This window comes from Lutra lutra, chromosome 1 (assembly GCF_902655055.1).
Source record: "Lutra lutra chromosome 1, mLutLut1.2, whole genome shotgun sequence".
NCBI classification, from domain to species: domain Eukaryota; kingdom Metazoa; phylum Chordata; class Mammalia; order Carnivora; family Mustelidae; genus Lutra; species Lutra lutra.
The window spans coordinates 83,330,561-83,401,871 of record NC_062278.1 but is presented as its reverse complement, the minus strand read 5'-3'; the positions used below and the strand labels follow the sequence as shown (position 1 = coordinate 83,401,871).

At 45.8% G+C, this 71,311-nt stretch overlaps 1 protein-coding gene and 2 long non-coding RNA genes across 10 annotated transcripts in view; 2 read left to right on the top strand and 1 right to left on the bottom strand.

Moving 5' to 3' along the window:
* Positions 1-17,884, top strand: part of CCNL1 (cyclin L1) — a 26,898-nt gene extending 9,014 nt beyond the window's left edge. Inside the window, exons 6-14 of one of the 7 annotated variants that reach the window (XR_007127095.1) lie at positions 1,107-1,206; positions 1,311-1,415; positions 1,514-1,655; positions 2,106-2,217; positions 2,321-2,419; positions 5,823-5,991; positions 9,833-9,895; positions 16,297-16,381; positions 17,281-17,884. Coding sequence is in view for 2 of the 7 variants with exons in the window: in XM_047728786.1 (XP_047584742.1) it covers positions 1,107-1,206; positions 1,311-1,415; positions 1,514-1,655; positions 2,106-2,217; positions 2,321-2,419; positions 3,143-3,491 (907 nt within the window). In the remaining 5 variants the exon portion in view is untranslated. The other 6 variants (XR_007127096.1, XR_007127097.1, XM_047728786.1 and 3 more) reach the window with 6 other exon arrangements.
* Positions 17,885-43,917: 26,033 nt separating this feature from the next.
* LOC125099338 (uncharacterized) lies at positions 43,918-59,077 on the bottom strand. Its single transcript, XR_007127120.1, has 4 exons — positions 58,831-59,077; positions 57,974-58,130; positions 49,894-50,040; positions 43,918-44,085 (listed from the first exon to the last, which is right to left on the bottom strand). It is a non-coding gene; the product is annotated as an uncharacterized LOC125099338 (long non-coding RNA).
* LOC125099328 (uncharacterized) lies at positions 53,517-67,139 on the top strand. Of its 2 annotated transcripts, XR_007127107.1 has the most exons (6): positions 53,517-53,787; positions 54,598-54,802; positions 55,415-55,531; positions 62,590-62,673; positions 64,216-65,327; positions 65,886-67,139. It is a non-coding gene; the product is annotated as an uncharacterized LOC125099328 (long non-coding RNA). The 2 variants fall into 2 exon arrangements; XR_007127110.1 differs by lacking the exon at positions 54,598-54,802.
* Positions 67,140-71,311: the final 4,172 nt, after the last annotated feature.

Below are 71,311 nucleotides of genomic sequence, written 5' to 3'. Positions count from 1 at the left end.
CCAAAGGAAACTACAACTTGCAGCTTAAAATGGGCACCATTCCCATACTGGATGAAGTACAGCTGCTGGACTGTTGAGGCAATAATAGAAGTACAGTCTTTAAAAGAAATGTTAATATTAACATAAGCACTTTAGAACTTTTAACTTTTGACATGAAGATGTTTGATTTGGAGGGCTGGCTTATTTTAAGGTAAAATAAGGAATTTGGTCCAGCTACAACTACTTTTTTCAAGACTGTTAATGATGTGCAGGACTTAAGTTAATTTTTATGTTCTGGACTTAATGACTGCCATGCTTCTTTAGGATTCAGTAAATATTAGTAATATTAGAAAAGTCTAATTGAGTTTATAAAATGCATGACATTTTTAATATATGCTCTATAAAACATTTAAGCAGTTATTTCATGGGTAAGGATTTTTAAAAAATAGTCTTTTAGTTTAACCTTTTAATCAATTTGTGAAATTTCTTTAATACTTCAGGGATATTGTCCAGCAATTTATTAACTGAAGTAGTTTATTGCTTTTGTTCATACTTAGTCACAAAAAAAGGTATGTAAACAAGGCTGTTTTATGTATTTACTGCTCTTCCCTACCTAAGTTTTCTGCAGTAGCTGAGATTTCTTAATATAACTTGGTGAGTGCTTACTGAAAATGCCTTTTTACCCCTGTCACAGTATTTTGAGTTTTTAAAAGAACTTGGTTGACACTGCTTTTCATTGTGGATAAAAGGAGAGATGGTCAATAATTAATGGCTTGAAGTATTGTTGGAGTGGTTTATCATTTCTGAAACAAGTTATGTCAAAATTGATTTTGAAAGCGTTTTCTATGGAAATACATGAAAATTTATTTAAAGTTCTATTTGGAATAATAATGTGGAATTATTTTAAAGAACTTTGGTCATAAATAGGAAAAGTGAAGAATGGTTCTAGTGTTAAATTCTTATCTCTTACTGATTTTTGAGTTAAGAATTGTTACATGCTAGAATACGAGGATATGAATATAAACATGAGAAGAAAAAAGAATAAAGTAGATTGAGTCTCCAATTTTTATGTAAGCTTCAGAAGGACTGTGTTTATGTACAAAGCTTATGGTTGAAATATCTTTCAGGAATTATATGAATGACAGTCTTCGAACGAATGTATTTGTTCGATTTCAACCAGAGACAATAGCATGTGCTTGTATCTACCTTGCAGCTAGAGCCCTTCAGGTAGGTATATATAGCCTGTTTTGTTCTATAGGATAAATCTCAAGAATTCGCATTCTCGATATAAACTGAAATTTGATCTAAACCATTCTGTTTTTATGGTTTAGATTCCATTACCAACTCGTCCCCATTGGTTTCTTCTTTTTGGTACTACAGAAGAAGAGATCCAAGAAATCTGCATAGAAACACTTAGGCTTTATACCAGAAAAAAGGTAGTAGTTTACTCATGTTTGTGTTAATACTTTTTAAGTACTTAAAAGAGTTCCAACTAATATAAGGTAAAAATACTAACTTCATTTTTTTCCATCAGCCAAACTATGAATTGCTAGAAAAAGAAGTAGAGAAAAGAAAAGTAGCCTTACAGGAAGCCAAATTAAAAGCAAAGGGATTGAATCCCGATGGAACTCCAGCCCTTTCAACCCTTGGTGGATTTTCTCCAGCCTCCAAACCATGTAAGATATATTCAGAATTAAAATGATTTGAGCATTGCAGGTGTGTGGTTATTAGAAAGCTTTAGCGCTCAGGAGCTCCTCGGTGGCTCAGTCAGTTGAGCATCTGACTACTGATTTCGGCTTAGGTCATGATCTCAGGGTCATGAGATCCAGCCCTGTGTCAAGGCTCCGTACTCAGTGCAGAGTCTACTTGAGATTTTTCTCTCCCTCTGCCCACCCCCATAGGTAAATGAATAAAACCTCTTTTAAAAAAAAAATAGCATTACTTAATAGTGGCATAGAAACAGTGATACGAGAAGCTGTTACTGGTTTCTTTCATGATAGCTCAAGACTACTACTTGAAAGCATGGTACTTTGAGGAGTTACATTTAGAAACAACTTTTTGGCCCTCTGTTAAATCCCAACAGGTAACATGTCTTTTTGTTTTTTGTTGGTGTTTTGTTTTTAAAGCATCACCAAGAGAAGTGAAGGCTGAAGAGAAGTCACCAATATCCGTTAATGTGAAGACTGTCAAGAAAGAACCTGAGGACAGACAACAGGCTTCCAAAAGCCCTTACAATGGGTGAGTATACTTGACTTAGAAAACCGGTCTAAAGAATCTTCTTTGTATTTAATTTCTAACATACTAAACATGTATCTAAAATAATGATTTTTTTTTTTTTAAGTGTAAGAAAAGACAGCAAGAGAAGTAGAAATAGCAGGAGTGCTAGTCGATCAAGGTCAAGAACACGATCACGTTCTAGATCACATACTCCAAGAAGACAGTAAGTAAATACTCTTGAAGAGAAAGCAGTCATATTTGGAGTAAAAGTTCTTGCTTTTTAAAAAAATTGAACCTAGATATTTTCTCAGTTGGGCTAGATTTAGTTTTTTAACATGAGATATATTATGAGAAAAGGAGTTTGGAAATATGTCCTGCCTATATGTGGCTTTTTGTTTTGGGGTGGTATAGCTTACCAAGTATTCTATTCTGTCTTTGCCCATTTTTTTTTGAAGTGTAGGGGCTGGCCACAAAGTGCTGTGGAAAGCTATGATAATCCTGTTTATAATGTGTGAAAATGGTTGTTTTGTTCAATTTCAGTTAGAAAATACTAATATTTTATTAACTGTTTAATAACAACCAAAACTCAAGTTGATCATAGCCAGAGTCTTTCCTGGTTAGCTTTGTAATTAGATTGATAGCTGCTTGTGTCTGTTTAGTGGCTCTTTGAACATGTGTGAGATACTCAATAAAAAGCATAGCTATCCAGGATGCTTTGTAAAAATTTTGGCATATAGATACAATACAGTACATTTAAGATTTCTCTAATATAGGCTGCATGGGAGTTAGTGGGGAGTAGGGAGATTAATGGAAGTTTTCCATCTGACATGTACTGCTACATGCTACAGGTCAGTAGTTTTGTTTTGAACCTGTTATAATAAGCACCACCAAAATAATCTGCTCTCAGCAGAAGCTGAATCTAAACCTCAAATTTTTATTATCTAAGTTATAATAATAGGCGGAGCCGATCTGGAACATACAGCTCAAGATCAAGAAGCAGGTCCCGCAGTCACAGTGAAAGCCCAAGAAGACATCATAATCATGGTTCTCCTCACCTTAAGGCCAAGCATACCAGAGATGATTTAAAAAGTTCAAATAGACATGGTCATAAAAGGAAAAAATCTCGTTCTCGATCTCAGAGCAAGTCTCGGGATCATTCAGATGCTGCCAAGAAACACAGGCATGAAAGGGGACATCATAGGGACAGGCGTGAAAGGTCTCGCTCCTTTGAGAGGTCCCATAAAGGCAAGCACCATGGTGGCAGTCGCTCAGGACATGGCAGGCACAGGCGCTGACTTCTTCCTTTGAGCCTGCATCAGTTCCTGGTTTTGCCTATCTACAGTGTGATGTATGGACTCATAATCAAAAATATTAAAAGCGAACTGATTAGGATTTGATTTTATAAAACCCTCTAGGTTTCTAGAAACACTGAGGACATTTCTTTCGGAAAGAACTATTGTTTTTTCTGTTTTTATTTTATTTTCCTTTTGGTTTTTGTTTTTGGGGTTTTTTTTTGTTTTGTTTTTCTTTTTTTTTTTTTTTGCACATTAAAATGCCCTAGCAGTATCTAATTGAAAACCATGGTCAGGTTCAAATGTACTTATTATAGTTGTGTATTGTTTATTGCTATAAGAACTGGAGCGTGAATTCTGTAAAAATGTATCTTATTTTTATACAGATAAAATTGCAGACACTGTTCTATTTAAGTGGTTATTTGTTTAAATGATGGTGAATACTTTCTTAACACTGGTTTGTCTGCATGTGTAAAGATTTTTACAAGGAAATAAAATACAAATCTTGTTTTTCTAAACTGCTTCAAATATCTTATTTAAATAAATTATTAAAAAGTGAAATTTTAATAGTAAAGTGCTTGTACTGATTTTATGACTTATTCTTCTGTTAGTTATGGATTAAGATTATTAAATGCAGTTATTACCTGCATTGGGAGCTGTTGCAAAAGTCTTTGCCTTACACATGGACAAAACAAATGGGAGCTGTGCAACAATGTAATATTAAATGTTACATTGTAGCACTAAGCCAGTCTCCAAATTGAAATCTGTTTGCACATAAATAGTACTTAAAATTAAGAAATGGTACCATATTATTTTAAGTGAGCTGCCCTCTTGAACAAATCAAAACTTTTAAAATGACACTAAATCAGACCTATTGACCTTTAAAGTTCTTTTTAAAATTATATTAGATATTTAGTGATAGTTTTTATTTAGGCTAGGAAGATTCAGTAGTAAAATGAGGCTCCACCGGACTTGGCTGGGGCTGATAAAAAGTGTGATCACAAAATGAAATTTGTTGACAGAGCCACAAGTCCTTATATTCAAATGAATACTTAAGTTATTCACACTGAGAGTTATTTTCCCAATAATTTGCAAGTGAATTTAGAAGTCTTTTTAAAGATTTTATTTTAGAGAGCATAAGCAGGGAGGGACAAAGAGGAAGAGAGAAACTCAAGCAGATTTCACATGGGACCAGATGTGGGGCAGTCCCACAACCCTGCATGACCTGAGCCGAAACCAAGAGTCAGATGCTCAACTGACTGAGCCACCCAGATGCCCCTGAATCTAGAAATCATAGAAGGCCATACATGATCTCATTATTTTATAGTTAAAACAGGTTTTTCCATTAATTTTTTAACACACCTCATAGCTTGATAATTAGTCCACTAGACTTGGCTCCAAATGATTTTTTGGTGTATCAAAAAATGAAATAGATCCACAAAGAGATTTGTTGTCACTAAGGATGCTTAAAAGGAAAAAAAAAAAAAGCTGCTGAAGAGGATTCCAAAGACTTTTAAAACAGGTTCACCAGTGGTGGGCAGTGGGGCTGGAAAAAGAAAAGGCAGCTACATTTGAAGGAGACAAGACTCATTTTGATTTTTAAAATGTTGGTTGTGCTACTTAAATAAGTTCTATATCTAACTAGAAACTAACATGACCTAGTATAAAAGTAACTTCTGAAAGGAGGTGAATAGTATTAAGAACATTCTTTCTAGGGGTGCCTGGATGGCTCAGTGGGTTAAGCATCTGCCTTCGGCTCAGATCATGATCTCGGGGCCTTGGGATCCTGCCACGCATCGGGCTCTCTGCTCAGTGGGGAGCCTGCTTCCCCTTCTCCCTGCCTGCCTCTCTGCCTACTTGTAATCTGTCAAATAAAATCTTTAAAAGAAAAACGTCCTTTCTATATATGATTTTGTAATACTGCTGAACTATAGCTGTTTAAGAGCCTAAACTATATCTAAACAGGAACTATTTCCTTTACAAGATAGACATTGAAGAAAGGCAAAGGCAAAAGTCAGCAAAGGCCCTGTTTGTTAATAGTCTTGAACTCTTGATAGTTTTTAAATTTTTACCTACTTACCTTGTTTGGAAAGAGCACTATGGGTGAGGTTTGTGAAGATGGAAGAGGCAGGGAACACATCTGCATGTGGGGTGAGATTTGTATTGGCAGAGATGGCTTTTTCCAGGTATCCTAATTTTTGCCTTGTGCAACAGGCAAAAAAAAAAAAAAAAAACGAAAAACATTTTCTAGGTTTTGTCAAGAAGTTGACATCCTGCTACTGCTCTACCTGAATTTATAAACTGAAGTATATCAATTTTTGAACTTCTATTAAGGAAATTTTCCAGTAGAAGTAGTACAATACTCGTATCTCAGCTCCAAAAGTGATCAGTTCGTGGTCAGCCTACCTTGTTCATACCTACCAATTCACCATTCTACTTTGCACGCTTATTTGGAAGAAAATCCCAGACAACTGATAACCATCCCCAACTATTTGTCTAAAAGGTAAGGATTTAAACATAACCACAGTACTTTTATTATACTTAAATTAACAGTAATGCCTAACTACCCAGTCAATATCCATATTATCCTTACTATCTCTTAATTTATTTTATATTAGGATGTTCAAGCAAAGCCCATATATGTTACATTGGTTTTAATCACAGATTCTCCCACCCTTTTACCCTTAAATTGTTCTGAGATCATTTTCATATTCTGGGTTTGCTCACTGTAACCCTGTGGAATCCCTGGACATACATTTCTCTCTCCTGTATTACAAACTTCATAGATCTCAAGACTTGGTCAGATTCAGATTTGGTAACTTGTCTTTTTTTTCTTATTTTTTTTTACTACTCTGAAATTTTGGAAGTCTGGCAACCCAGGATATGTGTTACTCTACAAGTGTTACTGGACGGCTGCCTCATTGACTAGCTGTTTCACTGAGTTCCTGATTCTTTTTTTTTTTTTTTAAGATTTTATTTCTTTATTTGACAGACAAAGATCACAAGTAGGCAGAGAGAGAGAGGAGGAAGCAAGCTCCCGGCGGAGCAGAGAGCCTGATGCAGAGAGCCTGATGCGGGGCTCGATCCCAGGACTCTTGAGATCATGACCTGAGGCGAAGGCAGAGGCTTTAACCCACTGAGCCACCCAGGTGCCCCTGAGTTCCTGATTCTTAATTAGTGCCTGCACCTTGATAGCTTTGCGTGCCTATTTCCCCAACTCTGTATATGTTCTCTCCTTATCTTGTGTTTCCCCTGTATAGCCCTAAGTTGTAATGCAGATGAGTTGTTTAGTATTTGTTCTACTGATCTAATTCTAAATACTTAAGTCCTTTCATGGTATAGAATGTTACATTTGTCCTTAATGATTGGTATCTTAACCTTAAAGGAAGACTAGTAAATAGCATCAAAATGACTACCTTTTTACTGAGGTCTAAGTTTTGAGATTTTTTTTGATTTTTTATTTTTTTATTAACATATAATGTATTATCAACCCCAGGGATACAGGTCTGTGAATCGCCAGGTTTACACTTCACAGCACTCACCATAGCACATAACTTCCCCAATGTCCATAACCCAACCACCCTCTCCTTACCCCTCTCCTCCCGGCAACCCTCAGTCTGTTTTGTGAGATTAAGAGTCTCTTATGGTTTGTCTCCCTCCCGATTCCATCTTGTTTCATTTATTCCTTTCCTACCCCCCAAACTTCCCACGTTGCCTCTCAACTTCCTCATATCAGAGAGATCATATAATTGTCTTTCTCTGATTGACTTATTTCACTAAGCATAATACCATCTAGTTCCAACCACATCCTGGCAAATGGCAAGATTACATTTCTTTGGATGGCTGCATAGTATTCCATTATATATATATGTACACATCTTTATCCATTCATCTGTTGATGGCTATCTTTCCATAGTTTGGCTATTGTGGACATTGCTGCTATAAACATTTGGGTGCATATGCCCCTTCGGATCACTAATTTGTATCTTTAGGGTAGTGCAATTGTTGGGGCATAAGGTAGTTCTATTCTCAACTTTTTGAGGAACCTCCATGCTGTTTTCCAGAGTGGTTGCACCAGCTTGCATTCCCACCAACAGTGTAGGAGGGTTCCCCTTTCTCTGCATCCTTGCCAGCATCTGTCATTCCCTGACTTGTTAATTTTAGCCATTCTGACTGGTGTGAGGTGATATCTCATTGTGGTTTTGATTTTTATTTCCCTGATGCCGAGTGATGTGGAGCACTTTTTCATGTGTCTGTTGGCCATCTGGATGTCGTCTTTGCAGAAATGTCTGTTCATGTCCTCTGCCCATTTCTTGATTGGATTATTTGTTCTTTGGGTGTTGAGTTTGCTAAGTTCTTTATAGATTTTGGAAACTAGCCCTTTATCTGATAGTTGTTTGCAAATATCTTCTCCCGTTCTGTCAGTTGTCTTTGGTTTTGTTAACTCTTTCCTTTGCTGTGCAAAAGCTTTTTTTTTTTTTAATTTTTTTTTTTTAAGATTTTATTTATTTGACAGAGATCACAAGTAGGCAGAGAGAGGGGGAAGCACGCTCCCTACAGAGCAGAGAGCCCGAGGTGGGGCTCGATCCCAGGACCCTGAGATCATTACCCAAACCAAAGGCAGAGGCTGAACCCACTGAGCCACCCAAGCATCCCTGTGCAAAAGCTTTTGATCTTGATGAAGTCCTAATAGTTCATTTTTGCCCTTGCTTCCGTTGCCTTTGGAGATGTTCCTAGGAAGAAGTTGCTGTAGCTGAGGTCAAAGAGGCTGCTGCCTGTGTTCTCCTCAAGGAGAAAGCTGTTTTATAAAGCTTTAAATATTTGTTACCATCAGTTACTAACCACATTATTACACCCACAGCCTGCATCAAAAGCCATTCTTTAAAAATTTAAAGGTAGCTCTCATGAGTTTCCAAAAACAAGGGAATTTCATAATAATATTCATTGTCCTAAGGGCCATTTCTTAGGGCTGTAATAGATAATGGTGACGTTTTGGGGATTTTTTTTTCCTTAAAGACCAGGTTTTTCCAGAATTCATGATAAAATCATAGGCGTTTTGGGAGCTTAGTTTAGCTGGAGAGAAGATGTACATGGGGTTTGATAAGGAAAACCATCACTTCCCCACTGGGGAAATTGGGATGGGGGACAGTATTCATTGGTTGGGCTTTGATCCCTGCATGTCCCCTAGAGTAGCTATGTGTGTGGCTGGAAGTCACAGCTTGACTTTGTAGCCGCTTGAATTTTGTTCATTGAAATTTTGTTAATGAAAGGAAGATGGACTTCATACCCCTCCACTAAGGGGACTTGGCAAGTTACTTAACCTCATCAGCCCTTGGCCTTACCTCAGAGCATTTTGTTTGACTATATATTGGGCAAATATAAAGTTTAATTTTAGCTTAAAATTCAAACAGTTTCTTATATGAAAGCACCCCAACTACTTAGAGTTTGAATTCTACATTTCCTATGAACACAGTTCAAAATAGAGTAATTTCAGAATGTTACTTCACCAAAGTTAGATCTGATTCTGGACAAGATTTTCATGAGAACACTGGTCCAGGTGTTCTCTCAACCCTTCTGTTTTTGCCACTGATGGTTAGTTTATATCTAACCCAGTACCACATAGAGGAAATTGCTACTCTGCCTGCTTTTATATGTCACCCCATTCTTTCATCAGCTATCACCTCACACTATGGTAGCAGCATTTCTGTCTCTGCCTTTGCCACAGTCTTTCAAATAGCAGCTAATCTAGTTAAAACGTTAATCGTGTTCCTCTAATACATAATGCTTCCAATGATTTCCCCTTCCCTTGGAATAAAATACAAACCCCTGACTCTGGCTGTACATAATCCAATGTTTGTCAGCCTCTTCATCAACCAACCCGTTTCTCCTTCTCATATATGCACATCTATTCCTGAGCCTTTGCATTTGTCTTTCCTACTTGGGATGCTCTCCCAAATCTTATGCCCTGGCTCCATCATCCATGTGCCCTTCCACAGGGGGCTTCTCTCACACTGTATCCAAAATAAGCATCTCTTGACACCACTCTCATCATGTTCTGTTCCTTAGCACTAATTTTTTCCTAAAACCACTATCTGAAACTACCTTAGTTTTATCATTGACTCTTACAAGAACATAAGCTTCAAGAGAGCAGTAAAAAGTGGTTCATTAGCGTATGCCCCTCACCTAATCCTACAACTGTGCCTGACCCCATAATAGGGTGTGTAGTAAATACTGAGGAATGAATGAATTTCACTTACTGCTAATATGGACGTTTTTAAGCCCTCAACTTTCAATGTGTTCTTTATCCAAATGCCCCTCTATGAATGTATGTATTCCTTTCACAGGGTTCTAGGTTCCTGGAGCTCAAAATGGGGACCAGAGACCTGTAAACAACAGCCAGCAAACTGGTAGGCCATGGCCAAATCCTAGCTTGCGCATGTACTTGGTTTGTGCAATGTTAGTTTTAAATGAACTAGCTGCTACATATTTTTATTGGAAATAGTCACATAAAAACCTAAACTTCCAGCTTCTTTTTAAAAAATATATGAGCTCCACAATCCCTGGCATCAACTGACTAGCCCCAAGTAGCTCTCTGGTTGGGGTGCACACATACCAATGCATCATAGCTCCTTCTCTTCCCTCTTAATCACAGCACTGACGCCGCTGAAGCCAGCTGTCAGTTTGCATCTGTCAGTGTGCTAACAGTGGTATTTTTCTTGAATCCTGCTCTTTTTGCTCGTTGGTGTTACCTGCCTGGTCTTTTTGCAGTAGACCCCTGACATCACAGAGGATAATCCAAGACCTCCACAAATCTCCACGTCTGTGAAAGTGGCCGTTTGCATACTGTGCCCAACCTCTCTCTACTGGCTGACCAGTATTCTATGGCTAACATTTTCAAACTGGAATTTCTCCTTTGACAAGCTTTTGCATTGCTGGAGTGCTTGTGGAAAAACTCCGCAAGTGGATTCTTCCTGTTTTTATACAGAGCATTTTGACACATCAGATCTTTGTCCACAGCACAAAGACAAGGCACATCATAAATCTAAGCCACCATGAGGTTCAGTATTTTCCACCCTAAATTACAAAACTAACTTCCTGCTCAAAATGTTTTATTTCCTTGGATCTTCTCAAGCAAACCAAGTCTTATTCATTTAATAATTACTGCAACATGGATTAACAATGTACAATGACGTCATGTTGAAACTGGTTAGTCCTGGCAGACGATATTTTCCACACAAGTGAAATGAAGAGCAAATTAATTTTCGACTTACTTGAAAATAGTCAAATTACAAATGTCAGGAGTCGCCATAATTACACTGAACCTGATGAGGGCTACCATGATAGGTTTCTACCTAGAGAAATAAAGGCAGAGAAAGTCTCGATGGCTAGATATGTGGCAAATATCTACATATAATACTTGCTTGCAGGGTACTTGCTTTCCAGTTGGAGGCCATTATTTTAAAAGCCAAATAACATCCAAAGTAATCCAAATAATATCCAAAATAATCTTCAGTATAGTTTAGGGCCAGGCAAGCAGTATAATGAGTGCTGAGTTTAAAGAAGGAAGAGGGACCCCTGTGGCCTAAAAGACCCTGGAAAGTTTTCACAGGGAACAGGAAACATGCGGGGTGCCTGGGATGGGAAAGAGTTTGAAAGGCCAAGAAGGAAAGGCAATGTAATACTGAGGTAGCGTGTAAGGGGGACTGTGGAGTGCGTGCTGGGGGGAACACCAGCCCTGTGTGGCCAGAGAAGGCAGGCAATAGTGGACTTAAGGAGTCGGACTGCTGGCAGTCACTGTTTTTATCTAATTTTGTACACACTACTTAATGTCTCCAAACTTCCATTTCCCATCTGAAGAGTGAGTCATTGAGTCTGCTGTATTCAGATGGTACGAGGGTTAAAAGACGTGATGTATGTATGTGGTGCACTTAGCACAGTGTCAGACCTGTAGTGAATGGTCAGTCAGTGGTATCACCATTTTAGCATTGTCAGAGGCCTATGGATGCCAGACTGTGGTGACTTGTAGACCAGAGAGCCACTGTGTTAAGCAGGTGGGTGACTATTAACTTCCTAGGGTCACTGTAACAAATTACCACATACTTGCTGGCTTAAAAGAAATGGATTCTCGGGGTGCCTGGGTGGCTCAGTGGGTTAAAGCCTCTGCTTTCAGCTCAGGTCATGATCCCAGGGTCCTGGGATCGAGCCCCGCATCGGGATCTCTGCTCAGCGGGGAGCCTGCTACCTCCTCTCTCTCTCTCTCTTCTCTGCCTACTTGTGATCTCTGTCTGTCAAATAAATAAAAATAAAATCTTTAAAAAAAAAAAAAAGAAATGGATTCTCTCACAGTTTTGGAGGCTACAAGTCTGAAATCAAGGTGTTGGCAGGGCTGTGCTCCCTTTGAAGGTTCTAGGGAAGAATCCTTCCTTGACTCTTTCTAGCCACCGGTGGCTCCCAGCTGTCCCTGGCATTCCATGGCTCGTAGCCATGTCATTGCATTTTCTGCCTCCCTCTTCATGTGGCCTTTTCTCTCGGTGTATGTCTTCTCCCCTCTTTATAAGGACACCAGTCACTGGATTTGGGCCCCACCCTAATCCAGTATGACCTCATCTAATTACAGCCACAAAGACACTATTTCCGAATAAGGTCACATTTTAAGGTTCTAGATGAAATGAATTTGGGGGAGGTGGGAGACACTTTTCAACCCACTGCAGTGACATAAGAAAACCAAGTTGAAAAAAAACTGAAATGAACACTTTTTTAACTTTCATTTTGAAATAATTTCAGGCTTACAAAATACAAGTTGCAAAAATGGTACAAAGAATTCCTGTGTAGCCTTCACCCAGATTTCCCAACTTGCTTCATCGCTCTCTCTCCCTCTGCATGTGTGTATGTACTGGATGTTCCGATACATTTGAGAGTAAGTTGCAGTCATGATGTCCCCTTACCTGTATTTCAGTGTATACTCCCTAAAAATAAGGATCTTTTTTTTTTTCTAAAGATTTTATTTATTTGTCAGAGAGAGAGGAGAGCGAGCGAGCACAGGCAGACAGAATGGCAGGCAGAGGCAGAGGGAGAAGCAGGCTCCCCGCCAAGCAAGGAGCCCGATGCGGGACTCGATCCCAGGACGCTGGGATCATGACCTGAGCCGAAGGCAGCTGCTTAACCAACTGAGCCACCCAGGCGTCCCATAAGGATCTTTATCTTACATATCCATAGTAGGATTATCGAAGTCAGGAAATTTAAAAAAAATTATATTGACCTAATCAAATATTACCAGTTTTCCTACCAATGCCCTTTTCTGGTCCAGGATCCAATCTAGAATCACATATTGCCTTTAATTTACTTTCTTCTGAAATAGTTCCTCAGTTTGTCTTTCATGACCTCAACCTTTTTTGTTTTGAAGAGCTTTATTTTTTCCAACATTATAACTTGATACATTTCAAACCTATAAGGAAAATTAAGAGTAGTAACAACCAGTACCTTTATATTCACCCAAGGTTCATTAGTAATTATATTTTGCTACACACGCATGATTTCTCTGGGTATATATATGTAGCCACATATTTTTGTTTTCTGAACCATTTAAGTCACTTCACCCTTAAATACTCTAACACATATCACCAAAGATCGAGGACATTTGCCCCCATAGCCACAACTCAACTGTCATCACAGGAAATTGAACATTGATACAGATATGTAATATACAGTTACCTTAGAATCTCCCAGATTGTTGTAATTGTGGTTGTTTATAACTGGGGGTTGGTTGTTTGATGCAGGATCCAAAGTTTATATATTGTATTTAGTTTACTATCTCCTAAGCTGCATTAATCTAGAAAATTCCCCATGATTAGATCCATGTTTAAACATTTTTGGTAGGCACACTACATAGATGATACTGTGTTCTCAGTGTATCACTTAGCAGGCACATGTCAATTTGTCCCATTATCATTAAGTTTGGTCATTTGACTAAAGTGGTGTCTACCATAGTCCTCCATTATAAAGGTACTTTTAATCTGTACTCTGTGGGGTTATACATGAAGACTGAGTGAATTCCCTGTTCCTTGATAGTTTTCACCCATGGCTTTAGCATCCATTAATGGTCTTACCTGAATCAAGTTTTTGTTTTGTTTTATTTTTTACTATAGCAGTTGGAAAATGGTGGTTTTTCTATTTCTAGCTGTTTAAACATTTGTTGGTTGGCATTCTTCTATGAAGAGAGCTTTCCCTTCATCTCTTACTATTTCAAGTATCTATAGACTCTTAAGATCTTAAAAAAAAAAAAAATAAATTCCTCTCATTGTGATGCTGACATCATCCCAAATTAGGCCAGTGGAGACTCCTGTAGGCTAGCTCCTTCGACCTTTCGATATGTCCCCATTAGTTTTGGGCATTATGTTACTTTCTTGTACAAGATAGTCCAGGTTTGCCTTGTACTTTCTCTGCTTCAACCCCGGAACAAGCCATTCCTCTAAGAAATACAAGTTCCTGTTAGTGAGGGACCAAATTCTAGCAGAAGGTAGACTCATTGCTACTTGTTGTCATCGTTTCTACGTCTTTTCATATGAAACCTCCAATTCTACTCCATCACTATAGAGTTCTTTTGCTCCTTCCTCCCAGGGTAAAACAGGAGCTTTGTAGAACGCTCTTTAATTGAGGTCTGCCTGGTGTTTCATGATTAGACTCAGATTTTGTGTTTTTGGTAGGAGTACAACAGAAGTGAGGTTGTATCTTCCTCAGTGCATCAGATTAGGAGGCCCATGTTGATTGGTTCCATGACTGATGGTTTTAACTTTGGTCATCAATGAAGGTGGTGTCTACCAGTGTTCTCTACTTAAATGTTACTAGTTCCCCCTTTATAAGTAATAGTACCTTACGGAAGAGGTGTTTTGAGATCACATAAATGCTGTTTTTATCATCATTCTGCCTACTAATTTTAGCATCTACTGATGTTAGCCTGAAACATTTATTGAAAAAGATTTTCTAATTCCAGCATTCCTTCCATATTTATTAGTTGGAATCCTACTGTAAGGAAGAGCTTTCCCTTCTTCATTTACTCATTTGTTTATGTATATCAGTGTGTACCCATCTTGTGGGTCATAATCCATTACCATCGTTTATTTTGCTATAATTATCTAAGATGTGGCCAATAAGAATTGCTTTTAAGCTAGTTCCTTTGTCCTTTGAGATGAATATTTTTTTAAAAGATTTATTTTAGAGAGAGATAGAGTACACTCAAGGGAGCACAAGTAGGGGAGAGACAGAGAGAGAGGGAGAGACAATCTCAAGCAGACTCCATACTGAGAGTGGAGCCCAAAGCAGGGCTCAGTCTAAAGACTCTGAGACCATGACCTGAGCGAAAATCAAGAGTCGGCCACTTAACCAACTGATGAATATTTTTAAGACTATTCTTCACATATCTGACTTTCTAAAATATTCACATTTGTACATTCTCTAGGAGTGTGTTATGAGAATCCCTTGGGCTTTCTCATCAGCACTGGCTGTAAAGGAGATAGAGTGACTTTTAAAGGTCATGGTCACCACAATGCCAACGTATAGGGCTTCTCACGACAGTTTCCTTTTGGCCTATGACAACCTTCCTCACCCATGATCAGCTCCCATACTCCCAATGGTCTGTCTTTCCCTTACAAGAACATTTTAGTTTGCAGTAAGAGTTAGCAATAAGTACTTCTGCCCATTAGAGATCACTTTTGGCTAGATGTGAAAGATTTCTCTCCAAAGAGAAATCTCTTACCAGCTGACTGGCAAGTTGTACTCTGAGCACAATAAGGATTTGTCTATTTCCAAAGGAACACTAATGTCTTTAGACGTGTCCAGTTAAGCCTCATTTAAATCCTTAATCCAGACTTGAATCCTGGATGACAACCCGAAGGGTACATAACTTTGCTAAGTTCTGCTGAGAGAAAAATAAAGACAGAGACACCTGTTTACATAAGCACTGTTTCACATATGTTAACTCATTTCACATCTTTCAAAAACCCTATGGGGTGTGTTGGGGGGAACTCATGAAAGGTGATTTCACATAGCCAGTAAGTGGCTTAGCCATGATTCAAACCCAAATACTTTGTTCCAGAGTCCACATCCTTAACCAGTCTACTGTACATCAACCTGTATGGCTTTTCTAGAGTCCCACTGTAATTAAATCTTTCTATATTCAAGCCTGGAAACTTTGGCTTCTTTATAAGGCATCAGAGGTCTTTTGGAGATTAGCGGTGGATGCTTCTTATCAGCTGTGTGCCACTGGGAACTAGTCCAGGGGAGGCATGCCTGTGCCCACACCTGAGCCCAATGTGACCTCTGTGGCTGCAGGCTGGCCAGGTCCTGGGATCAACCCCAGGAACCCAGCAGCTCCACCACCACCCCATTCAGTGTTGCACTCAGGCCACCAGCTTGGCCTTTGCCTCCTAGGAGCTGCAGCATCTGGCTTTGGAAGAAGCTTCAAATAATTCTCCAAGGTACTTGATAAGGTTCCTTACCTCTCCTCCTTGGCAGAGAGGGTGGTGAAAGGGGGCATGGGTTCTGGTGTTCGATCGGACTGCATCAGAAGCCTGGTGCTCCTGCTCAGTGCTGTGTGGCCTTGGGCAGAACTGCTTAGCTCCATGAGCCTGAGTTCCTTCATCCCCTGGTAGACGATGGAGACACTTCCCAGCATGCATGTTGTGAGAATTAAGGATGTACGTAAAGGACGCTGGCGCAGGGTAGGAGGTACTTGGTAGATTTTACTTTTATCACTTCCTTAAAAGTAGAGCCCTATTCCCAATCCGAGTGACTGACTGATGTCGTGTCATAGGTGGCTCTGCCTTTTCCCCAAACACTAGTGCCTCTCTCTGCCGGTTGTTACTCCTTGAGCAATGAACACACATCCCTCCATGCCGGTGAGTGTCCTCTCTTGTGCCTGGCCTCATTCTCCAACTAGACTCAAGTCTGGGACTGTCCTTTACACGTTTTCATATCCCTAGGATTAACCAAGGACCCCAAACAGTAAGTGGTCAGTAAAGGACTGTTGATGAGAGACTAACAGAAATTACTTCGCAAGGATTTATGGAGTGTTACAAAGTGTCGGGCAACGGGCCAGGCTCCGAGAAGAGCGAGGTGATTTAAAGCCCAGCCAAAGGAGCTCCTGCTTTGACTAAAAGCTCCTGCTAAGGCCTAAAATGGGTAACGCACCTTTTCATCCCAGGGAATGACTTCCTCTGTTGAGAAGTCTGGTTTACTGTGTCTCAAGAGGTAAAGCCAAGTCCACAGCCCAGAGCCTTTTCACTGTGGAGAGTGCATATGATGGCACTGAGTGCCCGAGGACCCTGGGGCCATTCGGACCTCACAAGCTGTTTTTGCCACCTGCTCTTTAAGACCAGCCCAGCAGCCCCTGCCCTCCATGGCGAGCACAAGGACACAGCCCACGCTGTCCTCACCACAAGGGGTCAGTGTAAGACCGCCCAGGCTAGAGAAGTTGGTCAGTGATGGACTCCCTCCCTGGGACTCATTCCAGCCATGCAGCATTTGAATGATTTGTTCTTGGGTGCAGTGGATGAAAAGAGAGAGAGTGGGTCAGAAAAACTGAAACTATCTGTTGAATTCACAAGTTGCTACAGTATGAGTTCAAACAATGTTTGACTATTTTTAGTGCAAAGACAGGTGATTTGAGGGTTTTGGAAAACAAAGCACCATCTGGAAAACCAAGAGATAAGTGAGGAAATACAATGCATTAGCAAAAACTTTACTCTCTCATTTGCAAAAACAAAATGACTTCCCCTCTCCCCCACCCCCCTCTCAGGAAAAGGAAGGCCTTCAAGAATTAGAAGAAATGCAATTTACTGACCAAGCCTCCCTCTGCAACAGAAAAAAGAACCTTCCCTCTTATCTGGGTTCAGAACTGGCAAGCAACAGCGGCGTGGGCACTTCATAAACATTCACTGACGAAAATGTCGACAGTGCAAAGCAACCATTCTGTTATTTCAAGAACCCTTCTGAAATGCCAGTGATTGAAGCAGGATCTTGACTATCCTTTGCAAATCTTGAAGAAGAAAAGCCCCATTCAGCTGGCCACACGGAATACAACAAGCACAGTGGATTAACCTCTCCTGGAGCTGGGACATATTCTCAAAGAGCAAACCGAAGCAGTGGGTAGGATTTTAAAACATCCCAAGCAATGGGGATTCAGTGCCTCCACCTTGTAGGGAAAAAACCCACCTTACTTCACTTTGCATGGACACGCAGGCTGCGCCTATGAACAGAAATGGCTGAAGCTGGCATGGGGTGGGGTGGGGGGGGTGGGTTGGAGGGTGCAGTTGGTTTTAGTCAACATAAACCATCCCGATCGTGATTTATCAGTCGAGCTGAAAGACATTCAGGGAGAACACGGTGAAACCAATGGGTTGGTATGTTGCCGGGTCAAGGTCTGCTTGTTTTGGCCCGGGTACACCTGGCCTTGGCCAGTGTGATCTTGATAAACAGAAAGGAATCCACCTCCATAACCGCAGCCCAGACAGCCTGTATTGGTGAAGCCGGGGTCTGGCTGAATTGGACTAGGATGGCTTGGAGACCTTCCATCAGAGAGCTGGGCTCTGTCTGCCCCTACAGAACCTCTTCTGCGGGTTCTAAGAAGTACTCTTCCTGTGTCAGTGGTTGGCTGACGCAGGCCAGAGCAGGGGTGGGGCAGCCACAGCTTGGGTGTGGGCCTGGGCTATCTTCAGCCTGGAACAGGACAGCTCTATTTCCTTACACCAGCTTCCCATCTCCGCCACCACACTGCCCCTCCCCCCAATGAGTAGCCTCACATTTTTCTCAGCAACAGAGGAGTGGTGGGGCAAGTGCCTCCTTCCCGTCCCCCAGACCCCGTGCTGGATCCAGTTTCTCTCTCTCTCTCTCTCTCACACACACACACTCACACACCTAAATGAGGATGGCTAACAGCTGAAGCCCACATCAGGGCATCAACCCCCTAGTCAGCCTGGTGATGCCTGAACAGGCAGGGAGTCCCCAGGAAAACCACATCACTTGCCACAGCTTTAGCCCCCTGACCTTGGCCTCACATATAGGCCTCTACTTCTAGTGCCCACCCCTCCCACCTGCCCCAACTACCACCTCTGACCTTATCCAAATCTGCCCTTCCATTTGTCCCTCAGATACTGCTTGACCATGTATATGTGCAAGACAGACCCCTCCTGGGAGAGGTAGGCTGTGGCGCTCTCCTCTCAAACCCAAAGACCAGGGAAGGAAAGAGCATGAACTGAGTCTTTGCTTTGTGCCAGGAGCTTTAGAAGCATGATCTTTCTTAATCTGGCCCTGCTACCTTAGAGGAAGGCCCCATTATTACCATAAGAGCTGGCACCATGTGGAGGTCAAGAGCAGGGATGCTGCTGCCTGCATTTCAAGTCCGGGTTTGTAACCTTGGGCAGGTGATTTGACCTACAGGCCACATCACCAGGAAAATGAGGATCAGGTTACTATGAGCATTAAATGAGTTAACTCATGTAAAAAGTGCTAAGAGCAGCCCTACGGAAGTGTGAGTCACTGTTATATAATATCAGCTACTGTGTGTTCAAGCTAAGAAAACAGAGGCCACACAAGCACGTGTAGAGCCTACGTTCTGGTGGGCTCCATACCAGGGCCCTCCCCGCATTACATGCTGCTTCGTTTTGACACTAGCGTGTCACCCCCTTCCAGGGAGAGTTCCCTCTGGCCGATACCCGGAGCCTTAAAAGTGAGTATGGAAGAGAAAGTGGAGAACAGGAGCCACAGAGTCTCGTCTGGGTTCCGCAAGTTGCATCCCGGGGAGCTGAGGATTACCAGTGACCAGCAGTGCTCCAGTCCCCATCTCTGGGCAGGAGGGTCCTGTTGGTTGTGGTTCTGGAGAGGACTGGCTCTGTCACCTGCTCCTTCCTCTCCTCAGAAGCAGGCTGAGACCCCAGGATTCCATCCCTCCTCCTCATCCCTGCCCTCACCCCCATCCTAGAAACAGCGTTGTTTCTCCTCAAAATATGGCAGATGTTCAATTTAAACCTAACCCCACCTGCTCCAAAGCACATATTCTCTCCCATGCTTATCTGGGTCAGTTGCCCATGCTGCCCAGACGTCTGTGGGAGACAGACAAATGAGGCCACAGGGACTGGCCCTCATGCCTTGGCCTCCAGGTGCAGGGGCAGGAGGAGACAGGAAACCAGTACAAAAGCCAGTGCCGGTGACAGGCACATGTATGTGTCACTAAGTCACCAAAGTATAAATCCAGTTGATGGGAAACAGGCACCCCCCTAACATGTTACAAGGGGCTCCCTTCAGCCCCAAGTATAAAAACATCCAGAGGTGTGTGGGGTCAGGCAAACTACAGTCTCAACAGTGTTGCTGAAGCTTATATCATGCCTTGCATTGGTACTCTCCCTGTGAGCTTTGTGATCTCGGCTAAATCTCTCTGAAGCTCTCCGGACCAGGATTTACAAGACAAAGAACTCCCACCTCACAGGCTTTTGCTAGGGCTAACTGCAGTGCCATAGGCAAAAATGCCAGGGGCTGGCATGCGAGAGAGGTTTGTAAAATGTGAAATTTCCTAGATCAGGTAAGAAACCAGGTATAATTTCACTTAGTTCCACCCCAGGGATGGAGGATCTGGAAAAAGGCTTTCTACACACGTACTGGAATGTACCTGTCTCTTGTGGGTAGAGAAGCAAGCCTTCAGGTCAGTTCTCGGCACTGTGGGTGTCAGAGGCTCATCTCAGAAAACCCAGTCCTGGAGCTAGCAGTTCCCATGATGGGTTGTCGACTGCCTTCCTGGGTCCCCCAGGCCTCTGTGATGAGCTATCCACCTGCCCCTCCACTGTCAGGCCCCCTCCAAGCTTTTCAGGGTCATGCTCCCTGGTTCCCTCAAAGCAGGATGATATTTGGCACCAGTGGACAAAATTCTTAGTTGGGCAGTGAATCCCTAGACGCTTACCATCCTGCCTGCTTAGGAGGAGAAGGACAGAGAGGGCATGGAGCAGGAGGGGAGGACACAGGGTGAAAGTTCCAGAAGTCCAGCAGCCTTTAACCCTGTCCCAATGACAGGAAGCTGAGTCTAAAAGGAAACTCCTCAGAGGCCTGGGAAAAAGCTGGTAAGGGAAGTAAAGAGTTATTGGAATGCTGAATGCTGTGAAGCAATCTGTCAGATGAGAAAGGAAAAGGAAAGTGGTTATCCAGGTCAAAGGGCATGAGTTTTCAGTCTACTATTCATCATGACTGGAGGGGGACTGTTGACCAGATTATTTCATTCCACAGGTACGGAGGGAAAGGCTTGTTACTTTTTTGTGTGCAGTGGGTTCCTCCCCACCTTGTGGACTGTTCCCATCCTGCAAGGCTGGGGGAACTCAATTCCAAGCACTCAGTGTGGTGAGAAGGTGAGGGCTTTGAAGCCAGAACACCTGGTTACAAGCTGTTGCTCCCCTCTGACCCACATGTGACCCTGAGACCTCAAATTCCTCACCTGAAAATAAAAGCAGTTGCTACCTCTAGGCTGCAGTGAGCGGTCTTGTGAGAACATGTGTGAGGAGGCTTCTCAAAAAGAAGGGAACATCACAGCTACTGGTCACTTGTTATTTCTTTTTCTTTTTTTCTTTTTTCTCTATTTATTTACTTGAGAGAGAGCGAGAGAGAGAGAGCATGAGAGGGTAGAGGGTCAGAGGGAGAAGCAGACTCCCCACCGAGCAGGGATCCTGACGCGGGACCCCAGGACCACGACCGAGTGGAAGGCAGTCACCTAACCAACTGAGCCACCCAGGTGCCCTCACTTGTTATTTCTAATCTGTAGGAACTCTAACTTCTCTCCAGGCCAACTAGCATTGTCTCATTATCAGCAAAGAGAAAGATAGCCATTTATCAAGGCCTTTTATCATCTTTGGGGATTTAAAGGTTTTAAAGCCTGAAGAAGAGCCAAGTGCTTTGCTCTCTCACATATTCCTCCCCATCCCCAGCATCTTGCGAGGAACATGGGCCTTTTTGGGGAAAGGCCACCATCAGGCCCCAGCCAGCCCCTGGGGAGCAAGATGGGGGACACGGAGCTCACACACACTCCCCCTTCCAGTCTAGGGCTGCAGTAGGCACTTTTTTCTTCGTAGGCCACTTGCTCCATTAAAATGGTATCTGAAATTAAATTTTATGACGAATTGATATAAAAATGGGTAAGATCCAGGCGGGGCCCATGACTGTATATTCATCAGGATTACTTTTTAGGATTTAATAGAAATTTACTTTAAAAGAAATGCAGGCTGAGGAGCACTTTGGGCACTAGGGGGCAGCACGAGCTCACGAGATGCTTATGGGGCCCGGGTGGAGCGGCGGCCTGGTAAGTAATGGGGAAAGACAGAGCAATGACTCCCACCGCTGACTCACAAAGGGCTTTTGCTTCTCACAGAGTGTTGTGTTCGCTCCTCACATCAGCCCCAGGAAGCAGGCGGGTGGGGCTGGAGTTACTGCCCAACTTGGGACAGAGAAGGAAGGCTCACCCCGGGAGGCCCCGTGGGGCCCTGGGTCACACGGTGGCAGAGGCGGGCCCAACTAGAATTTCCTGGCTCCTCCTGCCATGCTTCTCTCTCAGACGCTGAGCTGGGCTGGATACTGAGCAGATAAGGGTAGGACCAGAAGGCCAAGCTCAACCTCCAACCCCCAAGCCTCCCCGGCCACCACTCCTCACCCCAACTCTCTGGGAAGCAGCAGCCCTCCTCCTGAATCCAGGCAGAGGAGACCCAACATTCCAGACCCAGGTCCTACCCCCAAGCTCCGTGGGGGCCAAATGTGCCTTTGTTCATTCCCTAGGCCCAGCTGATCCACTGGCCAGCCAGGAGCAGGCCTCTTAGGTGGGAGAGACATTCACTCTGCTCTGTAAGCAACGCCAGAAGCATACAAAAGTCATTCACTGTGCAAAGGCTAAAGGAAGAAATAAGCACTAGAGAGGCACCAAGTGCCTGGCAAAGCCACACAGCAGAGAAGGAAAGACCAGAAACAAAAGCAAACAGAGCACAGGCAGGAGATGATGGGATATTGGAGGCTACTTTCCCACGTCCCAGGGGGAATACCCAGCCCATGGCCTGATGGAGAGTGCCAGCTATGCTCGAACAATAGGCCTTTCTCTCTCCTAGGCAGCTAAGCACACACCCAGGAGGAAGAGAGCCCAGCTCACGCAGGCCAACTCTGCACTGGGGTCTGGACTGAAGGGGAAGCTAGTTTACAGCACAGATAATTTGTGTTCAGTTTCCTTCTTTCAAAGTGAGGGCAGTGCCTGAGCCCTGTGATAAATAAAAGGTAGATTTCTTTGCTGGATGAGCAGAAAAGGGTTGTTCACTTTTTCAGGGGAAACACGAGAACCCAACTGAATGGATGTGGCAAAAGTCCACAGAGAGTTCCAGAGAGCATCTTTGTGATTCAAAGGAGCCAAGAAGGTTCTGGAAACAAGGAGTCCCTGGTGAAGTGTGGCCAGGGCTGAGGCAAGGGGACACAGCATTATGGGGACCCTGTGGGCTCCAGATGCTCCAAGGACAGAGGTGACATCCATCCACCAAAGAGCATCTGTCCTCAAGGTCACCAAATAGTCAGGAATCTCTCCCTATGCCTACAGAGTGACACCAATACTCGTCTGGCAGGCCCATCTCATGGAGGAATGACGACAGGCTTATTGCATGGATGAAGAGTCACAGTTCAGTTGCTGAGTCTCCACAGTCCAACCCCTGACCTCCCAGGGATTGGTGGTAGAGGTGACAGTCCAGCCCAGCTTGGGAGGAGAGGGACTGAAAAACCTGCTCAAGAAAGGACAGGAACCCTCATCAGAGTGCCAGGGCATTTATGAAGCTATGTATTCAGTACTCTCCTGGGAGGGAGCAGATATGGCAGTTTCGAGCCACGGGAAAAGACTTATCCATAGAAGGCTTGCCGCCAGGGGCAGGCTGAGCCAGACCCTCTATATTTAGGAACTCCATGATAGAGGGCAATTGCCTTTCAGAACTGAAAAGGACTTTTAGGATGGCTGCTCTGATCTCCTCACATTGGCACAGGAAGGGACTTAGGAGGAAACAGAGTCAAATGCCAAGGTGGCCCAAAAGGATGGTGTGACTTGCTGAAGGCCCCACAGGTGCTCAGGGAACAGAAAGCAGCACCCCCAGCTTCCTGATTTATGGCCCAGAGCTCTTGCTGCTAGATGACACTATCCTGAAAGCGGAAAGTAAAGGGGACCTAGAGGAGTCCAGGGGAGCTGGGTGTTTCTCTGAGACTCATTGGGCCGAGGATGCAAAATGAACCTTAACTTTGACGCCAGACTAGAGAAGGAAGTAGGCCACTAAAACACTGCAATTTACCAGAGTAGGTGGAAAATCAAAATACACAAACCCCCTCAAGATCACGTGACAAGGGAAGGTTGCTGGGAAGGACCTGTGTGACACAGTGTTTGAGGTTCCTTCCATCTCCCTGTTCTGAGGGCTGCTGCTCTAAGAGCCCGAGGCTCTGAGGAGATAGGAAGGAGTCTGTGTGCTGATTTGAGGGGGGAAGTACGGAGGGCTGTGACTCATGCCCCTGCAGCTTCCCTGGGCCACTCCAGCAGCTCTGAGTCAGCAGCCATGTCTGAGATTGGCACCATTGCTCAAGGCCTTCTATGTGACTCAGCAGAAGGGGACAGGACGATGAATTGCTCTGCTGGGAGAGGCTGGTCAGCCAGAACCTCCCACCTGTGGCATCCAGGTCCCTGTTTTGGGAGGAAAGCAGAAGGCTGCTTGCCGTCCTCTGAGGCTCCCACGGTGCAGGCTGTCAGAGCCTCTGTGGCCCAGGGCAGGGCTGGGTGTTAGCCATGTCATTAGAACAACTTCCATTTATTTTCTTGAGGTAAGCAGCCAGTTTTCATCAAATACTTATTATGCCAAAGAGAAAGGAGCATGGGGTTTAGATTTGGAAGACAATGTAGGAGCACGCCTATTTCTATAATTTCACAGATGAAGAAACTGAGGTATGAACAGATTATGTGCTTTTTTTTAATTTGTTTTGTTGTTGTTGTTGTTTTTAGATTATATACTTTCCCCCAAGATTACTTAGAGCCTCTTTCCTCAAGGCCACCTTTATGCTAACTGGTAGGTAAGGGTGCGAGGGCTCTCAGAGATATACTTGGGCCTATCCTGTGGCAGGCAGAATAATGCTCTCCACCCCAAGATGGCCTCCCACTAATTCTCAGAACCTGTGAATATGTTGCTTATATAGCAAAGAGGACTATGCAGAGGTGATTAAGGATCTTGAGGTAAAAAGATTATTCTGGATTTTCTAGGTGAGTCCATCGTTGTCACTAGGGTCTGTCTGAGTGAAAGAGAGGGGCCGGAGAGGCAGAGTCGGAGGGAGATTGGAATTCCCTCTGCCGCTGGCTTTGAACATGGCGAAGGGGTTTCAATCCGAGGAGTGTAGGCAGCCTCTAGGAGCTAGACAAGAGAACAGATTCCGCCTTAGAGCATCCAGAAGGAACACATCCCTGCTTCCACCTTGACTTTAGTCCAGTGAAACCCATTTCTGACCTCCAGAACTCAGAGAAGAAATTTGTGTCATTTTTAAGCCACAAAGTTTATGGTAAGGTGTTATCGCAGCAGTAAGGAACTAATACATGCCTCTCTACCTTTCTATCCCACTGCTATTTAGTCTGTGGCTTTAAGGAATAGGTTTGAATACTAATTTGCCACCCCTTGATGTCGACTCAGTGAGATACAAAAATAAATGATTTGGAAAATTACAGTAAAAATACCACTTCCCGTTCATCCAGTAATGAAAGGTGTAGAGGCTTGATCAAGTTGGACTCAGTCACACATAAAAAAATAAATAACTTAGTATTTCTCTCATCGCCACCCTTTTAGATCCCTCTGTTGAATTATTCTTCCACTTCCCTGGGTGAAATGCTGGGCATATCCTCAAGCTTTTCTGGTCACACTTGGGTATTAATAAGCATTTCATTTCTAGGTATGGAAAGTCCAGGCTAGTCTCACATCCAAGCTGTAGTCTCTGATCTAGGATACAGCTTCTTCCCGCCCTCACTGGGCCCTGAGGAAGATTCTGAAGCCTGCAGAAAGGCAGAGGTGTGCTGGGAAAAAGGCGGTTAGCTTCCTAGTTTCCCACTGGATTCTCCCATTACTCCGCTGCTCATGCTCATGTTTCTGGCTCCAGCCCCTTCCTAGTGGTGAGGTAAGGGGCAGGAGGACTCTCCTAGCTTGGAGTGTGGCAGGCATTCCTCAGGAAGCATTCTGGACATGTCCAACCACACAGTCCCCTGACAAAACATCCCAGTTACTGGCTGCCTCCCCACAGCTCTTACCTCAGTCCCTTCCCTCAGTCCCCACCCATGGCACCTCGAGAGAGAAGCCAGCTCTTTTAGGAGCCCCTCACTCCATCTTCTGGGGTGGGGTCTTTTTAGCAGTGACACCCTCCACAGTCTCCATTGGACCCAAATGAATGCACCTCTTTGCTTTGCCTAGCATGGGGTGCACACCATCCAGACGCAGCCTGCCCTTCCCACTCTCCTGCCCCAGGGAGCACCAGCCAGAGCCTGGAGCTTAGATTCTTCCAGGTAAGTTGCTGTCTTGGGAACTGTCCTAGACAGTTGGGCTGTGAGAAGTCACAGTAGCCATCAGTATGTCGAGGTAGGTCCTCACCTACCTTAATTATTCCTTGACAATTCTGTCACTAGCTTATCATGAAAGCTCTTTGTTTTTGCACAAAAGATTCATCTAAGGGAAACATCTTGGTGCTGTAGAGCCAAGATTCAAATAAACTCTAGGGTTAGCACTAGACAACCAGATTCCTTCAAACCAATTCCTAGTTACAGGACATTAGAGATCAAGCTTCTGGTGCCTTTAAAGGCATGGGCTATAGGCCCCCCAGACCTACACTTAATCCATGCAAGTGTGACAAGAGTCATAAATATTTGGCTAATCCACCCAACTTGAATAATTTTAATTTTGCAGCATAAAACCCATTTTAAGCATTCATTATGCTAATTAGGAAAGCCCCTGGCGTTGCTTAAAGATAAGGTGACTGTGTATCCTGGGGTAGCTGCTTCTGGAGTACGGGTAAGGCCAGAGCTCAGTAAACACACACGGCATCACCTGCCTGTGTTGGAGATTTCAGATTACGTTACAGACATCATAACAGGCAGGCTCCAGTCTTTCCCTAAACTCCTGATGACACAAGTCAAGTCCTCCTAAGAAGCCACTTCCCGCATTCTGTTTCAGGTCTGTGAAGGCATGGGGCTAGACTACAGTTTCTGCAGCTCTGACTTGATCAACCAGGAGGCAAGATGTCTGTTTCCCTCCTGGGAGACACCCGCCTTCCTCCAGTGTTCTCTCAAAGCCCCTCCCTGCATTTGGCTCGCAGTGGAGGCTCATGTTCTCAGCACACCGATGACTCTCCTTAAACAAGTCCCACTGCTCTCCTCCCCCATCAACTTCCTCCTCTTCTTTCCACACCCCTGTACAGGGGATGGGCTCAGGGTAACAGAGCTGGGTTTTATGGGTCACTGCTTAGCAAATTCTGTGTGGAGGGTCTAGCTTCCCTACATGGAATATGTAGGGGCCACATAATACTCCTGTTTTTAGCTTTGAGGGTTGACCTGAAATTCTGTAGTTGTTGAATGGCCCCCCTGCTCCCAGCCTTCCTCCTGCTACAGAGCAATGGGATTTGTCTTGCTTCCCTTTGAAATTGTCAAGGCTGAATTTGATACCTGCCTGAAGTAGCTTCTCCTCAGCCTAGATTTCAAGACCCCCTGGGACCCCTCTTCCCCCCTGCTAACTCACACATAGCCTCTCCTTTCTGTTTTCTTCCCTGTTCCACTCCCCGCTGCTGTTCTTTCGCCCTTTGCTTTAACCACTCTGACCTCAGCTCATCTGCTTAACGCTGAGGCAAAGTTATCTAGAAGGAAATAATTTTTTAAAGGTTATAAACTTTTACTGTAAGTTTCTCAGCAGGTGGTTACACAAAAGCATGGGGCAAACATGAACATTCTTCCTTGTGAGAAGTCACAACAGCAAAACACACAGATGAACAGAACAGCTTTTCTCTTTAATGATGATGAAAGATCAATCATATGACATCAGAGAAACATCTTCTGATCACAAGTTCCACAGAATCCGGAGAAGCAACGAAGGCAAGTATTCAACACAAACATGTCTATTTTCGGAAGAGACTAATGATGGCTGAAGGAGTAGGAACAAGACACAGGTGAAGAAGAGTTTGAGTGCTCTCAGGGTTGCTCTCTACAGAAAAAGTGGGAAGTAGATAGCCACTGCCCTGAGAGCATCAAAGTGTCACGACAGAGGTCAGAGCAGAGTTATACAGACTCAGAAGGGACAAGTTGCTATCTGGCATGGAGGATCCAACTAAAACCTCTTGAAGTATACTGATACAGGGGAAAGCCTGCCACAATCACGGGCCAGGGAGCAGGATGCTGGACGCAGAGAGAAGGAAGAGGCAAAGGCAAAGGATGGCCACGGCCATCCTCTGGTGCCCAGGAGAGGAGAGGGAGTGTTACTGCCTGCAGACCTGTGGTTGGGCTACTCTGAACGGAGATATGATGGTGGATCGGTAGCCAATAGACTCTGGGTGATGTGCGTTCAGAGGAATTTGATGTTTTTGGTTCACAATTTCATGATCCATACCATGAAATATACAAATTGGGTTACCTTAGCTTGATGTCCTTCAGCACTTAATAAAAAGACTTCTGATGAAGACCCGCCTTTCTTTGTAACTGGGAGATGATGGACAGTAGACCCACACCATATTATGGTTTTGGGGGGACAAGGACAGTAGTGACTCACTGCTCAGTGTAAACAAAGAGGTAAGACCTTTACATCAGCCTCGGTCTTTGGACCTTGTACTTAGGATGAAAGAGTGTCTCAGAGAATTTCCTTCCCTTAGAGCAATGGTTCTAAGACCTTCATGTATGTCAGATCACCCAGAAGGCTTGTTTTGCTGAGCTCTACTCCCCAGGTATCTGATCCAAGAGCTCTGTGTTTTCAACAAGCAAGCTCTGAGGTTATACTGAGCTGTGGGGCCAGGGACCACACTTTGAGAACCACTAAGTGCACCCACGTCTAGGCTACTCTCCAGACCAAGTGAATCAGAATCTCTAGGGGCTGGGGCACAAGCATCAGTATTTTTTAAAACTCCCTGAGTGTTTCCAAAGATGACCAGCTATCAGATCTACCACTCTAAGCGAATGATTTCTACATAACACCATTGTTTGGGCAAGAAAGCACCATTCCCTATCCTGTAATAAAATAAAATAGGAATAACTGGGGAATGGGCCTTAACACTGTTTTACGCTGCTACTGTGCCAGGATTAAATTACTCCTTAAAACAACCATCCCCATTTGACAGATGGATGAGATTGGAGCCCAGTGAGGTTAAGTAATTTATCTGAGATAAATTAAGTAATTTATCTATGTGCCTAGTGACAGGGCTGGGTTTTGAACTCAGGTACCTCGGTCTCAGAGTCCCCGCATGAGGCCACAGAGCCCTGTGTGCTCAGTCCATAGGAATGTGTTAAATCTCTACTCTCACTCAGTATTTATAGTGAAAATGGAATGAACCCCATCATTTATCAAACTGGGTTAGAATCCTGGTTAGGCTTTACCACGTAATCGTGATATAATTTGAGTGAGTCCTTTAGCCCCTCTGAGCTTGTTTTCTCATCTGGAAGATGGGTATAAATGTGCCTACTTCATAGGCCTGCTGGGAAGGCTAAAAAAAAAAAAAAAATTGCCAAGTCCTCCGTACAGCACCTGGCACTTACCTGAGTTGCAAGAAATGTTCTTCCCTTCCCCTTCTCTGTCAGCCTTTCCTCTAAGGGTCCTAAGAACCCAAAAGAGTTTTTTGTCTTTTTTTTTCCCAATTGCTCCTTGAGTGACTTTGAAAATGCAACTTTCCTCACAACTGACTGAACAAATAAATTTGGGGGGGGAAATGAGAAGTTTTCCTGCTTGATGGAAGGAAGCACAGATGTTAGGCTATGTTGAGCAATGAGTTGCACACTCACGACACTTGAAATTGAGGAAATCTGTGCTACTAGTCAAGGGGAAGTAAGGAGTGATTTACAAGCTGCGGCGTTCCAGGGATCCCAGAGCAGCTGCCCTGCGCCAAGGGTCGGGTGCTGGGTGGGGCACCCACAGCTGCAAGGTGTGCTTCGAGTCAGTTGTTACTAATCAAGAAAGTACTGAAGCTTGTGACTCACTCAAACAGTAACACGGTCAGCTAGACAGGCTTTCTGGAGGGGAGGGCGGGAGCAGAACCTGGCTCACTGGGATGGTACACAATTCTGGGTGGGACTTTGGGAGTCTTACTAGTGAATGTCACCCAAACGCAGGCCAAAATGAAACGTGATTGCATATGCCATTTAAGGCAGATCGCAAGAACATTTTGAGGCAATCTAGAATAATTGCCTCTCACTTCTGAGAAGTTTTGAGGGGAATCACTAAAGATGCAGGTGCCTCAAAGATGGGATAAATAAATCAGAGGAAGAAAAATCTGGGGCTGGTTGGGGGGGTGGGGATACAGAATGGGAACAAATCCAGAAAGCCTATGCTAGGAGAGAGTCTTGAAATGGAGCGGAAAACTCAGAGCTCTGAGACTCCTGGTCATGAAAGCAAAAAGTACTGTACAAGGCATTCCATGGGTTTCATTAATTGATAAAAGAAAGCAGAGCCCAACTTTATTCTAGTACTAAAGTCCAAGTGAAAATTAGTGGCAAGAGTTTCTTATATTAGGCAACATAATAGGCATATTATAGGCATATTATATTAATAGGCATATTATAGGCATAATAGGCAATTTTACAGAGATTTTAAAGTTGTTCTTCACCTGAACATTCCTTAAAATGATGCTGGGTAAAAGTTTAGAGACATAATGTTAAATTATCCGAGAAAGCATCTCTGTTGAGCACCAGAGTGATCTAATCAGGAAGAAAATCTTGTGATTCCAGAGAAGGAAAAGTTTAGAAAACTGCAAAGGACCTTACATATTGCCATTGCTGACTATTTCGACAACATCCAACCCCGTTTTATTTACAATTTTTTTTAAGTAGGCTCCAGCTCCAGACCCAGTGTGGGGATTGGACTCACAACCCTGAGTTGGAGAACTGAGCTGAGACCAAGAGTTGAACATTTAAACCGAGCGACCCAGGCATTCCTTTAACCACCCCCCCTTTTTTAAAAAAAGATTTATTTATTTGACAGAGATCTCAAGTAGGCAGAGAGGCGGGGGCGGGGGGGAAGCAGGCTCCCTGCTAAGCAGAGAGCCCGATGCGGGGCTCAATCCCAGGACCCTGGGACCATGACTTGAGCAGAAGGCAGAGGCTTAACCCACTGAGCCACCCAGGTGCCCCCCTTTCACTCCCCTTTTAAAAGAAAATATAAACATCATCTGAGAGCACCATTTAGTAGCTCCTTAGCAAGGGTCTGTTGAACAGTGAGCAGTCTGATGTGTATGTAAGATATGCAACATGCAGTCTGTGGAAGGGAAAGAGAAGTGCCATTTTGTGCTTCTATTTGGATAAAAGGTGTGGTGGTGAAAGGAGTTTGTGCAAATTCCAAATAGATTTTCAAATCTAGAAAAAGATATCCTCAGTTATGGACAAAGTTGTATTTCAAACAAAAACTGAAAGAGCTTGCTTTCATTTCTGGAGTCAACAATAGCAAAAAGGGGAACTGTTTTAAAATTTAAAAGAATCTGGGTGAGCCAGAGCTAAAAACAACAGAATTACCATAGTCTTCCCAAATTTATTATTATCATTATTAAATACATCAGTTTTTTTTTTTTAAGTTAAAATTTAAATTCAGTTACTTAACATATAATGTATTATTAGTGTCAGAGGTAGAGGTCAGTGATTCATCAGTCTCATAAAATACCCAGAGTAAATTAGCTCCTTAAGGGTAAAGAGGACTCTGGGATGGTCAAATTGTGGCCCAGGACACCCTTCATTATGAAACTTGGCCTAAGGGAACTTAAGGAACCTTTAGAATTGAGGGCAGGGCTCAGGGGCTCAGCCCAAGTGGCGAGCATCCCCAGGAGGTGCCTCCTGGGTCACCTCCCATCTGGAAATCCAGGCCTTTCACACTGGCCACAAGCCTGCAGCCTGCCACCTGCAATCCTCTGATGCTTCTTGGGTTGCTGAGCAAACACCAGCTGTTTGCAAAAGTACGAGGTTCAATTTTGTAAGAACGAGCAAACCAAGCACCGAAGCACAGGAACAGAGACACAGGAGCCTCCGCTAGGCTAGGGGCCGGAAAGCTCGTCTGCCTGCCGGGGGCCCAATGGCAAAGGCAAGTCTGCAGGGCCTCAGTGGGAGGGAGGGCCCCCAGTGGCGGGCCCAGAGCCCCGTCCTCCCCTGTCCTCCTTCCCCCCCCACCCCCGTCCTCCCCGTGCGCCAGCTTCGTGGGGAGACTCAGCCGCAAATGGACCGTGCAGGACCGCGGCCTCAGACTGCTAAGCAGCCCAGAGCTCCGTCCCGGGTCGCCGCTTCCCAGAAGCGCAGTGGGTCCCTACCTTGAGCCTGCAGGTCCCGTGACCCCGAACACACCGAGCCACCGCCAGCGCCTGAGGGCCTCGCTCGTGCAGAGCTGCCGCGGCCCTGGGACTCCCGCGGTTCTGCGAACCGCCTAGGCCCGGCAGCAGCCACAGGCAGAGGGGCTCTGGGCTGCGCTGCCGCCGCCATGACAGCACGCAGGTCACGCCAGCCGCCCGAGGCTCATTTCCCGCTTCTGCGTGGTGGGGGTACAGCGCCGAGCACCTGCCCGCGGCCCTGCGTGGGAGGGTCCTGCCAACCACAGACTGTGAGAGTGCTTCGAAAATCGCCACCAGGACCCTTAACTCACTGACTTACCCCCTCGTGAATCACATTTCCTTCTTGATGCCTTTCTAGATTAAAGGAGAGTTGATTTTGGCCTTTGGGTTTTCTTAGCTTCTTATCCCTTATCCTGACTCTGTAAATTTTACCTTTGTTTCCCACGCCTAAAAGAATCATGTGACCTGTGGCTTCCTGTTTCTGTCCTGTGCCTATACAGTTCTGGAAGCCTATGGCCATATATAAAATTTCCTGGACAGGGCCTGCTTCAGAACCACTTTTCTGTTCTGTTCTTCAAACATTTGGAATTGAGTTAATGGTGAAAACAATTTCAGGTATTTTAACCTTTGCATGATAGTATTTTTCATCTTTTTTCAATGTACAAAAGCAAGTGCATAGTGACATAACTCTATGCAATTTTACTAATAGATTAACTTTGTGTAATTTTGTACCCTACATTCTTCATTCAATACTATAACATAAATGTTAATATTTCCCCACATCTCTTAAAAGTCTGTATGTAGGGACACCTGGGTGGCTCAGTGGGTTAAAGCCTCCTCCTTCGGCTCAGGGTCCTGGGATCGAGCCCCGCATTGGGATCTCTGCTCAGCCAGGAGCCTGCTTCCCTTCCTCTCTCTCTCTGCCTGCCTCTCTGCCAACTTGTGATGTGTCTGTCAAATAAATAAATAAAATATATTTTTTTAAAAGTCTGTATGTAAATATTATTCACAATGGCCATTTCTCCACTTAGTAGGCTATATCATAATTTACTAAATCATTTCCCTATTGTAAGATATCGGAGTGGTTGTCTATTTTCCACTGTAATAAATAATACTGCAATGAACATCTTTTTTCATGAAGTTTTTTCTGTTTTTTATTTACCTCCTTGGAGTAGATTTCTATAAGATGAATTTTGGGTTAAAGGCTATGAACATTTTCAAAAGACTTTGATGTGCTGGTATAGAGGGGTAGCACTAAAATAGTTTTGAGCAATAGGAATTTCACTAAATAACTATGATTGATACTTGAAAAGAAGATAGAGGGGCACCTGGGTGGCTCAGTGGGTTAAGCCTCTGCCTTCAGCTCAGGTCATGATCTCAGGGTTCTGGGATCGAGCCCCACATCGGGTTCTCTGCTCAGTGGGAAGCCTGCTTCTCCCTCTCTCTCTCTTCCTGCCTTTCTGCCTACTTGTGATCTCTCTCTCTCTCTGTCAAATAAATAAAATCTTTAAAAAAAAAAAGAAGATAGAGAGAAGGATGGCATGTGGAATCTTTTTCGAGCTTTAGGGCCTTGTTCATAAATATATGAAATAAATTGTGTGCTTTAGAGAGTCTCATCCCTGCATGTTTAATCAGCTTCACTCTTAGCCTACACTTCTGTGGAAAGTCGAGAGAGTATCTGTCATGCAGGTGATTACGGCTTACTCCAAGTACAAACTGGGGCTTCTCAAGCAGCTGCTGTCCCCATACCACTGTCATCACAGTTCTGGTGGCTGCAGAAGTAGAAAGGATCTTAGAGATGTCTGCCTACGCTCCTTGTTTTACAGTTGAAGAAACTGATACAAGGCAGAGGTAGTATAGTGGTTCTGAACCCTGGTTTCATGTTAAAATTCCTATAGGGAGGTTTTTAAAACTCCTAGCTCTGCTCCCAGCTATTCTGATGTCATTAGTTGGAGGTGGGACCCAGGCATCAGTATTCTATAAAAACTCCGTAGGTAATAGTAACACAACCTAGGATTCAGAGGCTTGGGCAGAGCAGGAAAGGAATGGGCTTTAGAGTCACTAACATCTGCGTCAAATCCCAGCTTTGCCATTTATTAGCTGTGAGATTTTGAATAGGTTAATGATCCTCAGAGTCCTTATTTGTAAATCATAAGACTGCATGAGGACCACATGAAACAATGTATGTAATGGGTATTTCAAGGTTCCTGGCGCTTGACTGGCATTCAAAAATGTCCTTTGGTATATACCTAAGATCCCATAGCTAGTTAATGGCAAAACTACAAGGCCAATTAGAACTGAGCTGTGTACCCAGTAAGGCACTTAATGAATGCTTAAATGATGTTCCTTTGCTAGGATGATCTTTAAACATCAATATGCACGCTACCAACACCTCCAGACTCCGTGTTGAGTTGATATTAGAACAGGGTCTTACCTCACAGAGAGAGATATCTCATTTACTAGGTATTAATTTACATTCTACTTTTAGTTCTTCAGCTAAAAAGGAATCTATTTTTATTCCAATTAAACAATTGATTATGACTGAACTGCTAGAATTCGTATTTTTATAATTACATAAATGTATGAGAATGTTTATGTAACTCATCTTTTAAGCTAAGGACATATCAGTTAAAATGTCCTTCTAAAAAAATTGACATGAGTATTATAAGACCCCTCAAGCAATGAGCCAATACTATTTTCTCTTTCACTGACTTCAGCCTAAAGGTCTTCAGCACATTTTCTATCATATTTTTTATAATAGATAGATAAATACAGCTGAATTTGGTTTCAAAAGGCCTAGGATTGAGGCCTGGTTCTGTCATTCATTTTATGTAAACCTTAGATGGTCATTTTTCTTTGCCCTTTCGCCTTCTAATAAGTAAAATGAGGCCTGTCATGGCATGATCTGGCTTGAGCACAAACTGAGAATTGTGATGCTGACCCAGTAGGACATAGTTATTAACTATTTATTAAGCACCTGCTGTGTGCCCTACTCTATGGTAGGAGCTCCCTGGGAATTACAAAGCTCTTGGCTTTCTGGAGGGCAGCGTGGAGTCTAGCTAGAAGAGAGAAATCCCACATATGAAGAACAGCTAAGAACCAATTTCCACCTAAGAGCTGTGAACTTAGTCCAGCCCATCCAACCCAACTCATGCAAGAAATAAATGGCAACAGTTAAGAGATGATAGTCATGGAGAAAAGAGAGGGAGTTGAAATTAAATTTCTGTCTCTTAGCTCTTTCTCTTCAGTCTCCTGCACAATAGTTATGGATACCAACAACCTGAAACAAAACTGTTTCAAGTTGCTGGAACCAGACATTTTCCCAATAGCACATTCCAGCCCTTTGTCTATGTTCTTCACCCCCATGATTTTGCCTGTTTTTCTGCAGACTTTGCAAGCCCCAGGGTTGCCCACCCCTGTTTAGACCTTGTGTGCCTCATACAGCTTTCTACAGAGCCCATACTGAGTAGCGGATTCACAAAGGGTACCCAGTCTGCAAATAGCCGTGTAGGAAGTGTGACAGCAGGAATGTCTGAGCTGTGCCATCTCACAGATGGCCGCTGGGAGGGCAAGTCCTCGCTGGGAGTCACAACCCTTGGCATGGGTGAGCAGCTGGTGAGACTGGTGGGCATTTTGGTCTGACCCCATTCTAAGCTACAATCGGAGTACTTCAATTGCCCAATTGTAACATACTCTTCCAGCAGCTGGGAAAAAAAACAACAGTGGCAGCCCATATATTGAACCTCAGAAGCAAAGCTGTCTGGATTATGAAGATGGAAGAGGAAATTTGAGAGACTCATAATGAAAGGGTTTAACAAGAGCTGCCTGTGAAAGTGTTGATTCGCAAACTCTTGGAGCATTGGAAATGATTTCCTTAACAACGGAAGGGAAATTGACCAGGGGCGTGAGCCGCTCATTCATTTTTTCAGATGAGGGCGGTGGCATTGCCAAGAGAAGGAGAATGTCTGCTCTAGCCAGAGTTTTTGCCCTCCGCACAGCCACAGACTCCCTGTGTGTCCTTGCACAAATTATTTCATCTCCCAGGGTCTCAGTGTATCCATCTGTAAAATGACAGGTTCATCTAAGTAAACTGCGAAGTCCTTTTTGACGGGAACATCCTGATTCTGTGCGAGCCATCTTGAGGGTTGCTGAATTATGCATGGCCTCGAGAGATCTCATTGTGTAAGAACCGAAGGAAGCATATTCATTGACTTTGACTAAGTGGGGCTCAGGCACTTCCACGTTGCTGTGCCGCGCTGTGCCGGGCGGTGCTCTGCTGTGCAGGGAAAGGATGACGAGTCTCCACCTCAGGGAAAAGAGAGCTATTTTGAGGCAGGGCTGATTAGAGATAAGGTGTCTCCTTTCTTCACGGTGCTCTGGCCCTGACTCATCCAAAGTTCTCCGGCTTAAAGCTTAACCCCTGATGGATGGATGTAAGCTAATTTCCCCGCTCGCCTACGAAAATGGCGCCCAGTAAATCGCTTCCCGAGGCCCAGATTTATCAGCATCCGTTAGGAACATTCTTTGACCTCTCCTTGCTTCAAGAGCTTCCCTGAAGTGCAACCCTTGCTTGTAATCTCTCTCCTTGACATCTCTTGTTTGCTCTTTCCTGTTATTCCTGGAGTCTTCTGGCTTCTATAAAGGGGAATGGCTCAGTAATCCTCTTAACAGCAAAAAAATCCAGCCACCCCTGTTAGGTAGGGGGTTGGAAGTGTCACAAGATTCTTGAAAGAAGCACAGGACAAAGCTGCAGAAATACTTTGCATGGAAAAGCCCAGAACATGAATGGCACAAAAGACTACTAGAGTTACACTGGTTTGCATGCCAACAAAAGAAAACCATAAGGTACAGTTATACTAACAGTTTAATTTAAAAATTTTTACAAAATCAACATGTTTTTAAGAAGATACATTACAAAATGTTTTAATTTCTTGCCTTTTCCTTTCTTCATTTATTTCCACCCTCGGTGTATTATCTTTGATTGATTTGTTTATTTTTTGGCTTAGGAATGTTGAAAGCACCCTTGTGACACTTGACATGATAGGACCGTGGGGCCATGACTTGGATGGCGCTGATTTTATTCAGTCACTTTGTTCCTAACAAGCTGGATCCAGATGGAATTGTTAAAAAATGACTCATATTTCAAAGACGCTGGAGAGAGCTCACTTAAAAAAATACACACCAAAGCCCTTTCTAATGAGAATAATCACCCCTCTGTTTGTTTTGAAAATTAAGGTTTTTGAATTTTAAGGTTCTTGAAATAATGGACATAACGCAGTGTGGGAAACACTGCTCTTGAGAGAGAACTATGGAGTCAAAATGACCCAAGACCATGCGATAATTATAGGCGCTTCTTTGAAGTTCTCTTTCTCTACCTGGAAAGATAGGATTGCCCCTATGTGTCAAATTCCCAGCTGGGTGCTCTAACAAAAAGGAACCAGATTGAGCTCTAGGAGTCTGAGTTCCAGCTTAGTCTCTGTCCCCTACCAGCTGTGTGACCTCAAAAAAGTCACTACTTGGGACCTCAGTGTCCTCATCTATAACAGAAGAATTTTGTACAAAGGGATCTCTAAGGCCTCTCAATTATGATATTTCAGGATTTGAACAATTTATTGTTTGGAAACAGCTACAAAAGAAAAAAGAACTTGGTAGTATCAATTTCAGTTCAAGTTAAGAACCAGTTTGAGGCACCCGTGCTATCTTGGTCTGTTAGATCTTGGGTAGGATAGAATGTAACCTTCAAGCATTCATTCACTCAACAAACATTTATGAACACCTACCATGTGTTGGACACCATGCTAAGGGTTCAGGATACAGATATGAATAAAACCCAGCACTGTTGGGAGCTTTCCATTACACAGGAGATAGGCACGTGAACATTTAAAAATTTTTTAAGTTAATTATTTATGTATTTAGTCCATTAGACCTGAGATTCTTCATTACCAAGTAATATACCAAAGACACATTTTTCACCATACTGCTCAGTTTTTTACCTCATGTCTCAGAGCCACTGGGTTGAGGTGAAGCCAGGATTCCCTATTGATTGTTTTAAAATTTTTATCATGAAAATTTTAAATATGAAGAGACAGAGAACACAAAGAACCTTATGTAATCATTACTCAACTTCAATAATTACCAATTCGTGACCAACCTTGTTTAAACTGTAACTTCCCTTAACTCCAGATGATTTTGAAGTAAACCCAAAACATTGTATCATTTCATCTGTAAATGTTTAAGAATATATTCCTAAAAAACAGTGCTTCTTTTTTTTCATTCATTTTTTAAGTTTTATTTGTTTATTTATTTGTCAGAGAAAGAGAGAGAGCACGAGTGCATGCGTGCGTGCACACACACACACACACACACACACAAGCAGGCAGAGAGGCAGGCAGAGGCAGAGGGAGAAGCAGGCTCCCCGCTGAGTAAGGAGCCCGATGCGGGACTCCATCCCAGGACCCTGGGATCATGACCTGAGACGAAGGCAGCAGCTTAACCCACTGAGCCACCCAGGCATCCCTCATTCATTTTTTAAAGATTTATTTATTTACTTTAGAGGGGGAGGGGAGGGAGAGAGAGACAGGGAAGGGCAGAGGGAGAGAGAGAGAGAATCTCAAGCAGACTACCCGCTGAGCGGAACCCCATGCGGGGCTCAACCGTGGAGCTTGATTCCACCCTCCCCAAAATCATGACCTGAGCAGAAATCGAGAGTCAACATTTAAACCAACTGAACCACCCAGCTGCTCCTCTTCCTCTTCTTCCTCTTCCTCTTCTTCCTCTTCCTCTGCTTCTTCCTCCTCCTCCTCCTCTCCTTGTTCTTGTTTTTGTTCTTTGAACAAACTATCACGATTACAATGATACAATGGCCTGTTTGTTGATCTGCAGGCTGGTAATACAGATAGAAATTTCCCCTTTAAAAAAAAAAAACAAAACTCATCAGTTGTGTACCTGTGATTTTTTTCAGTGTAGACATTATGTTTCAATAAAAAGATAGAACCAAACATAACCACAATAGCACTGCCATGCCCACAGGGAGCGAGCATGGCCTCAGGGGCACAGTCTCTGGTGAAGCTTTCAGAAATCATTTGGAACAGAGGAGAAGGTCGTCAGGGCTGGCTAGGGGCCCGAATGATGGGGTAGAGACGATGAAGGATTTTCCCTGTCTGTTCACAGCAGGGCTCACCCAGGTGCCTAGCGTTCCCAGAGCTGGTCCAAGGTGGGTCCCCACAAGGTGGGTCCAGGCCACATGGCTGGCTCGAGAGAGGCCATCCCTGTCAAACGGCCTGTGCACACGTGGCTGCTGTCTTGCATCATAAAGAAGAGGCAAGAAACTCTTTCTGTCTCCCTGAGTTATTTTCCTTCAGATGGACCCATAAGCTCTATAACTTTCCTCTGGCATCTTTGAAGAGACTGCCTTCTTGTTCCCCACACTCAGACTCTCTTTGTGTGTTTTCAAACAGTCAAGCATTTTGTGCCTGCCCTGCCCTCACCCACAGCACACCACCCTTGGATTTTTCATCGGCTAGGCCTGCACACACTGTGGAGGCAACTCCAGAAGCTTCCTTTCCTCCCTGCTCTCCAGTGATGCCTCAAGGCCCAGCATCCCTGCCGCTGACCCTCTGGTAGCAGCAACCTCAAGAAGGCTGCTGTCAGGGCCCAAACTGTGCCTGCCTCCAAGGCTGCTGGGAGAGCAAAAGGGGACGATGCAGGCCATGCCCCTGCCCTGTCAGGAAGCCTCAGTAAGTTTGGGATTTTGGTACTGTTTTTATTTTTTCAAATTCCTGTTGTAGGAAATTTTATTTATTATTTATTTATTTATTAAAAGATTTATTTATTGAGAGAGAGAGAGAAGGCATGATGGGGGAGGGGGAGAGTAAGAGAAAGAAGCAGACTCCCCACTGAGCGGGAAACCAGATGTGGAGCTCTATCCCAGGACCCCGGAGATCATGACCTGAGCTGAAGGCAGGGGCATAACCAACTGGGCCACCCAGGTGCCCCTGTATTTCTTTTTGAATAATATTGACATGCCTCAAATTCAAAAAGTACAAAGGACAAAAAGAGAAAAGTTCCTCCCTCCCTCCTCACCTCTGCCCACCATTAGATGAAAACTAATATCCTTTATGCTGTAAGACATGGAGTCTATTTCTCTTCCTTGAACTTGGGTTTGGTTGTGTGAAATGCTTTGGCCAAAGAGACTCTAGCAAACGTCACACAAGTAAAGGCTTCAAAGTGTTTGTGCCCTGGGTTTGCTCTCTTTCTTCTGGGAGCTCTGACACTGCCATGTGAAGAAGCCCCAGCCAAAACAGCCAACCCACAGAAATGTGAGCTGGATAAAATGGGTGTTTTCAGCTACTAAGTTTGGGCTGGGGTGGTGTACAGCACAGGTCAGCTGATACCTTCCCAGCTCCCACATCCACCTGTGGACACTGCTTCCCAGGGGGATATAATATTACCAGCTTGGGAATCTTTCCAAAGACAGTCTTTGTATAAATACATATTCTCCTCCCTCCCTGACTTCCCCTCTCTTTTAAACAAATGATGACACATCAGTTCTTAAGCTAGTTGTATTTGTCTGACATAACAGTATGTTCTGGAGCTCGTTCCCTCCCAGTGTGCGAGGAGCTTTCTTTATAGTGTGCCATCCTACGTGCAGCCCATAAATTATTTAATCAGGCCCTTATTGATAGCATTTAGATTGTTTCCAGACTTCTGTGATGTGCAGTGACACTTGCAATGAACACCGTTGCGCCCCATCACCCGCACACACCTGAGCGTTTCTGCAGGATGAACTCCTGGCCGTGCCTGGCACCGTGTGAGTGCAACAGGGCCACACACGGAATATAACCTGAGGGGAAGGAAACAATTTCTGCCCCTCGGGCTCACCTTTTCTCTTGGACGCAGGTGTCCAGCTGCATATTTCCAATGTCCCGACTTGCCTCTTTTGCTGACAAGGACAAAGCTGCCGGTTCTGGCTCACCCCTGCCTTCACCAGCCCAGGCTGAGGCCGGGCGAGGACTGGTGCCCCAGCGGTGAGGGGTTTCCTGACCCCTGCCTCCCTTCCCAGCCCTAGAATTTGCTGATGTGTGGCTCTGGGAGCTACATGACTGTGACTCTGCGGACAGTTCAGGTAAGTTATCATTGACTGACAGACAGTGACAAGCCCAGTAAGGGCAGGAGTCTCGGTGCACACAAACTAGTGGCTGGAGCAGCGGGACGAAGGAGCCCATGTGTGATGAGTTCTAACTCAACAGCTCACTCCCATTTCACCCCCAGGCCATGAGCGCCAAGGAGCACTCAAGCTCACCAACCTCAACAGAGCTCCGGTCCCCGTGAGGTGTCCTTGGTGACTACGAAACAGGAGTCGGCACCCAGCAACTGGTAGCATGCCTGGGTGCTCAGGAGCAAAGGGCCCAGGCCCGCTCCCCGGTTCTGGCCGTCTCCCTCACTTCCTTCTCCGCCATGCCAAGGCCGGCTTCTCCAAACACGGGACGGGTCTGGATCTCTCTGCTCCCTGGGAAGAAGCGCATTCCGGAGGAGACCGGATCCCCAAGGTGACCTGCTGCCCTTTGCTGGTGTCCCCAATGAGGACCTGAACTGCGGACTTGCTGTCTTTCCCCATCACCCTCCTCCCTTCTCTCCTGTTTGGCAGAGTTCAGCATCGGCTCTGGTCCTTGTCAACACTTACATAAACCTTCCCCTTCCTGCCCTAGTCGCATCTGGGCCCCACGGCTGTGCTCAGAGACCTCTGTGGCTGCTCCCGATAGGGCAGGTGGCCGCCTCCTTCAGTCTCCGAGGTGCCTGGCCCTCCTCTTCTCTGGGGTGTGGAGAGAATCCTGGGCTCGGAGCTCCCCGAACAGGGAGACAATTCTGTCCACACCTGATAAGGCTGACGCCGAGGTGAGGTCAGCGCCTGGTGAGGAGCCGGCCAGGCCTGCCACAGATAACCTGAGGGTGCCCGGGATCCTCGTGGCGCTCAGGAAGGAAAGTACCTGCACCGAGCACAAAAGCGGGCTCTGGGGAGGGGAGAGAAAGGACCAGAGCGTGGAAACACAGCCTCTGAAGAGGACCTGTGGTGTGATCTTGGCGGGGGGAGGGGATGGGCTCAGCCGGGGATCTCCTAGGGGCCTTCATCTACCCACACTCACAGCCGTTACCTCCAAAGCTGCAGACCCCTCGGGAATTGTGTTTCTTACGTCCCGTATCTTGGCGGATTGAGCTGTTGGAAGTCGCTCATTACCATGGGTTTTATTTACTCCTTGCCTAGGCCCCTCACTCCTGAAGTGGGTGGGCAGGCTTTCTCTCCATCTTCCTGCTTAAAATAGATCTTTAATAAACACTTGTTAGCTCGTGGTTTTTTTTTTTTTTAAATCGCGACTCTGCTTTTTGGGTGGAATTTAGTTTGAACAATAGTAGACGATGACTATTGACTGAGCAGCACTGTACTCACGCTGCCCAGTTGAACCCCTCTGCACGGGAAGTATTGCCTCCACTTTGTGGGGAGAAAAATGAAGACTTGAAGAGGCTTGCCCAAGCTCACACAACTTGCTAGAGGTTGGGCTGGGGCTTAAACCCTCGTCCACAGGACTCCCGAGTTCAGGCTCCTCTCTCTTAGCACCCAAGTGTTGCTTTGGGGTTGAAGGGAAAAAACACTGAGGGCAGAAGCAAAACACTGCCAGGGACCAAAACTTCCTCTTCTCCTGCTCATCTCGGTCGTGGGCCTGGAATCACCCCTGCCTCTCTGGGCCCCGCGTGGAAGGCAGACATCAACAGACCACGGAGAATAAGCACTGAGCAAGGACCAGACAACCTTTGGTTTTGCACACACCAGCCTCCCCCAGAGGCTCACAGGTCGGGGAAGAAATGAGCCCAAACCTCTTTCCTAATTCCCCCGACATGAACTGTATAGCTGGTTCTGGGTTAGTGAGAGGGAGGCTCACACAAATGTTGGCTTAACATTTCTAAGGCTCCTTAAATGGCGCTTAAAATTATAAATTATTATAAAAATAATAAACTGTCAGATCCTTTCCCTTTATTCTAGTCTCAAGTCTCTTGCAGACCATGTGGCTGTGGGCAACTTGGGGAGGTCATATAACCTCCCTGAGGCTCATCTCTTCACTTTTAAAGCAGGATAATGATGGTGATATGCGGTAAAACCCAGTGCGATGTACACTGGTGCATCAAAGGGCCCCAATCAACGTTTGATGCTTGAATGAATGAAATATAGGGATTGTTCTACTTATTTTGCATCTCCTGCAGCACTTAGCATGTTCTGGACTTGTGCATGATTAATGAGTATTTTGAGGCTGTCTTTACAGTTAAGAATGAGGACATGTTCTGTTTAAAAAAAAAAAAATCAGCTCCACTTAAACACAGAGAAACTCTTGTTAAGAGAGCCGGTGATTTGCTGCAGGACCCATGGGGTGTTGTGGTATTGGAATTAATAATAAAGATTTGTTAATTCTCTGCTTTTGCCCCGGCTGCCTTCCAAGAGGTGATGTGGAATCCTGCTGCTTCTGCTCCAGATAAATCAATGATAATCTTCAGCCCAGTGAGGGGCAAGTCATAGGGATGTACTCCCATGTCAATGGCGCGGCTAAAAGTAGATTTCTTGGAAGTCATTTACAAGAGGCTTTGAATTTGCCAGATTGCTTGCTGAGCCTAAAATACTGCACGCATGTGGTGACCTTGACGTGGCTATTTCCATGAATCCTCTTTTCCCTTAAGCCATGGCCGACATTTCCAAGTCACACGGCAGGGATCTCTGTCTTCCCGCTAATGATCATTGTACAGGTCCGGCCCATTCTCTGTGCACTGCTCACTCCCTGGCATTGACTCTGCTCCGATGGGAGTGGAGGGGAATAGAGCGGGGCTGCATGTGACCAGCTCTTCCCTTTATAGTTCCTTTGTCGAGGCAACCTTTGGGTAGGAGAACCCTTTCTCTGTCCTGTCCACTCCTCCCTTTGTTTATTCACCCACTGTTGAATGGGAAGCACGGTGGCGGCTGTGAGTGTACAAAGAGGGGGCAAGGTGTGGACTGGCTTTTGACGAGCTGAATGTAGGCAGAAAAAAAGACATAAGCCAAACATCAGTGGTGATTATCTCCAGGTGGCAGGTTTAAGAGTGGTTTTTATTTTCTTCTTTGTGGGTATCTGCATTTCTGATTTTTCCTTCAATGAGAGTATATTAGTATGTGTGCAATGAAAGTCATTCAAAGGGTGAGTATGTGGCCATCAGGTGCTGAGTGCATGGGGAGGTGCGGATGAAAATACGAGAAGAGAGAGGAGGACAGTGTCATTGCCTGTCCAGGTGGATCTGAAGACAGTTTTGGAGAAGGTCATCATTGAGCTGAGTCTGGAAGTTGGAGGGAGGTCTTGGGTGGACAGCTGTGGGATGGTGTGCCCTGCACTTCTCTCATGTGACTCCCAGCTCTGCGGCTCTCTGCTGAGACAGCTGCCAGGTTCTCAGATGGCTTTGCCCTTATCCCCACAGTATCACATTGCTCCTTAAGAAAATCCCTTGTCGGGGCACCTGGGCGGCTCAGTGGGTTAAAGCCTCTGCCTTCAGCTCAGGTCATGATCCCAGAGTCCTGGGATCGAGCCCCGCATCGGGTTTTCTCTGCTCAGCAGGGAGCCTGCTTCCCTCTCTCTCTGCCTGCCTCTCTGCCTCCTTGGAATCTCTGTCAAATAAATAAATAAAATCTTAAAAAAAGAAAGAAAGAAAGAAAGACCCTTGTCTAAAAGCTCGGAAGGGCCCTTCTTTGGGGAAAGCAGGAAAGCTAGAGGCACAGATTTCAGAGGTAAGGGATAGTGGCCATGCCCCCTGCTCTCTCATTCTGTAACTAAGGGCGGGCAGCTAGAACCCTGGCCTCAGACAATTTTAGCCCTTGTCATGTTCCACCAACTGGCACACTCCAGCCACTTCAACTCCTCACTCTCTACCGCCCCCACTCCCTGGCTTCAGCATCTTGTCTGCCTGGGAAGAGTGCTCAGAGAATATCAACTGCCACACAGCTCAGGTGTTTCTCCTTGGGGGGTTCCTCATCCCCAAACACAAGCTCGGCCCAGATCAATCTGCCTAACTGTGGCTCTCCGGATGAGATGACCGTGTGGGTAGAGGCAGCAAGACCACGTGGACTGTTTCTGTTTTAGGTTCACCCAGTTGCCTTAGCAACAGGAAACAAAAGGAGGCACAGCACCACCTACTAGGGCCCCATCCCTCCACCAGAGAGGCAGGGAGAATGAAGGGAGCACTGGCCTGGAAGTGCAGAGGCGAGGCTTCCTGCCGGGGCTCTGTGGGCCACTGGCTGGCTGCTTCCCACAAGTCACCTCCCCCCTGGCCTATTCTAGAGAGAATGGAGACCGAGGACTCTCTGGATGGGCTAGAAATAATGTCAAGGAGCACAGTCCTCTGTTTTCTGTGGCTTTGGGCACAGGAAGGGTTTCAGAGGGCAATTCTATGTCAACTAGTCTTCAGCAAGCTCACTTGCCACTCCCCACCTGTGAGACAGGAATGTTTGCTGACCAAGCAGGCGACTCAGCTCCAAGCAAGCTGGTTTTGGGCCTCACCTGGACTCCCAGGTTGAGTATCCCTTTATCTGGGATAGGAGGTAATCCTGACTCTGATCCTTGAACATGAACAAGTAGAAAGGAAACTGAAGAAATCAGAAATAATTATGAGCAACACAACTGTACAAATATCTATAATAATAGAAATGATAATAAAAATAATCTCCTTGGTATGGCCTTTGAAATTTTCAGGGAACTTTCCTATCCATTCTCTTGTCACATTCTTGTAATCACCCAGTAAGGCAGGCAGAGAGCAGATATTACAATGTCTGTGTTTCAGTGAAGGATACTGAGGCACAGGGAGGCTGACATCCTAGGGTCTCTTGGACAATGGTAGAGCCAAACCTGGGCCTCTGTCCTCTACCCCTTGGCCTCAAGACTTTTCATTGGACATGACCCTTGCGAGCTATTATGACGTAACAGAAGCATTCTCCAACCTTGTTTGTAACTGTGAGTCTTGGACTTAACACATGTCAGACACCTATCTGATAAAGCAAGAAAATCAAGATTCATTCATTCAAAACTAATTTTATTGAACACCTACTATTGTGCCAAAGCTCAGAGCTAGGCACTAAGCATTCAAAGATGAACAAGATGTGGTCTCTACTCCGGAGCAGCTCCCATCTATTAGGCAGTTACTCTGGCTTAATTAAATCTCTCCCAGTGACACTGGATGTGAGTCACCAACCATGAAATCCCCAAAGTGTCACCTCCTACCCTGCAACCTTTTTGGTACCCCAAAAGAATGCCGCTGTGGCTGTATTTGTGATAGGAAAAGGCCTACTTCTCTTAAAATTGGTGGAAGGCTAACCAGGAACAAGGAGAAAAGAAGCCTTAAGCCAGTGCTCACGGCACCTCTGGCTCTGGCTCTGGGTGGAGCTGCAGGGAGACGAGCGATATCCCTTGGCTTGGTGAGGAAAGCCTTGGGAAGCAGCCTGCCAGACAAAGGCTGAGGGCTGACAGGGAGTTGGTAAATAGCTGCAAATGGATGTCAGGAGGAAACCCGAAGCTCATTCTTTGAATGCTCTCGCCATTAAGGTCCCATCTCCATGGATGGGGAGTTGGGGGCCACACTCCACCTTCAGCAGGTAATTGTCTGAAATTGATGTGTAGTATCTTCATGGTAGAGGCCTAAAAGTGCAAACCAGCTCAACAGTGGGGGACCCCATCCCAAAGCCTGAAGGAAATGGTTTAGCATTTTTACCTCCTTCTCTACACTGGGCCAAACATGCCTTGTTCTACAAACAGAAAAAACATTCATCAGCCTTTTATACTTTCTTAAAGCAGCCTTTATCTGCTCAATAAAATGGCAATGAGGGGACACATTTCCACATGAAGGATCCAAATTTTCAGGCAAACATAAGGCTCCAACGATACACTCTTAACTTACAGAAAACCACCTCTAACTTAGCTTTCCGCTTTCCTCTGCAGAATTTGTAGCCCAAACACATACTGTGCGTTAAACTTGGCAGATCTGAAGGGACAAGTGAAACGGCTTCAGAAAAGCCTGACTGAGTTCGTGATACAAGTAGGAACATCCGAAGGGAAATTAGGGCCCACATGGTTTCATTTTTAAAGTACACGGACATGACCCACATCAGCGGAAAAAACATTCTTTGCTTTGTTTTGTTTTGCTTTTTAAGACCACCTTTACATGAGCCCATCTTTTTTTTTTTTAAATATTTTATTTATTTATTTGACAGACAGAGATCACAATTAGGCAGAGAGGCAGTCAGAGAGAGAGGAAGGGAAGCAGCCTCTCCGATCAGCAGAGAACCCAACTGATCGGGGCTCGATCCCAGGATCCTGGGATCATGACCTGAGCCCAAGGCAGAGGCTTGGGTGCCCAGGCACCCCACATGAGCCCATCTTTTAAAAAAGCAAAGAAATGCCCTAAGAACCAGGCTGCTGGGGCAAGTGGTAAGTGGAACTGGGCTATCCCCATGTTGTCAACATAGAAAATTAGACCCCGAACTGGGAAGAGGCCTTAGAAGTCATCTAATTCATAGGCTTTATCTCCCACAACCTCCATAATAAAGCGGTAACTTGGGGAGCAACCCTTGATTGGTCTCCCACTTGAAATCTGGGACCCGTGTAAAGAATGTATATTTGTTTGCTAGGTTGGCTATAACAAATTACCACAAACTGGGGGGCTTGAACACCAATCTGTCCTACATTCTGAAGCCCAGAAGTCTGAGATCAAGGTATCGGCAGTGTAACTTCCTTCTGAAGGCTCATCGAGAGGAACCATTCCACCCTCCTCTCCTAGCTCCCCACAGGTTGCCGGCCATCTTGGGCACTCCTTGGCTTGTGGAAGCATCGCCCTGATCGCCGCATTATGGATTTAGCTGGCATTCTCCCTGAGCACACCTCTGTCTCTGCGTCCAAATTTCTTTTTTAAAATAAGGACACCAGTCATATTGAATTCGGGCTCATCTTAATTTAGCTAATTATATCTGCAATAAGCCTATTTCCATCTGAGGTTAAATTCTGAGGTACTAGGGTTAGGATCTCAACATAGGAATTTAGGGAGGAAACACAATTTGACCCATCACAGAACTCAAGCTACACTGTATCTGGTCCTCATAGCAAGGCTGCAAACCTGGTGTACTTATTCTACAGACAAGGCAGGCCCTGAGAGACAGGCCGTACTGGGGGGGCACAGCCAGGCAGATGTGGGTGGGAACCAGGCTGCCTGGGTGGTAACCCAGCCCCATCTTCCATGAGTTAATGAATGTGGATAGGTTGTTTTATCTCCCTGTGCCTCTGTTTCTTCATCTGAGATGAAGACAGGGATAATATGGGTCCATGATTTCAAAACTCTAAAAGCTCCAAATGCCCAAAATTCCATTTATAACTCATTTGATGGCAAAACTTGACCTGAAATAAATTCATTTGGCACAAAACCTGTCTTGAGTTGATCTAAGGCTGCTTATCATCTTTATTTATGCAACGTAGACATCTCCCTCCAGAAATATAAGCATGTTTGATTGCAGGATACTACTGTTGGAGGTATTGTAGGATGTTACATATGTTGATATTATATTATGTGTATGGAACATACGTGCTGGATTATCTTTCTCAAGCTCCCAAATCTGAGGTCTCTGTCCTTGGTTTACAGATGGCTGTCTTCTTTCTGTGTTCTCGCATGCTCTTTCTTCTGTGGGTGTGTGTGTCCTAATCTCTCCTTAATCTCTCCTTATCCAGTCATATTGGATTGGGGTCCACCCAGTGACCTTATTTTCCATGTGATTATCCCTTGAAAGGCCCTGTCTCCAAATGCAGTCACATTCTGAGATTCAGGGAGGTAGGATGCCAATGGATAAATTCAGGGCTGGGGAATCACAGTTGGGCCCATAATACTATCTTAAGAAACCAGATGAAGCACCACTCACACCAGATGTGTCTCACACACTTGATGGCTTACTTCTGCCCCAGTGGTTTCCAAAGCATGGTCCGGGATCACCTGCAATCGAATCCCTTGGGCCCTTAATAAAAAATAAGCCTGCTGCAAGCCCCTGAGTCAGACTCTGGGGGAGAGGACCGCGGGGCCCGGGAATGGATCTTCCTTGTTTCTTACATTCATGCAAAAGCTTAATTAAGGGGATTCAGGAAAAATGACAGAGCAAGGTTGCTCCCCACCCCCGCCCTGTTGCTATTATCACTGCAGCTCCCCCCTCCTCAGGGGTGAGGAGGACAGTTCATCCTGATGCTCCCACAGCGTGGTTCACGCCCCAGGCCCACGACACAACCTGCATTTCTGCTCAAAGCTAGCCTCCTGGTCCCATCCGAATAGATGACGCACAGCTTCACCGTGTGGATGGCAGCCAAAGAGGCTGTTGGTGGTGACGTTCTGCAGAGCCCGAGGCTGAACCCGAGAGCAGAGCTGGAGGTGGTTCAGGTCGTGGCTGACTCTGCAGAGGGGCACTGCTGGCTCCCTGCCAGACCACCTAGAGGGCATAGCAGGGCCATCCATGAGAGCGCGGACTTCTGTCTATGACCCAAATAGCCAACATGAGCCTGCCAGGGTGGCTGTCTGCTCTAGGGACACACATATGCCTATGCCCACGGCCATGCCCCACACCTGCATCAGGGTGGCCACCAGTCTACCCCGTCCACCATACCAGCAAAACAGCGGGGAGTGGACTCTCACCAGAATGACCTTCCGGGTGCCATGACAAGTCATCATCAAAGCCGATGGTGGTGTTCCATCCCTCACCTTTCTCTGCTGGCTCCAGCTTGCATTTCTCATGCCTTAAAATACTTGCCTGGCTGAAAATGTGGTGACTCACCTGGACTGGGACTGACTATAACAGGCAGGAAGTGCTTTCTTCTGAGGAACTGTCAAAAACCAGCGTAGCACCTGAGGTCCTTCATGTCACACACATTGCTCCTGTCGAGGCAGAGGTGTATTTCTTGCTTCCTTGTCAGAGCTGGAGCTGCCAAGGAAGGTAAAGTGGTCAGGGTATGTCAAACCTTGGCATCTATACCACCCCAAGTTTGAGGAAATGGGGCAGGTTCCTCTGAAAATCTCCTCCTCATCCTCTACCTAGTGCAAGGTAGGCCCTGTTTTTGATAGGGCTCAGTCTCTGAATCCCGAGTACCTCAATGACTTATGAACTTTCTGAAGCTGGTAATTTGGAAACCTTGAATTAATTTAAACTTGAATTAATTTAAAAAATAGGATAAAAAATTAGACTGTCAACTAAACTCGGTTTATTGGTTCTCTCAGTTCCACCTGAATTCCACAAGCTAGACACTGTGGTAAACTGGAAAATCTAGTACTCTGAAGTCATTGTAATGAACGAATACACTCTAATGAATATTAAAAGGGATCAAGAATGTGAAAGGTGACAGCACAGAGTCTGGCCCATAAATGCTCATTCCTTTTCCTGTCCTGTTTTTTTTTTTCTGCAATTTGAGATGAGCATAATTTCTGGCTAACTAATATTCTCATATTGGCACATTTCTGCATGTGGCTTTGCAGACGTTTAGAATGTCATAAATAATTTTTCAAGAAGAATTAGAAATTGCGGGGATACAGACCCTGAGACCAGCAGTCGCCGAAGTCAGAGCGGGGGCAGCTCCAGGACCAGCACAGGGAGCCTGCCTTCCCCCATGTGCGTACTGCCTCCTTTTCTACATCCTGTCTCTCATCCTATCTACCCCCCTTCCCCTGCCTTCTGCTCTCTGGTTAGATCCAGCTCCAGTCCCAGCAGACCTCTTCCAGATGTCCAGCCACAAAGACCTGTCTTTCCCTCCAGCTCTTCCAGTCAGAATGTCAGTTTTTAGTGTTTGCTGAATTTTCCCCTCATTCTTCCACTTGTTTGGTCTCCAAAGAGAGTCCAGGAGCACCCCCTTACTGGCTAGATTATTATGGAGACATGACTTGACTTCTTTGAAACCCCACCTCCCAGTCTGTAAAGGGGGATCCTAGATTGTTAGGTTGTCATGAAGACTGATGGGAATAAAATGCGTATCAGGGTAGTTTGTGAACTGTCAAGTGCCGAGAAAAGGATTATTCAAATCCCTCTTAGCATGTATACCTTCCTGGCACATAGTAAGTGCTCAAAGATTTGTGCCAGGTTATGTTTTAATTAACAATGTTTGCCGTGGGAATGCTGTCTCGATGCCCAAATGCACCGGGGGATGTCCTGAGCAGTCCCCCAAGGGTTCCGTTGGGTCCCTAATGTGGCTCCTGAAGGGAACCTGACCCGTCCAGGCTCATGTATGGGAACATCCTTATTTTCAACCAAGAGTCTCTCACCTTGTGGGGAACAAATGAAGCCCCAAGACTAAGAATCCAAATCTTAGTTTGTTCCCACCATCTCTCACCTAGAACTTAATTCCAGCACAGTACCTTCCCTCCCCTGTACTTTCGGGGAGTCACTGGGGTGAGGCATCCTTCGTGTACTCACTTACAAATCCGTGCCCGGGTGCCAGGCACTGCCCCTTCCCACTGCTCTGCCATCCCGCTCTGGCAAAGCTGCCCCGTGGAGGTGAGGTCTTTCTCTCCTGTTATGCACGTTTATGGGGGTCTCATCACAATGACCCTGAATCTCAGTGTCTTTAGGAGTATGTAGTAAATAGTCCCGTTAGCTTTTCCTGACAGCTCTGTCCAGGAACCAGCCATGGATCCAGCCTGGGCAGGGCCAAGGACAGATTCAGCCACTGTAACCACGGGGTCCTCAAAACTCCTCCTTTCTCCAATGCGGACCCTCTGCCCCTCGGTGAGCTCACTGGACTTGATGCCTTGCAGCTCTTCCAGAAAGGCCGATTGCTTTTCCCTGCGGGGTTTCCCACTAGCTTGCCAGACATGACCAACTCTTAGCCCAGGCTCCAGATTGCACCTTTCCCCTACCCAGATGAAGAAATGAAGGCTCAGAGTGTCAAGTCATTTACCCAAGGTCATACAGCCAACAGGTGGCAGAGGCCAGGGCCAAGCCCCAGAGCAAAGTCCGAACCCCAGGTTCTTTTTGATCCAAATCCCATGATCAAAGTGGCAACACAACAAGGTGTTCTGGTCCCGGCGTCCACACAGGAGAGCACGCTGTGCTGGTCAGTTTATTGTATGTACTTCTATCCTCCCTAGGGGCCTAAGTCTCTTTCTACTTGATTTCTACTGCAATTATGCTTTAGGCCCTAAATATTGGAGATTTCTTGCCCTTTCACCTTCCTTCCCTCCCTAGCTGCCCTCCCAAGAGAACTACAATTGATTTCAGTGTTATTTGGCTTATGGTTAAAAGCACTAAGGGGCTTACACAGGTGACAGAATAAGGCAAGAGCCAAGAACCACCTAAGCCAGTGTTAGGAGATAAACACAGAACCCTTGACTTCTTCCCAAAGCCTTCACATCTGGCCACCCTACCCCAGCTCTGTGCTCCAACCTAAAGGTCCTGACTCTGAGTTCTCATTCTGCCCCCCAGCCTGGTAACCAGTACGGCGGGGTCTGTGCCTCCTTGTCCCCACCCCAACACAGGTGTTCCTTCTAGCCCATTCTAACGATGTGGTGTCTGCTCCCTTCCTGACTGATACTTCCCTTTTGAGGGGGGGCCTGCACCTAGACTGGGCCCCAGCGCTCTTGGTGCGGGCCCTGACCTTTTATCTTCACTTTGCCTAAGTTCTCTTTGGGGATATGGATGTCCATCTCCCCTAGATGCTCTCAAGGTACAAACCTTCTTCTCACATGTAGCATAAATATCCCATTTCCTCCCCAGGCATGAGCTGCCAGATAAGAAAATTTTGGGGGGACAGGGTGGGGTTGCACACCAGCCTGTGTTAGCCTGAGCTGGTCACGTCTTGGGCACTGTGGGGTCAGGCAGCTTGCTGCTGTCTTTGGTGGGCTCCCAATGCACCACCAGCCACAGTTCTTGGGGGCCCAGGTAATTAGGGAAACTGAATTTAGGCCGGATCTCTTAAGACCCTATTTTGTATTATATACCCCCACCCCACCTTTGTCATCCTGCCATTCCTGCTTTGTTTTTCTTCATAGTACTTATCCCCATTTTGACGTACAATTTGTCCGTCTCCCTTCCTCTAGAAGTAAGCTCCCTGAGATTGTGGTCTGCTTTGCTTGAACAGGGTCTAGCCTGTGGGGGCAGCTCAGTGATGATAGAACGTTGAATATGTTGAATGGGGCACTGCGACGCCCATGGCCTAGGCAGGCAAGGCCAGAGCACATGTCCTGAGGTGCCAGGAAGACCAGGAGTTCTCATTTCTTAGCTGACACAGAGCCCAGTTGCTTCAGGGCTGCCAGGGCGGATTTCTAAATGTCCTCCATCTTTTTGGGGGAGGGGGGATTCTAAAAATACTTTCCTGGCACAGCACTGGTGGCTGTGAGAAATGCAAAGCCTTCAGGCAGCTTATCATTCCAGCTAGCCTCTGAGCCATCCACCCTGCTGAAAAATCAATCGACTGTTCCTTCCCACGAGCCCTCAGCATGCCTGCACACCTCTGTGGGCCTCCCTGTTACTGGCTTGTCTCCTTCCTTCCCAGATGTGGGCCTGTCTGACTCATCCTTGCATCCTCCAGTGCCCAGCATAGAGCAGGGAAGCCACGCAGGGTGTGATAAATATTTGATGAAGAAACGAATGCCTGGATTCCACATGCAGAGAAAGCCGGCCCCTTCTGAATTAATTATGTGACTCAAACGTCAGGGCACGATGATGAGTTTATTTCTACTTATTGTGAGTAATGATTTTTTTTTCCCCAAAGAGTTTTTCAATTCTGAGATGTAAATTTTTTAAATTGCGAATTTTAAGATATCCCTTATGGAACAGTACTATTTCCAAAAAGCACAGCATATATTTTAGAGTAAAATTGATGATTATTTTTCCTTTCCTAAGAATTTAAGTATCTCCTTTTACTTAGAGCTGACTGTTAAAAAAAATTATGGGTGGAATGTTTTATAGTATTGAAAACAAAAGTCTGTGAAGAAAACCCAATGCTATCTCTCCTTGGATAATTAAACTTTTAATTTATTATAAAAAATTCTTTTCTTCTTTTATTTTTTTACGGGCAATAACAAATTATCTAGTTTCTCTTGGACTTAGGAGAGGGTGATTTGCTTTAAAAAGAGAAAATAATGCACAGAGGAGAAAGTAAGACACTTGTCTTCACATTCATAAGAGGAGAGACTATTTTCTAAATGCATTTGTGAAATGCACTATGCTTTAAACCATACTGGACACTTAGTTGATTATATTTATCTAATTCAATTATTAAAAATGTAATCAGTATCATAAAAAAATTTAAGAGGGGAAAAATCCTGCTTTGATTTACTGCTTTTCTATATTAGTTATCCAAATGGATCAATTTATGGGTAAATGCTCAAGTGACGATTCATTTCATGCTGTGGAGATACTCCACTCAGCCCTGTGTTTAAGAAAGTTAACCCCCAGAAGGCAACAGTGGTGTATGTATGCTTCAATGTGCCTACTTGCCCAAAAACCAGTACCTCGTTTTCTATCTACTAAGAGCATCCTGATTTCCTTTAGAGAGCCATACCTCTCCCCACTCTCAGTCCCTGAGGTGAGAAACAGTCACGTGACCCGGGCTTGGCCAACCGGGGACTGGTTCAGAGACGGGTTCATGAGTAAAGCTGGACCAATGTAAACATGCCCTAGTACCGTTGCGGGCACTATTGAGAAAGACATGCTCGGAGCTGCTGCCTGAAAGTGATGTCCATATAAAGGAAAGCAGGTGAGTGGTAAATTCAACACACACAGCAATGTGGATGTCTCAATAAAATGGAATTTTCCTCGTTTGCCCATCACCAATCTGGAGGCACTGGTTAGTAGGGGGAGACACTGGTTTAAGTCTTGGTCCAATCCAATAGTTTCGATATCCCCTTTGGGAACACATTCAGTTTCTCAGATGGCCTTGCCCTTCTCCTGCCTCACCAATAAAGATGATGGTGTTTGGCTCACAGTCACCTAAACCCACCATTATGGTTGACCTGATCGATCAATGCTGAAATATGCCTGGGGCAGTTGGTAAACAGGCTGTCCTGAGTTCCCTGAGCAACCCCCTGTGCCCCTTGTCCAGGACTCTCCCCAAGCTCCTCACAATTTGTCAACAAAAGGGTTAGTGCTAGAACAGCAGAACACCTCCATTCAGACTGGTCAGTGCCTGGGCCTATAAGGACTTTTAAGTGTTTCGATCACCTGCAGGGTCTATAAGGTGGAAGTCAGGTGGTGTGTGGCTTCTGTGCCCTCATAGTATTTGAGAGAAAGGGAACTCTTGGCCTTGTATGGTCCTAGAAGATAGCTGCCTGGAGTCTGTCCATCTCAGTGTCCACTTTTCCTGTCCTAGGTGGACTGCCAGCCTCTGATATGGACGTCTGTGGATGCTGAGTTGGTGGTTCATCCTCTAGATTGAGACAGTGCTTCCAACAGAGCTCCTTGGCTGGCTTAGTCTCTGCTCTCTCAGGTACTTCTGACTTCTGGCCATGACTTTCTGCCCTGATCCTAGGGATTCCCTTGGCAGCCCACATCACTGAGTCCCCCTGTTACAGTGCTCACCTCTGGCAAGCTGGTCGCAGACTTGCTGCTACATTTGTGTAGGGTCTAGGCTGTAAGGGGACTAGCATAGAGTGGGAAGTCCATGTTGGGCCTCCCTCCATCTGACCAGCGCAAGGCTACCCAAGGTCTCCTTTTCATAATTTCAGGGGGGAGGGGGTAACATGGGAGGTCTTTTTCCGCCTGTGGGGTTAGTCCTTACTTTTCCAATACTATTGCTCCCCCTAGGCCTCTTTCCTATCTTGTTCTGCTGCTTCCGTTCCCCCATGGTCCCCTCTTCTCTTCCTGTCTAGACCTCTCATACATAAAACTCCAATTTCAGTCTACCAAACCCAGTCCTTGTTCTGCTAAAGAAGAAAGTAATGGGGGCGCCTGGGTGGCTCAGTGGGTTAAGCCTCTGCCTTCAGCTCAGGTCATGATCCCTGGGTCCTAGGATTAAGCCCTGCATCAGGCTCTCTGCTCAGCAGGGAGCCTGCTTCCCCTTCTCTGCCTACTTGTGATCTCTCTCTCTGTGTCAAATAAATAAATAAAATCTTAAAAAAAAAAAAAAAAAGAAAGTAATGGAAGGTAGGGGGTACTTTCTCAAGGTTAAGAGCTTGAATTACATGGCCATTGTCTTGCTCCAAACTCTACTTTTGAACTGTGAAGCTAAGTGTTGCCTTTTCTTTATCTCTGCCTATCTTCTGGGAAGATCCTTCACCCCCCCACTCCCACCAGGCAGATGAATGCCTTGAGTACACTGAATTCATATGTCATAATCCCTACTATTCCCAACAACATCTTTTAAGTCCCTGAAACCTAACCCTACCTAAAGCCAGTCTACTCAGTTCAGCAAACTATTGGATTCCATTTTGGGTTTAGGTGGTTAGAGTTGGGTTTCAGTCACTCACCACCCAGAGTCCTGACAGACCTGGTAATAACAGGATCTATGTCACATTATTTGGGATGGCATTGGGCATAATTCTACATGCAAATGAGGTTAATTAAATGCACCTGACAGTCAGATTGATGCCATGGCTAGATCCATGACTCAATCAAAGCTTGTTTTGAAGAGCTCCTCAAGTCCATCCCTAACCCTTTCAAGTGCATTGCCTCCTCTCACATGATAGAAAAAAGAGAATGAAGGAAGAGCAATCCTTCCTTTGGGTTACATGGGGACAGAATACCTTCTCCTCCCGTGCACTCCTGTGGAGGTTGTACTCAGACCCCATTCTCTTTCTCCCTATTGACCCATCCTGTCTCTCTTGACCCTGTCAGCATGTTTCAGTTTCTCATAGTAAGAAGACACTGACAAAAAAACTCACACAGCCTCCCCAGCTGTCATTTCCCCTTCTCTGCCCAACACTTCTGAAACAGTGAGCTATACCCACTCTCCCCGCTGCTCCTCTTCCCTGACTCCATTTGCCTCTAACCCCTTGTGACCCAGTTTCTGCTCTCATAGCCCCACTGAAACCAGGGTCATGTGAGTCATCGATGACTTGACTTCCTCATGGTCCAACTCAATGGTTACATTCCACTGTTCATGTGCTGGGCATCTCTGCGGCATTTCCCACTCCTGATCACTTCCTCACCCTAGAAAACCTCCTCATTTGGACTGCTTGATGCCTTTTTTTTTTTTTTTTAAGATTTTATTTATTTGACAGAGAGAGAAACACAGCGAGAGAGGAAACACAACCAGGAGGAGTGGAAGAGTGGGAAGCAGGCCTCCCACTGAGCAAGGAGCCCGATGTGGGGCTCAATCCCAGGACTCTGGGATCGTGACCTGCTCCAAAGACAGTCATCCAATGACAGGTACCCAGGTGCCCTGACGCTATTTTTTTTTTCTAGTTTTCTTCTCACTTTTCTGCCCTTTTGTCAGGACCCCCATCTGACCCTTAGGAGCTGGTATATTTCAGGTTCACTTCTCATCCACCCCATGATCTTCCCATTTGGCCTGCTCTCTCTGGACCATCTCATCCCAGCCCCAGCTTCAGTGATGACCTCTGTGTTGACTATTTCCCAGGGGGCACTTCTAGGCCTCTTTCTGGTGGGCTTGGCACACATGTTCCTAATTACATTCTGGAGGTCCCATGCACATAAAAAAATGTGTTCAAAACATGCCATCTTCCTCTCAGAGGAGTTTCTTTCCCTCTGGTCACGATCACAGTTAAGGGTGCCACTACCCGTGAAGTTGAACAAAGAACCTGGGAATCCTTCTGGATTCCCATTTTCCTTTTCCTTTTCCCTTTCCCTGCTTACTGAGCAGAACCTTGTACTTGGCAATATATAATGTGCCCCTACAGCCGTGTGCTTGAGTGGATGGAAGAACTACGGGGACACAGAAAATCAGGGCTCTCCAACTTGAGTTTAAAACCTTTTATAGTGTTTCAAGGCTCCTTCACTAGCATGAGGGCGCTGTCCCAGATGATCTTCATCTCTGGTGATCTACAATCCCAGACTCCTCCAATGTGCTTAACCACCATTCCTTCTCATTCACGTAAATCCACTTCTCCTTCTTGTGCCTGACTTGCCTACAAAAAGAGGACAGAGACCCCTGTAATAGAGTAGGACTCCAAACATAAATGAAACCACCTTTGCAGAATGCATTTCACTCTGATAAGAGCTCCTGATGTATCTTTGCAGCCACTGTGAGTCACAGTGACAGCTGGAAAAGGAGGGAGAGCAGAGGGCAGGTGGGAGCAGCTGGTGGAAAGATAAACAGAGACCATTTCCTCTTATCTCTGGAGTGCCAGGTCATGTCACCCATGTGAGTCTCCCCGAGTGCTGTGCAGGGGAAAGTACCTTCCCTCTTGTTCTGCATGACTTCTGTCTGGAAATGAGTATCTTGATGGTCTCATGAAGGCCTATGTGCCTACCAGTTCTACCTCAAAATACCCCAGGAACACTTACTTGAGTGCCTTTCACGTGCACTGATCGTTCTAAGCAATGTGTACCTTATCTCATTTAAACTCTGCGACCCAGGAGGTAGGTCCTATTTTATCTCTTTTATGCAGACCAGGAAACTACCGCTTAGAGAGGTTAGCCACTTCACTAAGGCCATCCAGCAAGCAGCGTAGTCTGGCAAATCATCAAAATCAAACCCAGGGCTGTCTCATTCTATGCCCAAGTCTGGGGCACCCATTGTCACACTGCTTCTGATGTATTCGTGGTTATCTTTCATACCATGAAGACATTTAGTACACCTCATCAAGGAACTTGATAAATGCTCACCAAAGGAGCACCTAAACCATGCCACTAAGAGCCGGATCTGGTCCCAGGTGCCAGAATTCAGAAATGCAGCTTTGGTCACTTCCCACCGCTTCCTTGGATCAGTTTCCTTGTCTGTAAAATGGAGGCATGAAGCAGAAGCCTTGTGGGGAGCCTGTGCCTTTAGCTTCCTGTGGCTCCCTTCCAACGGTGCACGCTCCCGGAGGTGCCTCCAGGAAACCGCGGAGCGCCTAACCCACGCAACTACCTCCTCCGCGGGCTGACCCCGGGACCCGCCGCCGACGCATGCGCGCCCCCCATCCCCCGCTTACGCATGCGCCGGCTCTGGCGGCCGGCGCGGCTGCCCGGGCAGTAGAAGCGAGTCCCTCCCCCGGCGGTGGGGAAATCGGTGTTCCCTGCCGGGAGGGGGAGCGCCTGCTAGGAACGATCCCGCAGGGGAGGCTCCCAGCCCTCATTAGGAAAGGCCAGAGCCTCTCCTAAGGCCCCTGGGAAAGCTGCTCCCCTCACGGAAGGGAGTGTTCCGGCCCGGGCGCCTTCGTACTGGACGTGCCGGGCGGCACGGAGGGGCGGTTCTGTCCCGGCGCAGATGGAAGCGCTCTCCCCGCGCCGCGGCCTGGGGCGTGGAGGAGGGGAACGAGGCGGGTTTTCCTCTCCCGCGCCGCACTCCTGATCGAAACGAAAATGTCTGAGGTCACCGAAGACCTGTATCTGGCGAGGGGTGGGGAATGGGACGTGTGAGGCGTCACTTGATAGTACAATCTGCTAAAGGGCGTCAGGCAGTGCGGGGAGCTGCTGCTTAGGGATGAATAACAAAACCTGGACAGCTATTTTTACACACTGATTGAGACGTGTGTTGTGTGTTGGGGTGTGATGGGCGAGGATGTGGGGAGAAAACACGTGCAGCCTTTTTCCTACCCATCCTCCTGTGATCTGATTCCTCTTCCTGCTGCAGAGTCCCTCCTCAGAACTTAAGGTTTTGTATTTTTTTGACACCGGGGAAGAAAAAAGGAGGCTAATCAAAAAGTTCCCTGGTTTGAAAGATAAGAAGGGAGCCAGTGCAGTAAAAAGTTAAGAGAAAGAACCTTAAAAAAAAAAAAAAAGTTCCCTGAATGGTGAAAATAAACAAGATCGCAGCATTTTGATTTTGCCTCTTTGATCCCCTCAGTCCTTCTTGCACTTTGCCATCTTTTCAATGTCCGAGTTGGAGGTTATCTTTTCCCTAGTGAGTTACGGTGGGATGATGACCTTTAGGAGGGTTGGATCAATGGGCTGGAGGAGCCAGGAATATGGAGCCCTTCTGCCAAATTGCCATTCAGGTAGTCACTCTTAAGGGTATAACTTTGTCTTACTAGGACTTAAAGTCCTTCCTCAAACAGGGGTTTTTCAGGCCATGATAAGTGCTAGGAAGGCAGAAAGTTGTCCAGAGAGGGTGGTTGCCTTGCATTTTCAGCTGGTCTGGGCCAGCCGGAGTCTGCGTGTGTGCTTTCCTCTGTCAGAATAAATGTAGTGTTGAGCTCACCAGTCCCAGGAGATGTGATGTGGGAGAGAGCTGCTTGCAGAATCATTGCTGACATCAATTCATTTTGGATTACTCAATTTACTTTGAGCTCATTTAACTTCATTGCATTTTCTTCCCAAGCCCTAAGAAGTCTGGAAAAGATACTAAATATAATTTAAAAAGTTAAACTAGGCATGAAATAACCCCCCAAATTAAAGTGAGGCTGTCGAGATTCACCATCTGAAGGGTTTGCTTAGGTGACTTTTAGTGTTCTTTTTTAAGACTTACAGAGACAAAAAAAAGAAGAAGAAGAAGAAAAAGAAAAGGAAACCGTCATGGAGGCAGAAAGGTTACCTGGAAACTCTTTATTTAATTTGTCACTTCTAAGATTCACCATATTATGATAAGGATATAGGGTGGGAATGTGTGGGGCTGGTGAAAGGGGGTGGAGGGGTAGTTTTAAATGATGACTAATATCTCCAACAGTACTCTTTGCCTTCTGCAAAGGGAGCTTGAACTTCAAAGTTACGGAGAAGCAATCTACCCTGAAAGCTGCCACAGCGTCCTAGACTCTGGCACAGCTGGGCTCTTTGAAGTTCATTTACTTCTTCTAATAGCAGGTCAAGGAAGATGGTATTTTACTAAGGAGATAATACAATCCGGGGACTCTTTCATAACAGAAGACCTCCAAACACCCACATTGTCTGTATGCCAGTTCCTTTTTAGCCAAGTTTGAGGGGTGACCCTCAAGCTATTATCATTGTTTTCATGCATGTTTGTTTTGTTTTTAAAAACATAGGAGACCGTCTGGGATGCCTGGGTGGCTCAGTTGGTTAAGCAGCTGCCTTCGGCTCAGGTCATGATCCCAGGATCCTGGGATCGAGTCCCACATCGGGCTCCTTGCTCGGCAGGGAGCCTGCTTCTCCCTCTGCTTCTGCCTGACACTCTGTCTGCCTGTGCTCCCACGTGCTCTCTCTCTCTCTCTCTAACAACAACAACAAAAAAAAAAAACAAAAAAAATAGGAGACCGTCTGTATTTAAATGGCTGCAGACCCTGAGAGCTTTCAGACAAGCCAAAAAAGTGGGAGCAGGGCCATCCACATACATCTTGGGGGAAAATTCTGTCCTAGTCCTCTTTCCTCCACCCCCCCCCCCCCCCCCCCCCCCCCCGCCATGTGGTGTACTTCAAATGTGGGCAAGTTGCTCTCCTCTCTAGCAACCTGTCACTCTGTCCATAGCAATTACACCCAGGTCTGAGAATCAGAAAACCAGACCTCTAAAGAGATGAGACCAGACCTTTAAAGAGATGAGATCTCACAAGAGGTCAGTGTCAATAATTTGTTATTGTGGGTATTCTATCAGATATCACATTTATTTGCAAGAAAAGAAAAAATCGAAACTGTCAGAGTTCAAAAATCAGTTTCTGTTTTGTAATATAGTACAGGAAAAAGGGTTCCGGAAGTGGCAACTTAATTTGTATCTAATTTCAGCTAAGTAATTGCAGACTGCTTCCAGCTTGAATGAGCAGTGAGGTATAGCTCGCAGTAGTTACTTATTTTAGTGGTACTCCCTCAGGATGAATGTTAGTTATTTTCAGTTGCATGTGGGAAAACCAAGGTCCGCTGCCAAGCCGTGGCAAGTTGGCATGGCACGTATGAGCTGTCAACCACGATACTTAGTTCTACTCAGATTCATTTCTAATTTTCAGTTGGCGTGTGACCTTTTTCTTGATTCAATTTGGGGTCCTGATCACTTCCTTTCTCTGCCTCCCTACCTTCCCACCTCTCTCTACCCACACAGGCAGCTTCTGGCTGAATCTATCTAATAATAACAGCGTGAGTGCCAAGTGGGTTGTATAAAATCCTTAGGGAGAGACGTGAAATAAAGCACACTGTTCTTCAGGGCTCCTAGGGACCAGAGTGTACCCATCGACAAAAACAAACTAAGATGCAGTGAAATTATAGGTCTTTCTATATAATTTATGAAGAATGGGATGATGCTGGGCTTGTGTCTTAAATAGCTCTCCTCTAAGTGGTAGGCGGCCTCCAAAGCAACCCCAGGGATCTCCACCTGTTAGTTTTCACACCCCGTGTAAACCCCCTCACCTGTGGGCATGGGGGCTGGATCTGGTGACTCTTTAAACAAATAGAATTTAAAAAGTAATGGGATGTTACTTCTGAGATTAGGTTAAAAAAAGACTATGTCTTTCTCTCAACCCACCCCCCCCACCCCACCCCACCCCCCGCCAACTGACATGTTGTGAGCTGCCTTATGGACAGGCCCATGTGGCAAGGAACACATGTTTTCAGCAAGAAGCCAGCAAGGACCTGAGACTGGCCAACAGCCACGTTGAGTAAGCCTGGAAGGTGATCCTCCCTCAGTCGAACCTTGAGGTGACCGCAGGCCCTGGCCAACGCTTTGACTGAAGCCTGTGAGACCGTGAGTCAGAGGACTAAGCTATGCCTGGATTATTAACCCACAGAAATAGTGAGATAATACATGTCTGTTGTTGTATTATTTTTTTTTAAAGATTTTATTTATTTTGAGGTGGAGGGGAGAGTGAGAGAAGCGCAAGCAGGGGGAGCAGCAGAGAGAGAAGGAGAACCAGGCTCCCAGCTGAACAAAGAAGCTGATGGGGGGCTCCATCCCAGGAGCTCAGGATCATGACCCGATCCCAAGGCAGAGGCTTAAGCGAATGAGCCACCCAGGCACTCTCATGTTTATTGTTTTAAGCACCTAAGATTTGGGGTAATTTGTTATGCAGCAACAGAAATTCGAATACTACACTAATGTCTAAAGCAGGTAGTTAAGATCCTTTGTGACCCACCAATGCTGTCTCCAGTCTCACCTCTGGCTATAGCCCCACTGTCACCCCAGGGCCATCACTTTTTCGTCACACCTCATTCTTAGGTATCTTTGCGTCTTTGTATCAGCTATTTTTTTTTCTGCCTGAAACAATCAGTCTCCACTTCTCCAGATAAATTCCCGCTCACGCCTTGACTTGGCTTAGATGGGCCCTCTGGAAAATCTCCCTAATTCCGTTGGGCCGAGCTTCTATCCCTGCCTATGTTGTCGCCCATCACACCGTGCCCTCCTGATTGACGGGTCTGCAAGGCTGCAACTCCTGGAGGGCAGGACACTTTTCTTCATCTTCCAGTCCTTGATGCCTACCCCAGCACAGAGAGAAAACCGCATTCCTGAGATGGATGGGTGGCTGTGCTGTAGAAGCAGGGGTCCTAGCAGGAGGGCTTCTGGTAGCTAGGTGCACTCCCAGCCAACTTGGGAATCTTACAAAAGCATCCCCTAAGTGTGCAGTAGAAAAATACGTCAATTAATTGGACCATACATGAATTTCGAGCTCTCGGTCAGCCCCTCTAACACTCCAGCAGCCCGCAGTGTTAAGCTCTCTTGGTCTTGTCCCAACCCTTCAGCCCTTCAGCCAAGGTCAAGGAGTTTGGAAGTTGACAATCCTATAATCTGAGTTGCTGTCATCCTGTCAACTTGTGACCTTTGAATTGATATGTTCCACGCATCATGGACCTTCTTTCCTTCATATTTAGAGAAAACTAGAAAGGAATCATGAAGGCTTCTCTAGGGACACACCTGACAAAGAGAATGTCGCATTTGTGTCTCAGTAATCTAGCCCACGAAGAGAGGGCTTATGGCGGGGGGGGGGGGGGGGCTGTTGGAGGATCGGACAGGTGTGGAGTACATTGTAAGCCTATCTGTTCCATCACCATGTCTTGACAATTATGCATCCTAAATAGAATTCCCCGCCCCCTGCGCTCTGCCCGCCTTTGCTCTCCTCCTGGTCTCGAACTCACCTGTAACGGCTTCCTAACTGGTCTCATGACATCCACTTATGACCTTTTCCACACTCTTCTCTGCAGGGCAGCTGGAGCAGTCCTTCTGCAATGCCTCTCTGATCACATGGCCCATCTGCTTAAGCCCTTCAGTGCCCACCCAACCCTGCCCCCCCTCACTGGCCACGTCTGTCTCAAGACCAGCCTTGTTGTGCCTCCTGCCTGCCTTGCTGTCTGTACTCTGGTCATACTTGAGTCTTTCCATGGTTAATCCTATTGGTCCTTCAAATTTTATTTCATTCATCCCTTCCTCAGAGAGTTCCCTGACATCTCTGATTAAACCAAACCCCTTACTATAGCCTCAGAGCTCCCCATAGTGCGGTGTCCCATAACTTGTGTGGGTATTCAATCAAGATCTCTCCTTTTCTATTGTGGAAGTGCCACGAGGGCAGAGCCTTGTCTGTTTTCCCTGACATTGTGTTCTTGGTACCCAGCCTGACCTGGAAAAGGGCAGGCCTTCAATTAGTGTGTATTGAGAGAAGGAAGGAATTATGAATCCATTGGGGGGAAAAGCAGGGAGAATGAGGATTTAATGGAACCCAAAGCTCGGGCACGGGAAGAGAATCTGAATGCACACCATCCTAAAATAGGATGGTGGAGTGTCTTCAGACTAATTATAACATTTGCAGAGGGCACAACATTTGTGGTTGTGTGTCTCTTTCCTTCCCCCAGGCCCCAACAGCCTCAGGGAAAGCCACAGATTTCAGGTCTGTCCCCAGAGGTCTTTGGCTCTGCCTTCCCACCCCTTCCACACTCTCCAGCCGCACTGGCTCTGCCCCCGTGGGGCCTCCTGAACGCTCTCCTTTGCCCAGGGGGAAGGGCTGGCTTGGGCAGAGAACCCCCAGACCCCTTTCTCAGGAGCTCCAGTGTTTGCGCCCTCTAGCCCAGCACTACCCTGCAGTCCTCACCCGGGGCACTGCTTGCTGCTGACTCTCAGTTTCACCCCGCCCCAAAGGGGCGCAGGGCTCACATTGCTCCCGCTGCTCCTGCTGGCGCTCCTGCAACAGTGGGGCAAGTGCTTTCCTCCGAGTGTGGAGAGTCCATCAGTGGACTGCAGTGGAGCATAGTCCATTCTCCTCTCCTCTCCTGGGATTCCCACCCTTCCTCAAGGGTCATCTCTCTCAGTAGTTTTGTGGCAGGTAAGTCACTTCCCCTTATTTGTTCACGAATCTTCAGTTGACAAATCTAAGATCTGCCAGTGGTTTCGCTTCCCACCCCTGTTCCTTCCAGGGCTCAGGCAGCCTGACAGGACTGAGGGTGGCAGCCATTCTTCCCATAAACATTTATTGCCTCAGAGGGAAAGAGAGACAGAGACAGAAACTGAGACACACACACACACACACACACACACACACACACACACACACACACCAGAGAGAGAGAGAGAGTGAGGAGCGAGCTGATGCCCTCACCCCAGGGACTTGTCATCTTCTGGGTTTCTTTACAGGTCTCTTCACCTCCGGATGAGATGCGTTCACCTCAGCTGTCAGGCCAGGGCTCAGACTCTGTCTTTTCTACACTAATTTTTGCCAAGAGGCAGGAGTTTAGAAGAACATTAATCTGTTTCCTTCCAGCTTTGCCTACACAGATGACAATATTATTACCCTCAGGCTTTCAAAGTGAAAGTCTACACAGAGATCACAGAGTCCAGGAGGGCTCCTGAGTCATTGGAGATAATTACCTTTTTTTCTTTCTAGGTCTTCCAGAGCTGTGAATCAGCAACGTGCAAAACGGGAGCTTCAGCAAAATTAAAGGAGGCTTGAAGTGAGCAAAGCAGAGCAGAGTGTGGGCAGGAGCCGAGGGCTGCCACAGTGCGAAGATCACGGCGTGTGTCATCTGAGGGAGCTCCTGGCAGTGTCTGCCTCTGCTGGGACAGTCAGATCACGGTGACTTGGGCAGAGATGGAAATACCCAAGCACAGCCACTGTACTCCAGAGGTGTGCGGTATCAGGACAGCCTGTGCCAGCCTCTTTCTTTCCCTGGCTCATTTGAACAAAGCAGTTGCTGGACTAACTCTGCTGTGCCCAGAGCCCATGACAAATTCAAATGGCTCTTCCCCTACTGCCTTATTCTGGAGGCACAGAACTGAGCACTTCTTAGTGGCACCGACCTGATCACATGGCGATCGATGGATAAGCTGTCGCTTCCCTGGGCTGTGAGCTCCTCCAGGTGGGAGCCTTGGCACCGTTTCCTCCGTGTCTCCAGGGCTGGGCATCTAGAAGGTTTCTGATGAACGAATGAATGCCTCTCCGGACATACAGGATGCACGAGAGGCTCCTACAGTGGGAATGTGTACAGCACCCTGTACATGTTTAATAGTAGAGCACCCTGTTGGTTCTGCACGGTTTGTAGGACTCAAAGAAGGAATAATTTGTCCTTTCTAGGAAAGGCAGGTCTCCTGTGGAGACCACTGGAGGGACAATGTCTGCAAGTTGGGGATGGGGGCAGGCCGAGATAGACAAAGGCCCCAGGAAAAGGACACAGGAAGTGGAGGTGTTCATCCCAGGGAGATCCCAGGGTCTCCAGGCAGAGCTCTGATTCTCCAGGAAATCCACAGACAGTGCTTGGGAACAGGCCGGTGGGAGGGCATGCTCTCAGGGAGCCATATTTCAGTCCTCACAAAGCCCTGCAGGATGACTCCCACACTTCCCATGCTTGTCCACTAGGGGGCAGGCAGAGGCAGGGGAAGAAGTGAGGTGGTGGCTGGTGGGCTCCAGAGCTGGGCTCTTCAGGTGGCCTATTCAGGCCCACATACAACACACAGGGCTGTTTGTATTACTCAGACGGCAGGGCCAGGCCTCTCTTCCTGCTTGTCATGACCTCTGCGATTTTATATGTGACATCAGATACCACGAGGCCATGGGAACCAAAGTATACAGCTTGGTGTGAGTGTTAATAAACAAATTTTAAAAAGTGATCCCCGGGGCACCTGGGTGGCTCAGTGCTTAAGCCTCTGCCTTCAGCTCAGGTCATGATCTCAGGGTCCTGGGATGGAGTCCCACATGGGGCTCTCTGCTCTGCAGGGAGCCTGCTTCCTCCTCTCTCTCTCTCTGCCTGCCTCTCTGCCCACTTGTGATCTCTGTCAAATAAATAAAATCTTTAAAAAAAAAAAAAGTGATCCCTGGTTTTCTTATTTTGCTCACCATTGGTGGCTTTTCTTGTCATGTCTCACGTATCCTTTATTATCCTGAACAATCAAGACATACCTGAATTCCACCACTTTCAAAATGAAAAGATAAATGAGGAAAATGTGCACTGGTCTCCTGTTCATCAAGCCTTCAAAACAGCTACTCATTTCCTCATCGGCCAAGTTACCTCTTCCTCTTGCTACCCTGCCCGGCACTTCTCCCGTGTACCAACACATCATTTCAAGGGAAAATTCTTTTCTTGACAATTCCCACATGCCTTGAAAAGTCATTTCCTCCTAAGAAACTCCAGGTGATGGAAGCACTTAATTGGTTTAAGTTTTTTTTTTCTAAGCATCAAGGATTAAATGAAAACAACACAACTCTCCTTCTGTACACATCATCCTCATATCGAAATTATTGGGCCCATGGATCTGGGCCTAAAATAACCAAGCTGAGTGTAAATGAATAAACGTTTTACTAGGCCAGACTACAGAAATGAAATTCTTTGTGTAGAAAGGAGTCGCTTCATACAAAATCAGAGGGTTTGAAAGTGGCATTCTCCTGCCTGCGGAGAATGTCCGCTTAGAAGCCCATCAACGCTTGATAACCTTAACAGAAAGCTTTGCTTTAATGAAGTTAAAGACTCTTTAATGAATTGCATCTTTAATTGGAATGAGAACAAACCAACCATAATGCATGAGCCAATGGAGAATGGAAGAACTGGCCTAAAAGGACTGGTTTTCTAATGGAATCAGAATTCTTATGCAAACCTTTTTATGTTGCAGTCTTTTTTGAATGCCACCCCTGATTTCATTCCAATAGTAATCACAGCTGAGAAATATCTTTTAAAGATAAAGCATGATGTCGTTACTTTAATGGTTTGCAAAATGCTTTCAAGAATTACCTAAAGATATGCATTTGCAATGCTACCATAGATGAGTTCATCTAAAATTGTTTGATTTCCAATTAAAAACACAAACAGGCTTGGATATATTTGGACACAGATGTTGCTGTAGTTTCCAGATTCCATTGTTTAAAGGTATTCCATAAATATGACAAAAAGTGTTGAGAAGGCAACCATCTGATTGGGTATTCAGGCTTACAAAGAAAGTAATTACAGGGCCAGAGCCTGGGAGCCAGCCCTCATTCATCTAAATTCCCTTTCGCATATCAACATAGCTTGACCTTGATTTTTTTAAATGCAAGTAAGGGACATTGATGTAATCTGAATAAACCAGTCTTTCAAATACTCTGAGGAGTCTGGAATAAGAAATGACAGAATTGATGGACAGAAGCTTGAAGGACTAACCAGCCCTTAAGTAATTGTGGTGGTTTTAAAAACAATGTCTTCCCTTCCCATTGAGCTCAGTTTTCATCTTTTTTTTAGGGAACAAGTGTTTGCCAGTCCCTTTGGAAAGTGCTGGCTCTCCCTGCCCTCCTGTTTTTGAGTCTCTCCACCACCATTCCCCCAGCAGGCCCTTGGTGTCTCCATGGTGGCCTCTGTGGTCAGCCACCATCTCTGTGGCCAAAGCAACCTCCAGCCTTCCTGGCGTTTCTCTGAGGCCGGGGCCTCCCTTCTCTCCCTGACAAAGCACTTTCAGTCAACTCTTGGATTTCTTCACGGGTGATTAAACTGTCTGTGTGTATTCAGGACCCTTCTCCTCTTTCTATGTCCGGCGGCTGACCTTTCTGTGCGTTCATTGTCAGAGGAGAAAGCTCACAGGGCCGTCCATCTGACTACTTGTTAGCAGCTCTGGTAAAGATCTGGTCCCGGAAAATGTTTAGGCTGCTGAATTATTAGCACCTCTTCAAAGCATATGACTTTTCGCCTGGGTAGGTTTCTGAGTTGCTCTTTCTGAGTGAGGCAGAGGTACGGGAAAGGAAGCAACATCTGATGGCCTGTAAGTTAGAACCACCAGCATCACCAACATTGATGGGTTCGCCATTAAGCTCCACAGGGCTTCCCCCGGTCCGTGATTCCTAGTAAGAGTAGGTACGGCCTTATTTCTCAGAAAGAGTTAGGAGGGAGAGAGACAGAGGTTTTGTTGAGTGACCAAAACACAAGTCGGGATAAAATCCTCCAAGCCAGAAGCTGCTTTACAGAGATTCTTGCCAGCAGGACAACCCATCCCCTCCCCCACTCCCCACCCCCCAGTCATCCAGGTCTGGGGCTCTCAGGCAAGCTCAGCTCCCCCTGCAGTGCCCACGCACCAAGGCCCAGGTCACGTGCAAGTTCCACCACGTGCAGGCAGCGCTCCTGCTGTGGAACACTGTAACCTGTACTTGAGGTACCTCTCTATAGAGCACATTTTCGTCTTTTGCTTATTAGCACCTGAATCCTCAGTCCCAGGTGACCGTGAGTGTTTGGAGGTACCCTCCGTGTCTGCCTGCCCTGGGGGGGCACAAGACACTCCACGTTGCCGGGAACCTACGGGGTACAGGAGGTGACATGGTTGCCCTCCCCCGGCCTTCCTGCACATTCCTCGAATGCTACTGTATTTACCTGGGAGCACTCTGTCTGCCCCTCAGCGTTTCTCAGCATTGGACTCAGTTTCCGGCTTGGCTTGTGCAATCTGCATGGCCTGTGTCTCAGTTTGGTTATTTGTCTGTCTTGCCTTTGTCCCGGCTGCCCTGTCCTTCCTCCCCATCTCAATCTGTAGACCTGGGCTCCGTGGAACCCCTGGCTACAACTCGGTAGCAAACTGTGAGTGGCTAGACGCTTAATGGACTTCAGCAGACAGTGGTAGGGAAAGGGATTCACTCACTAGAGCCCATTGCCCACCCGCTTAGAACTCAGGCTTCACAGTCCAGGAATCCGCGCATGTTCTCAGCCACTACCGAGCCTTCCCTAGTCAGGAATCGCCCACATACACTTTGTTTGGTGTGGCTGCAAGTGGGTTGGTGAGAGATCAGAGAATCTTTCTCTGCAGGCAAGGTTTCTCAAGGGAGGCACTTTGACACTTTGGCCATGGGGGCTGCGGTGGGCATTGTGGGATGGTTGGCGGCAGGCTTCATCTCTACCCTCTAGATGCCCGCCTGGCATCCACTAGTGCAGCAACCGAAATGTCTCCAGCCTTGTCGAGTGTCCCCCTTGGGAGGGGAGCAAAGAGTATCATTTGGTTTGTAAGCCTACTTTCTGGTGAGTTCTGTTTGTGTGAATTATATGGCCCCAGCATCTTATTAATTGCTGGTTAGGAGCCTGAGGGATGAGGGCCTGAGGGATGAGGACCTGAGGGAAGGGAATGAGAATCACAACCCGAAGTTCTCCCCCTCTTTGGAGGTTTTGTTTTGTTTTTGTTTTTTTGTTTTTTTTCTTTTTTCAAAAAAAGTTATTTATTTATTTATTTGAGAGAGAGAGAGAGAGAAAGCACAAGAAGTGGGAGCTGCAGAGAGAGAGAGGGAGAAGCAGACTCTCCACGGGGCAGGGAGCTTGACACGGGGCTCAACTCCAGGACCCCTGAGATCATGACCTGAGCCAAAGGCAAATGCTTAACTGACTGACTTAACCAACTTAACAAGGCACCCCTTGCTTTTGTTTTTAATGTAACCAGCATGGTGTTCTGCCCTAGTCATTTTCGGGCGTCTCCCAAAATGCATTTAAAATTATACAGTACTTCACCACTTTGCCCCCTTTCCGTCCTTAGGGGCCATTACTTTTCACCATTATCACTGGGCTGGGGCCTGCTCTCTGTGGTTCAGTCTCATCTAGTTTTGGAAATTCCACCAGCTTTCAGTAAACTCTGAGGGGCACAAGAGAAACTGTTAGGAGGGGCAGCCCATCAGAGAGGCATGCCAGGGCCTCCTGCTGTCCCAGAGCCCAGAGGGAGGGGGCACTGTGCTTGGGGATCTGCTCTTCTACCTTTCCCATCTGGGAACTAGATTTTTATCTTTCCTGGCAATTCATAAACCCTTGGGGCCATAATTCACAGGAACTGAATTCACCAGAAACTAGGCTCACAAACCAGCAGACACTATTGCTTTAAAAATGTGGATCT